This window comes from Lissotriton helveticus, chromosome 6, assembly GCF_964261635.1.
Source record: "Lissotriton helveticus chromosome 6, aLisHel1.1, whole genome shotgun sequence".
NCBI classification, from domain to species: domain Eukaryota; kingdom Metazoa; phylum Chordata; class Amphibia; order Caudata; family Salamandridae; genus Lissotriton; species Lissotriton helveticus.
Genome location: NC_136067.1, coordinates 612,608,871 through 612,680,959, shown reverse-complemented (window position 1 = coordinate 612,680,959; position 72,089 = coordinate 612,608,871). Strand labels below are relative to the sequence as shown.

At 46.2% G+C, this 72,089-nt stretch overlaps 1 pseudogene; it reads left to right on the top strand.

The window, feature by feature from the left end:
• The first annotated feature begins 29,392 nt into the window (after positions 1-29,392).
• On the top strand, positions 29,393-60,642 carry LOC144762417 (COP9 signalosome complex subunit 7a-like; annotated as a pseudogene).
• Positions 60,643-72,089: the final 11,447 nt, after the last annotated feature.

The following is a 72,089-nucleotide window of genomic DNA, read 5'->3' as shown; positions in this document are numbered from 1 at the left end:
GGCATCTCTGGATCCCAAACCCGTGCAGCAGCTGGATCAGGGGCATCTGCGCCAACCACCACACCCATTCCTGCCACATCCCAGCAGACAGCTCGGAGCCCTGCCCACAATCCACAACTGAGCCAGTCTGACAATGAGGGACAAGGTTCGTTGGACACCCAGGAGGAGGCAGACAACACCACCACTGTCAACCCTCAGCGGTCCCGTCGACCCGATGTGCCCACAACAGCAGGCCGGGCTCGTGTGGGCAGGGGTGGTGGGAGTGACACAAGGCGGAGACGAGAACCTGACCAGCAAGCTGACGGGCCCGGTATGTCTGAACTCAGAAACATCTTGAAGGGATACCGGCAGGACACCAGGGAGTTCAGCCAGGGAATGGGGGCCCTCATGCTGTAAAAAACAGCAGGCCAAGCAACACACCAGTCAACGACGACACCAAGGATGGATGGAGGCAAGACTGGCTGAGCTCTTGACAGTGCAGAGGGACATAAGCCATTCACTCCGTCGGATTGCTGACAACATGCAGCACCCTCTCTGTGTCACTAGGCCAGAAACATCCAGGCAAAGACTGCCAACAGGCACAGGGAGGGAGGAGCAGGTGGAACCATCCGACGGAGAGTCCCAGGTATCGTCAAGGCCTGCATATGAGGGTCCCCCAAAGGAAGGTAGGTCATCCACGGAGAAGACGTTGAGAGGCAGAGGGCAATGCGCATCTCCCAGGTCACCTGGTCTGGCATCTTCCGTCACACTCTCCCACATGGACTTGCTGGTCGCAGTGTCACCAATGATGCCAAACACTGTGCTCTGGACTCTGTTGACAAAAACTGCAAGGCATCACATCTCCTTCTGTGAACTTTGGATTCCCCACATTTTTGTACAGCACCTAACACCTACTCACATTTCACTCACAAGATGGAGAATAAAAAAAAAAAATACGTATTGATGTTGAAGTTTTTTTACCTTGGGTCAACAAATACGTGTTGGGATATATCGAAGTATGCCAGAGTGTTGAACAAACACAAGCCATCCATACACTGGGATCGGAGTCTGGTTGTGGACACACATAGGTCACAATGTATGATCAACTACATCCATTGTGGTAAATACTCACATGTGATAGTTACTATCTGCTGAGGGGGTTGCCATACTGCTCTGACAGACAATTACGGAAGAGTCTCATGAAGGTGTACAGGTCATGGGTAATGTGTCGGTGTCCAGGGAGGGACTCCCAGGTCTGTTTCTTGATGTGGAATAACTATCACCCGCATGCACTTGTACTGTGGAAGTGATGAATGTTGCCCAGGGCAAGGGTGGCTGGACGGACTACAGGCAACGTGGTGTTGGATGTGAGACATCCATATTTGTTTTTTGGGCTGTGGTTGTGGAGTGACTACTGAGTGTGTCTGCGGAGTATGAAGGTCTGCCTGCAGTTGACAGTGGGACTCTCAAACAATCAATCAAACAGGATATTTGTAAAGTGTGCTACATACCTGTGATGGTTTCAAGGCGCTGGGTGTAGGGGAGGGGGCTGCTACTGATCGAAGAGCCAGGTATTGATGAGTTTTCTGAAGGGCAGCACCTCCTGGGTCTGATGTAGGTTGGTTGGGAGAGTGTACCAGGTCTTGGAGGCGAGGTGGGAGAAGGATCTGCCGCCGGTGGTGGATTTTTGGATGCGTTGAACAGTGGCGAGGGCGAGGTTAGCAGACCGGAGGCTGCGGGTGGGGGTGTAGAAGCTGAGTCGGTCATTGAGGTATGCTGGTATGGCGTTGTGTAGGGCTTTGTGTGCATGGATGAGGAGTTTGAAGGTGATCCTCTTATTGACCGGGAGCCAATGCAGGCCTCTCAGGTGGGGTATGATGTGACTGCGTTGGGGGGCGTCGAGGATCAGTTGTGCCGAGGCATTCTGGATGCGTTAAGCCGTCTCAGGAGCTTGGTTGATGTTCCTGCGTAGAGGGTGTTCCCGCAGTCCAGTCTGCTGGTGACGAGGGCCTGGGTGACGGTTTTTATTGTGTTGGAGGGGATACATTTGAAGATCCTGCAGAGCTTTCGGAGAGTTTTGAAGCATGACGCGGAGACGGCGTTGACTTGCTTGGTCATGGAGAGGGCGGAGTTGAGAATGACCCCCAGGTTGTGTGCGTGGTCGGTGGGCGCTGTGCCTGTTCCTAGCGATGTTGGCCACCAGGAGTCGTCCCAGGCTGATGGGGTGGTTCAGAGGATGAGGACCTCCGTCTTGTCTTTATTCTGCTTCAGCCTGCTGTCCATCTTCCATTCTGCAACGGCCTTCATTCCCCTGTGGAGGTTGGCTTTGGTGTTGTGGGGGTCTCTGGTGAGGGATATGATCATTTGGGTGTTGTTGGCATAGGAGATGATATTGAGGCTGTGTTGTTGAGCGACGTGGGCGAGTGGTGCCATGTAGATATTGAACTGTGCCGCGCTGAGGAATGATCCCTGTGGGATGCTGCAGATGATCTTAGTGCTCTTGGAGCGGAAGGGTGGGAGGCGGATGTTCGGGGTACTGCCTGAGAGGAAGGATGTGGTCCAGGCCAGGGCCATCTCTTGGATTCCAGGGCCATGGAGGTGTGCTGTTAGGGTGCAGTGGCAGACCATGTCGAAGACTGCTGATAGGTCCAGAAGGATGAGTGTGACTGGTACTCCTTTGTTCATCAGGATCCAAAATTCGTTGGTGGTGGTGATGAGGGTGGTCTCTGTGCTGTGGTTTCTTCAAAAGCTGGACTGGGATGGGTCCAGGATGTGGTTGTCTCCTAGGTAGCTGGTCAGCTGTCTGTTGACAATCTTCTCCATGACTTTTGCGGGGAAAGTGAGCAAGGAGATGGTCCGGAAGTTCTTCAGGTCATTGGGGTCTGCCTTGTGTGTCTTCAGTAGGGTGTTGATTTCAGCATGCTTCCAGCTCTCCGTAAAGGTTGCTGTCTTGAAGGAGATGTTGATAGTTTTTTGGGAATGGTGTACGATGGCTGTGCTTGCTTTGTTGAAAAAGTGTTGAGGGCATGGGTCAGATGGGGATCCGGAGTGGATGGAGTTCATGGTCTTGATGGTGTCTTCGTCGCTGACGTTGGACCAGGCAGTCAGGCGACTGGTGCATGTGGGGGTCACAGGGGTGGAGGTCTTGGGGGTGGATGAGGGTGGGTCGGTGTTGAAGCTGTCGTGGATGTCGGTGATCTTGCAGTGAAAGAAGGTGGCCAGTGATTTGTACAGGTCTTGTGATGGTGGAATGTCGTTGGTGTTGGAGCTGGGGCTTTAGAGGTCTTTCATGATGTTGAAGAGCTCTTTGGTGTTGTGTGTGTTGTTGTGTAGGTGGTCCTTGAAGGCGGTCCTCTTGGTAGTCCTGATGAGTTGGTGGTGTTTGCGGGTGGCGTTATTGTGTTCTGTGTAGCTGTCTGGTGTTCAGTTGCAGAGCCAGTTCTTCTCCAGTTTCCGACAGGTGCGTTTGGAGGCCCGTAGGTCTTTGGTGAACCAAGTAGCTTTCTTGTTGTTGTGATTGGTTATGGAGGTCTTGAGTGGGGCAAGGGTGTCCGCGCAGTTGTTTGTCCACTGTATGATGTTGATGGTGGTGGTGTTGGGGTTTGTGGGGGCGGTGGGTGGTCCCAGGGCGAGGGTGGTGGGTAATTGGTCCTTGGTGACTTTGCCCCAGCAGCGGCGTGGCAACTGTTGGGTGCAGTGGTGTTTGGTGTGCTTCCTGAAGGTGAAGTGGACGCATCTGTGGTTAGTCCAGTAATGTTTGGTGGTGTGGTTGACAGAGACGTGGTGACTTGTGGACAACATAAGTTCCAGTGTGTGTCCAGTGGCGTGTGTGGGTGTTGTCACAAGCTGTTTGAGTCTGAGGCTGGCGAGGTTGTCGATCAGGGTGGTGGAGTTGGCGTTGTTGTTGTTTTTGAGGAAGTTCAGGTCCCCGAGGAGGATGTAGTCCGTGGATGCGAGGGCGTGGGTGCTGATGAGGTTGGCGATGGTGTCTCTGAACTGTGGTGGGGGTCCGGGTGGTCTGTAGACGAGAGTCACTCTGAGGGTGGTGTTGGGATTGGTGTGGATCTAGTTGTGCATATGCTTGGCGGTGGTGAGGGTGTTGTTGGTGTTGTTTGTGACTCCGAGGGAGTCCTTGTGGATGATGGCCATTCCCCCTCCCACTCTGTTGGTGCAGTCTCTGCTGGAGTTTTGGTAGCCCTCTTGGATGGCAATGGTGATGTCTGGCGCCGAGGTGACGTTAAGCCAGGTCTCTGTCAGGAAGGTGACGTCGGGGGTGGTTGAGTCTAGGAGATCCCAGAGTTCAATGGCGTGCTTGCGAGCGGAGCGGGTGTTGAGGAGGATGCATTTGAGGTGGTGGGTTCTCTGTTTGATGGTTTGGTAATATTTACTTTACCACGCTGCCTGAATCGATTGCCATGTCTGGAATCTAAATTATATCATATGCTGAGGATCTTCTGATTCTAATCAACTAAAATCCATTCAGAGCTGCAAATTTTGAGCATGACCACAATTGGTCCTTGGTGTTGTATGTCACTCTGGGGGTGTACCAAACAAAGTTTTGACAATCATACTCCTGAAAAGTTGGTGTCGTCCTTGCGGGTGGTCTAGTATCCATCTGTGATGGCAATGTAGAAGTAGTGTGCGGGCCTTACGTACAACCAGGTCACAGTAAGTATGGTTATGTGTAGTGCTGTTGTGTTGATGAGGTAACAGAGTCCAATGTTGTGCTGGTGTAAGTAGCATGTGTGCAGAACGATGCACATGACCTGCTTGTACGGACATGCCCTGTTATGTGTGTCAGTGCGGAGTTGGCAGTATGAGTTGCACACACAGCCTGCGGAGCTGTCATGTGTGCTCTTAGGGGTCGCCTGATACCAGGTGCATGATTGTGTGGTGTTCACTGTGTGGAGGGTGGCAGGCACATGAGCCTGTAGTGTAACCTGTGTCATTGAATGACCACAGGGCCTTGCACTGTGCACGTTGCAGGGACTGACAGGCCTGCCTTTGTCAAGGATGTGGTGAAACTGTGGCACCGACAATCTGCGGTCTGCCTTTAGAATGGACTGATGGATGTTGGAGCATATTGGAGGCGTGTGTGTCACAGATTCTGGCCACTGAGTGTTGCGTTGTCACTGGGGATGCAGCAGCAGGAATGTCTGAACACATGATGGCATAAGGTGTGAGACACCATGGAAAAGTGGCACACAAAGACAAGGATATTTGCATAGCAGCATGTCACATGTGTATGGAAAGGAAGGAGTGTCTGGTTACTCATGGGTCACTGTTAGGAAATGGGTACCCTAACCAGATTACGATTGTGCACTTTACATTTCTTATTTGCATTTCCTAAAAGGGTTAAGTGGTGCGCCTCCATGCCGAATTGCCCGTGTGATGGCAGGGCCAAACAAAGTACCCTTCACTTTTTATTGTTTTGTAAGTGTTATATAGAAATTAGAAAAACGTATCTCCGTCCTATTTTTATAACTAATAGCCTGTTTTCCTATGAAATTGGTTTTAATAATTTACGGTACTTGGAAAATATTTCAGTATGTAACGCAGTTATCTGTTATATAATGATGGCAATGAAACAAAGGAATGAACTAGTTCATTTAGAAAGTTTGAATTATGAAGTAACGTAAGCATATTTGTTTAGCGTGGTGTTCATTTAACCCATGTAATGAATTGATATTCTCCGATGTTTTTTAACTTCGATGTGTTTCTTTTTTAACTATAAAAGGATTTTAGAATTTATGTATAGAATGCTTTAGTGGACATGTTGTATGATCCGAATAAAGCTTGTTTGACTTGACTTGACTTGGGTAACCAATCACTAAATATGACGGCCACAGGATCAGGCACGAAATGGCCAAGCGGGGCAGAGGACAAACCGCATCAGCATGTGTTGCATGACCGTTGTGGGTATTAAGCTAAAACAATACATACACAAGCATATTTGTCAATCACATAATGGACCATGGCGTATTACAAACACCATGCATGTTCCCCCACTACACATAACCACAATCATTGTAAAGTATGCCATAGATGAGAAATGCACACTGGAAAGACATCTGCGGTGACAGTAATGGGGCACAATGTACACTTAGGAATACTTTTACAACAGAAATGGTTCAAGTTTGTTCTGAGGCCATGCTGCTTTGGGCAATGTACATGGCCAGTGGCATTGCTCAGAAGGAAATAACTGTAATGCAATGAGGGTACCTGTAATGCTGCTGAAACTATATCCACACGACTGCCAGGGACAGTTGGTACCTTTGATCCTCATAATTGTGCGATGCTGAAAGGGGTCCATCTCCAGATAGCCCCTTGGTCTGAGTATGAATGACAGACTCTAAAGGGTGATCAGGGGAGGGAAGGAGAGGATGGGAACAGCATGGAGGGAGATCTGAAACAAAGGGAAACAAGCATAACAATTCAACACTTCTTGGCACTGAATCATATTATACTCATGATGTATACTGTAACAGTTACACCTGTGTACTTTAACCACAGCCACTGTATCCAATTTGTCAGCACAGGTTTTAAAATGATACTACATCTGAGCTTTTAACAGGGACACATAAAAGGATCACAGAGTTTTTCTCCTAAATGAAGGGGGTCTAACGCTCACCAGGGTGCTTCAATGCAATTAGAACTATGCGCTCACAAACGTACTCACAGTGGCTCAAAAAATACAGTGAATTCAATGTGTAGCAGTGCTACTCACACAAATCAAATAACTGTACTTAGGTAATGCAACGAGGAAGGGGATTATTTAAACACAAGGAAGCCTAGCAAGAGCCAATCATTGGCTCTACAAACTGTGCCTTACAATGCCAAACTTGACAAGCAGGTGTGACCAAACTCTACTGAGAGTAATGAGGAACAAACCCAGTAAACCACCCCTACCGTGACCAGGATATGCAGCACGGCACAAGAGTTTGCTGCGATCAACGTTAACCGACTGGTGTAACGGAAGTGTTTACATTAGCAACACCACTACGTTGCTACGTCATCAGTGTAACTTTCCTGGAATCATGGGAATAGAAAGTTTACATAAAGTTACCAAGAAGGCTTGCAAAGCAGTGTTCTCCACCGGCACTGATGTAGCGACCGGACAGTGACATTACATACTGGCACAGGGGGCAATGCATCCATACAAACAAACTCACTGGACAGTTGTCAGAACATGTGGTACATACAGTGGTCCACACTATCACAACATGTCAATAGGTAAACCAAACTGTACTGGCCCACAACATAAATGTGATGAGCCAAACACATCCTGCTGCACACAGTGAGGTTGCAATTCCACACATAGCCTGTGGTTGTGATGTCACACACAATGTAAACTGGTGACATCCGCAATGTGTCAGGACCATGGTTTACACACATTGATGTATTCACCAGAATCATCAATCAACAACAGATGACTGACAAGAAGGGTGACTGTCCAGTCATGGGAGTGTTGCAACAGGCATCTTGATCCATGTTAATGACACAAGTATGTATGCTTCAACAACAAGCACAGAAACAGTTCCCACACATTCTCAAAGCATACCAACCCAAAAAAGCATGTTTAGATATCTTACTCAAACTGACATTTCCACATGTCTGTGCATGGAACGCTGATTCGACACACGTTGCAATCATCAGGATCAATAGCAGGAGTACCAAGATGACACGAACAGACAACAGGCAGAGGGACCTGGGAAAGACAGGCACACAAGGGGACACATTAATAAGAATTGCATACAGACATGGTCATGTGAAAATACATCACAATGTAGTACACATGTACATTACATATTCACTCATTGCACATATGCGTGTGTCATGACATCATCACTTGTGTGACACATCACAACAAACATCAAAGTGTTTTCGCATACAGTCAGCTGGATACACAGTATCCAACACATGACACTCTATGCAACAAGCTTGAACACAACTACCCAGTCACTCACCATAAAGAGAAGAGAAGAAGTTGCGTATGAGCTGACTCCGGATGTCATCCTCCTCCTCCTCACTTTCATCGTGCCCAAGCCCTTCATCCTCAACGGGTGGATGTTCCAGCTCATCAGGATCCAGGATGAGTGGCACGGCCTTCTCAACTGCCATGTTGTGCAGCATGCAGCACACAATGAAGATGTTACACACCTGGACCGGGGCGTATGGGAGGGTTCCGCCGGTCTTATCAAGGCACCGGAATCGGCTCTTCAGGAGTCCAAACGTTCGCTCAATCACGTGCCTGGTCTGCCCGTGTGCATTGTTGTACCGGTGGTCTGCAGCTGTCCTTGGGTTGCGGAGCGGTGTCATGAGCCACGGCATGTTGGGATATCCTGCGTCTCCTACAAATATACAGCGTGTTGAAATTTGGGTAAAGCAATTTCGTCAGAGCAAACAAAAAATTATACATACAGGACAAACAGAGTATACCCACCAACAAGACATGCCAGATCATTGCGCAGCTGCAGCATCATCTGTGGCACCCTGCTACGCCTCATGATGAATGCATCATGGCACGATCTTGGAAAACGTGCACAAACATGGGAAGTCAGCATGTTAGCAAGACACACCACAAGGGCATTTATTGAGTGATAATGCTTCCTATTGCGATAGGCCTGCTCCTGACCCTGTGGTGGCACCAAAGCCACATGTGTACCATCAATGGACCCAATGACATGTGGCATCCCTCCCAGGGCATAGAATTCACCCTTGACATCTCTCAACTCTTCAGGGTTTGGAAATGTTATGAATTCATCAATGTGCTCTAACATGGCAGCTAAGACATCACGTAGGACACGGCTGAACATGGTTTGGGACATACCCCCCACATCTGCAATGTTAAATTGAAACGTACCTGTGGCAAAAAAAATGTAGGGCGGCCATCACCTTTAGCTTTGGTGTCAGCGCAGTTGGATACCTGTGTCGCGGTTGGAGATGTGGTTCCAGCCTGTCCATCAAGTTCTGAATCAAATCTCGAGTGAATCTGTAACGACGGATGCAATCACATTCCCTCATGGTCTCCAAGTCGGGAAAAGGCCTTGGTAGAGGCGGTGCCCTGCAGGACATATTGTGGAAGAATGGAGAACAACTGTCAGCTAAAAACTAATCCAATGTATATAGCACATGCAACACTGATACTACACATCAAGGTACTATGGTGTCTGGTGTAAGCAATGCATCCTGGACACATATGCCAGCTTCATGGCACTTCAAAAAATAACCAAGATACATCTGTAGTTTTTTGAAAAACATTACATGCACACAAAAAGACTGCTGGGCTGCTCTGGGTGAGCAGAGCAAGATATCACTCGAGTGACACACATCACCAGACCTGCATTAGATGGTTGTCATCCCATACAGACAGCTGACTGCAAGGCACAGACCCAGGTCACATGTAATATCTATTGGACATATCATACAATTTGCTAATGAGGTGTGTATGTGACAACGCAACACCACAGCAATTGTCACGATGCAGAAATGTATGCATGTGGATCAATGATGTGTGATGCCATCATACCCAAAAGCCATTGAAAAAGCACATGTGCCATGGTGTGCGTACATGCAAAACCATTCCAGTCACAACACAGACCCATTATAGATGCACCAACAGCAGATGCATTATACGGAACCCAAACTGCAAATTCAATCTTCAAAATTGCACACACATTACATTGTTACATAGGGACCTGATGAGCGCAAAATTGACAAGTGAGAAATTGCCACGGCCCCATGCATCATGAGACAGGTCCCGGAAGTGATGACTGTGCAATCCCAGTGTTTATGTGCATGACAACATGTGCATTATGATACCAATGGTACAAGTGGAAAGGTGATGTGTACCGCATAGTGCCCCATCACACATCACATGTGTCAACAGGTCGTCACACATAAATTGAGCAACATGAACTGATATGCTGTGCTATATCAGTGCCTGGCACACCTAGGGCCTGCTCATGTAAGTATGAAATAAGAAGAACTTGATAGAAATCCTTGTGTTAACGTACTGTTACATCCCTGCCATGTGTGCGCCTCGTATCACTATTGTAATGCTGCCATACGTGAGCGTGTGCAATGTACCATCCCCCTGCTTTGACTCCAGCGTGTAAAACGCGCTGTGTAAAACGCACCGTACCCCTGCATTCACATCAGCGTGTGAAATACACTGTGTAAAACGCATCGTACCCCTGCATTCACATCAGCGTGTGAAACGCACTGTGTAAAAGGCATCGTTTCACTATTGTAATGGTGCCATACGCGAGCGAACCGTACCCCGACATAGCGTGCGTGTGTGCGCATCATTTCACTATTGTAATGGTGCAATATGCGAGCGAACCGTACCCCGACATTGTGTGCATGTGTGCGCCTTGTTTCACTATTGAACGCTCGGTTGGTGGCAGCAACCTGGCTCTCTTGGAACCCTGCGAATCACTCCTGCTCAATGCGCAGTCATTGGTAGACATTGTTGTTGCTCTGGCGCGATCAAGGCGCCAGCGCTTTTGAAATATTTTATGCTCATTTTTAAATTGTGAAAATCATTTATTTAATTTCCCTACCGATTGTACTGATTTAATCTTTTGCAGCCCGCCCTGTTCCATCGCGGCCGGTGCCGTTTGCGTGGAGGGTGAGGCGAGCCGCCATCTTGGGTGGGGCTGGACCGGATCTAGCGGTCTAGTTCTCCCGGGAGGCAGGCTACAAAACGTCTCCAGATACAGAGCCTTCCGAGAACGCTCGGTTGGTGGCAGCAACCTGGCTCTCTTGGAACCCTGCGAATCACTCCTGCTCAATGCGCAGTCATTGGTAGACATTGTTGTTGCTCTGGCGCGATCAAGGCGCCAGCGCTTTTGAAATATTTTATGCTCATTTTTAAATTGTGAAAATCATTTATTTAATTTCCCTACCGATTGTACTGATTTAATCTGTTCCATCGCGGCCGGTGCCGTTTGCGTGGAGGGTGAGGCGAGCCGCCATCTTGGGTGGGGCTGGACCGGATCTAGCGGTCTAGTTCTCCCGGGAGGCAGGCTACAAAACCAATGTGTATTCAGGAGCGCAGCGGACGAGCGCAGCGGGCGCGCCGAATGCGCGCCGAAGTCGCGCATAAGTCAAGCCCGTCTGCGCCCGTCCGCGGCAGACCGGGGCCTGGGGTCAGAATCCCTGGTCAAAATTACAAATACTCCTCCCTAGAGCTATTACAACTCAGACCCTCAGATAATGCGGTACCCGCCCCACCTGCTTACGCCTTAAAGCGTGCCGCCACTTATGGCATTTTGAACCCCGAGTTCATCACCGACAAAGCCACCAGGCCTAGTCCCTTTTTCTCTCCCTCACCCTCTTTTGACTTAGAGACCACTCTCAAATGCTTTTACTTAAACACTAGATCCATGGTTAAACACCATATGGATATTTTCCTCCTGCTTCAAGCCAAGCAACCTGATATCCTACTCCTCACAGAGACTTGGCTTAATGCAGACTCTTTGCCCGACATTTTAGCAGCAGTTCCCTCTAATTATTACATTCTGCATGCTGACAGACCTGCTGACAAAAGGGGCGGAGGGGTTGCTGCGATCATTCACAACTCCCATAAAGTCTCTCTTTTACCGCCCCTCGACCTCATAGGATCAGATAACCTGATTTTTAAAATGGACACCAATAGTGGATCTCTTCTTATGATCCTCATCTATCGTCCCCCTCAAAACATGCCCACTTTCGCGGCATCTTTAGCAGAACAGCTTGCCCCTCTAATAATCTCTCACAAAAAAATCGTGCTGCTGGGCGATCTTAACCTCTGGCTGGACTCGGATGAGTTAGACACTCAGGCAGCAGCGCTGAAAGAGACTCTTTTAGACATGAATCTTACCCAACAGATACATTTCCCAACCCATGAAAAAGGCCATAGCCTTGACCAAATCTGGTCTCAGAACATCTTCCTGGCTATCAATTCCATCACGCCCTGCATCTGGTCGGATCACTTTTTGATCAACTTTACCATGATTACCGGAAAAAGTAGGAGGCCCCCTTCTCAGAAAGGAGGAAAAACCAGAATATGGAAGAATGTCGACATTCCCGCTTTTATTGACACCTTAACTACTTCCCTTCCCCCATTAGACCAGGATATCGAAGAGATCGAAGAAGCCTTTTCTAGGTGGCTACTTCAGGCAGCTGACGCACACGCCCCCTGTACCAACTTTCCCCGCTCTCGCCCCAATGACGCTCACAGGTGGTTTACACCCCTTTTGAAAACTTTGAAACTTGAAGTCCGTCAAATGGAGCGAAAGTGGCGAATAGCGTACTCAGAACAAGATAGAGCCAACTATCGCAAGGCCCGAAAGGACTATCAAAAACTTATCCATAAATATAAAACAGACTATTTCTCGAAAAAAATCCTTAATGCCCACAATAAATCAAGAGAACTGTTTAACATCGTGGATAACCTTAGTGGCAGCGATAGAACTTCTCTCCCGGTGGTCCCCACTCAGGAGCTCTGCAACTCGTTAAACTCCTTTTTCTTTGACAAAATCTGCACCATTAAACAAAGTATCCCCACCACTCAGTCCCCCCTCCTTCTGGCTGACACCTCTCACAATTCTACGACCTTGGAATTTTTTCCCCCTATTGATAGTCCCATCTTATCTAAACTCCTTGCCAAGGTTAAATCAGGTTCCCCTGATGACATTTGCCCCCCTCACATTCTAAAAGAAGTGGGAACCAGCATTCCTGCGGGCATACTTTCAATGCTGAATGGATCGCTCGCACAAGGTAAAGTTCCAGGCAATTTTAAAAAGGCCCTCCTTATTCCTCTGATAAAAAAAGCAGGAGCCAATCCGCTAGATCCGCTTAATTACAGGCCCATATCCTTGCTGCCTTACTGCGCCAAACTACTGGAGGCTCATGTTTGTGACAGCATTTCCAAATTTCTGGAAGAATCAGAATTTCTCGCACCTAACCAGGCGGGCTTCCGCCCTTGTCATTCCACTGAAGCAGTCATTCTTTCGGTGCAGAATACTTTGAGGCGGAATGCGGATGAGGGGATCCACCAGGCTCTGGTGTTACTGGACCTTTCAGCTGCATTCGACACGGTCGACTATACCATCTTGGTCCACCGTGTCGAGCAGGCAGGTCTCAGGGGCCCTGCGCTGAGTTGGATCCGCTCGTTCATTACTGGCCGTACTCAATCTGTCAGACTGGGTTCCTTCACTGCCCCCACTATACCTACCATCTGTGGAGAACCTCAGGGCTCCTCTTTGTCACCTTTGCTTTTTAATTTGTATCTACGCCCCCTTCTGTACTCTCTTAGGAAAGCGAAAGTTACCATCTTCAATTACGCAGATGACTTGCAGCTCATCTTCCCTTTAAACACCAAGGACTCAGTGGCAGAATTCCAAAACACCATGTCCCACATCCTGAGTTGGATGAACTGCAATCATCTGAAGCTTAACCCAGGCAAGACCGAACTGGTCTTGCCTGGACAGAGTGCACTTAGTTGGAACCCCAGCTTTTGGCCTTCTAGCATGGGAGCCCCTCCTTCTAAGTCATCCTCGGTTAAGAGCCTGGGAATCTTTATCAGTGAGGACCTCTCCCTAAAAAAACAGGTAGGAGCAGTTGTGTCATCTAGCTTTTTCCAGCTGAAGAAAATTAAGAAAATTGCCTGCTTCTTCTCTCCGGCTGCCCTCACACAGATCGTCATCTCCTTGGTCCTGTCCAGATTAGATTTTTCCAACAGTCTCTATTTTGGGCTTCAAACTGGAGAGCTAAAGCGCCTCCAGTTGATTCAGAATCAGGCAGCCAGGCTTCTCTTGAACCTCTCTAAGAGGCAGTCTGTTAGACTCGGCCTGAAACAGCTTCACTGGCTGCCTGTTGAACAGCGTGTAGCTTTCAAAGCCGGGTGCATTATATTCAAGTCTCTGCACGACTCTGGCCCTCTATTCATTAGAGACTTATTCAAGAGATACAACCCTTCCCGTAATCTCCGGTCCACCCACAAATCCCTTCTGACTGTCCCGTCCTACAAGAGGAAACGCCTCGGTGGCAGCTGTTTTGACCATCTTGCAGCTGTCTTCTGGAACTCTCTCCCCCTTCAACTAAAACTGAGTGACAATATCCTCAGTTTTAGACACTCTCTGAAAACTTGGCTCTTCTCTCAGGCGCACTGCTGAGCTGCCTCATTTCTACTGTGACCGACGCGCTACGTTCCTTCCTACAGCGCCATGAGGCCCCCGGGCGTACGAGCGCTTAACAAATCCATATTAACATTAACATTAACATTAACATTAACATTAACTATTGTAATGGTACCATACACGAGCGAACCGTACCCTGACATTGTGTGTGTGTGTGTGTGCGCATCTTTTCACTATTGTAATGGTGCCATACGTGAGCGAACCGTACCCCGATATTGCGTGCGTGTGTGCGCATCGTTTCACTATTGTAATGGTGCCATACCCGAGCGAACCATACCCCGACATTGCGTGCGTGTGTGCGCATCGTTTCACTATTAAAAAAGTGCCATACGCGACGTGAAACGTACCGCACTTGTGTGTGGATCCCAAAAAAGACATAGGGGACACCTAGGCTACGAGTAGTAGGCCCAGAATGCAGGTTGGTTGTCATGGATACTGATATTTGAGTGTGTGCTACAGGTGTCCTGTAAAAGTCAGTTGGGAAAAACTATACAATGTTGCAATGTTGTTCTGGAGCTGAAGCTCAAATTTTGAACCATGCAAATGTGTGTCAGGGCCTTATGTTGAAAGTGATTGGATGAAACATAGGATGCTAAGTAATGTGGCCTATCACACTGTACTCCTGATACAGAAAGCCCCTCAGCAGCACAGATTTAAGGCTGCATGTGTCTGTGAGTGAGCACTTGCCTGCATAACATTCGAGTGGACCACACTGCTGCTGTCTCTGCATTCCCTGGACTCTGATTTTGCTAACCATGGAGAGGGCACCTGCATTCAGGGAGGAGGAGAACCAGGTCCTGCTGGATGCCCTCCTACCAAACTACAGCAAGCTGTATGGGAGACCAGGGGAGCAGGTGAGTGATGACTGCACTAGCTTTGACTGTGCACCTGTTGTGTGAGGGTCACTACAACCATTGTGTATTTGTGGATCAGACATGCAATGTGGTTTGGCAGTGAGTGAAGAGTGTGTACATTGTGTTGTCTCCCATGCAGAGCATATTGTAGTAAAAGTGTATTTACTCCTTACTTGCATTATGGTAACTGACATTCAATGCATACTGATTTACACAATCTGCTATGGCACACGGTGCATGCTTTTTTGGCATGATTTAAAGAACTGTAATAGTGTTCACCCCAGAGTGACAGCTGAATGTACTCTGATGTTTATGATTATTTTTGACCTGTGGTGATTTTGTACATATGCTGTGTTTGAACTCATGGACATTGAAGAGTGTGAATGTTCCTTGTCACCTGGCTGAGTGTGTATGTGATGTTTTGCACCACAGCTGCATGGTGTATGCAGCAGCTGTAGCCATCTGATGAGACAAGTATGCAGTGTTGTGTACATGACTTGCACAGTTAGCCCAACACCTGTGGCACCTCTTTGTCAAGGGTGACATGTGCAAAGTGAGGGTTGTATACAATGTTGAGACTGACAGGCAAGTGATCTGTGCTAGGGTGTGTATGTGTGGTATGCTGAGGGTTCGTAGGTGTAGTGGGATATGTGACAGCATGTTACGTGCTGTCCAACACCCTGCAGTTGCATGTGTTGTACAGTGTGTGCCATGATCAGTGAGTGTGTTGAACCCCTTATGCCATCTGTTGCCTTTCTAAGGCATGTAGTGCATTTTTGTGTGCCCACTGGGCAAATTCAGATTGACAATGATGCAAGTCCTGTCAGAATCCTATGCCCTGTTCATATCATCAATGTAGTGCAAGTGTGTGTCTCTGGGACATGCAGCAGGTGTAGTGATGTTGTATAACTTTCTCTTCCTGACAGGTAACTGCCTATGAGAAGGGGGAGATCTGGTCGGATATTGTCAGGGCTGTCAGGTCTGTGGGGGTCCCTCGCCGTCGGCTGATCAACATCAGGAAGAGGTGGCAGGACATCTGGTGCTGGACCCACCGTATTGCCCGGGTCCAGCTGAAGCTGGAAGCTCCACGTCGGCATGACGGCAGCCGTCACCTCACCCCCCACATGCTCCGGGTCCTGAAAGTGGTCTTTCCAGACCTCCATAGGCAGTTGCAGGACAGACAGCAGCAAGGAGGGGGTAGGTACATGTCTGTTTGCAGTGTTGTGTGTCACATGCTACTTGAGGTGCTCTGAAGTCTGTGAATACTCCCACAGTTAGGGGGTCTGGTGAGACAGGCTATTGGTGCATTGTACTTTAAATTTACCATATTCATCTGCTGCTCTTTTCCATCCCTTCCCCTCCTCCACATGTGACCCCTGGTTTGTGTGTTTCCAATTTTGCACATGTACTTCGAGGGTCCAAGGTAATTAGACAGCACATTGATTTGCGCATCATGTGGGAGGGAGGCCTGTGACATGTGCCAAGACCTGTGCACTGGGTTTGGTATTCATATTTGTTTGCCCTGATCATGAGTATCAACATAGGAGTGCAATTTATATGATTCACACCCTACCAGCATGCATGAGCCATGATGCATACTCATACATGGTGTACATCATTTGCAAGATATGCATAGTGACAAGACGGTTATTCATGACACAGTCAGCAATTTCTTGACCCACAGATCTGTGTGTCCACCACAGTACCCTGAAACACCCTGGCCTCCTAATCATGTGTGTCGTCCAACACTGTGCCCATTCTATGTGGGTTCAGTATGGGTGTGCCTCAGTGGCATTGGTCCCTGCCATACTTTGTATTTATCATGTGTTAGCTACATCTGCACACTGTCCATGGATACATGATTTAGCTTGTGCATACTCACACTGGGCATTGCCTGTGTGCCTATTCTCAAGAATATGTTGCTGATTGTTTGTGACTAATATGGATTGCCAGCCACAGGGGGTGACCTTGCTGTACATTTTCAAAAGTTGCTGCTCAGTTTTTGATACCCTGATTCTGATGTTTAACGTATTGAGCAGTTTCAAACACATTAATGGAGTGATGGGGGTCTTGTGCAGGAGAGGTGTGATGGGCCTGCCTGCTTGGCCTTTTTAGTTGTGAACTGTGGATGTCATTTGTGAGTTAGAGTTATCACCATGCACTTCCCCGGTGATGCTGGACAGTGCTGTCATTGGGGGCTTTACAGGCTATGTTGTTTGCTTACAGAGATGATTGTGCCTCAAAGATTTTTGCAACATGTATGTAGCTGCGGTGCTACGCTGTTTTGTCCTAGTGCGCACACTACAGTGCTCACAGTTCCCATGTGGTTATGGGTGTGGCTTTCTATGCAGCAATGATTTTGATCTTCGCAATTGCAGGCACATTAGCTTAAGCATTGTCCTGATTTTGGACATGTGGGCCATTTCACATGACAGCCAGTGTGTGTTATGTGCTAACAACTGTATGATCTGGTGATAGATGCCCCTGTGAGGAGTGACACATTTGAAGTGATGTCACATTGATGTATGTCCCTAGGCACTCCCAACACTTGTTGAGAGTTGTTAATGTTTGGAATGTGTTAATATGACAAAATGTGTAGGTTACACTTATGTGTCTGCATTATAGTTGTCTCACAAGGTAGTGCACACCACACAACATGTGCAATGTTTTTGAATAAGCAGGCAGGTTTTGAATGAGGCCAGTGTTAGTGGTTAATGGTGTGCCTTGATCGACATAGACATGTCCCCACAGTGGTCTTGAGTGCTTGACACTCCTTTGCTGTCAATTGTACAGACTGATGTGTGTCAATCCATCAAGACCTCCGTTGGACCATGTATATGGTATATGGTCCACACCATTTATTTCTAACAGTGTTTCATCTTGAAGTGTGCAAGCTGTCTCAATAAATTTGTCTATGTTGTTTGTGTGGATTTCCTTGTGAGAGATCTTTCATGCAGGCACATACATGTTATGTTCAGAAGATGGATATTTTGCAGATGCTAAACAAGTTGATTATGTGAAGTATGCGGAGCCCGAAGATGCTAAGTTTTTATGCCATTACTTTTCACCAAACACTACTTCCTGGGCTCTGGGAGTGGTGTAACCCTGGGGAGTGAGGTGTGTTACTTTGAGGGGAAACACAACTGTTTATTTATTTGTGAACTTAAGGTGGCATAACTTCATTGTATATATCAGCTCTCATGTGAACAAACAGATCCTACTCAGTGTGACTCTCACTCAAGTTGTGGTGTGGTCTGTTATTTGGATCCTTGTGTTCAAGTACCATTGTGTCTATACCAACTGTGCAGTACTAGTCTTAAATATGTGCAGAGTTATGTTGCTGTTGCTCATGATGCATGCCATGATTTGCAATGTGCCCAAATAAATTTGTGTTCATGTGTCAGATGTGTACAGGTGACTGATGCATTTTTGTTTATTCTCCTTGCCAACAGCATCATCAACCGATACAGGAGGAGACATTAGCACGGACCAGGAGGGGGGACCCAGCCGCAGTGCCACCAGCGCTGAGGAGTTGGAGGGAGCCAGTGGCACGGAGGGTGAGGGGAGTCAGGCGGCCGGACCTTTGGAAGGCGACACTTCGTATCATGCGGACGGCTCGGCTTCTGACTCCCAGGAGGAGGGGGAATACGCGGCAACAGCTTCTTCCACCACTGTGTCTGTCCCCACCTCCTCCAGACCCATCTCCACCCTCCCAGTTGCTAGGGTCCCTTCTGTCTGTGCTGCCCCCCATGTCTCCTTCGTCCCCGGCACCGCAGCCCCTGCCCCTGTCTCCCCTGCTGCCCTCAGTGCCGAGTCTGTGGACCTACTCCGGCAGATTCATGTTGGTCAGACATAAATACTGACTGTCCTCCATGGCCAAACTCAGATACTGACACTTTTGTTGTCATTCATGGAGGGCATGTCAGCTAACATGTCTGACCAACGTCGGAGTCTATCGTCCATAGACTCCTCACTGACGGCAGCACTTGCCCTTCTGCGGCGGCCCGCCCCCCCCCACTCCTTCTGAACCATCCACAACCCCCTCACCCATACCTTTCCACAGAACACGCAGACACACAAGATCACACACACCAACAGACCCACCCAGCACACCACCACAGAAGTCTAGGCGCAGATCTCCAGGCACCCAATCTCAGGGGGATGCAGGCACACCCACAGGGACTGGGGTCAGACGGCAGGCACGCAGACACAGACACAGTCCGCAAGACTCAGAGCCCTCTACCTCCACTCTCATTGTGTCCCCGGGTGCAGGTGGTGGTCTGGCAGAACTGGCAGCAGTGTGCAGCCATGCATTTGTTACCACCTTTGGTACTGCACATGCCACTGAGGAGGATTCCTCCCCCCCTGCACCCACAACACCTACCCTTCCCTCTGATGTCCCTGAGGTGCCGGACACTGACCCAGATGATGCCCCCATGGGTCCACAAACCCTTAACTACATCTTGTGCAGGCAAGTTTGGGGGTGACAACCTCCGCAAGATTCCAGCAACATACAAAACGTTATTGTGGTCTGGCCATTGGCCTTCATTTGAGCCTGGACTCATTTCTGAACTAAATTTCGTTTTGGAGCTGAATAAAGCATTTTATTTTTCATTCAGAACTATTGCATTTCAGGTACTTGCTTTAGCTGCTGTGCGCCTAGGAGTTGGTGTCATGGCAATGTTTTGGTATTGTGAAAGATGTGTATTTTCTAATGGTAATGAGGTGGACCATGGTATCTATGTGCCATCACAATGTAGCAGCTAATTATCTTGATTTGTGTGTGTTTAGTTTGCCTACAGACATTGTCCAAAAGAGCGTAACTTCCTCTGTGACACACGAGATCTTCAGTACAAACAGTTGCACAATAGTTGTGTTGACTTTTGTGCACATTTCCTATTTTTTAAACATTCCCTTCAGCAATGGCCATGCCTGCTCACAAATGAGTTTTGCTTATTAGTCTGTGACACCCATGCTACTCACTGTACTTGTGTATGTAGTATGTAGTAATGCCTTCATGGACACCATCAGCCTTTTGCAAACTATGCAGATGTATGATCACAGCCTTACCCTTATGTTTGGTTTTGTTATGCAGGGTATTTGTGCACACGACTCACTTCTGTATCTAAGGTGTTTCAACCCTGTTCCTTCCATGAGAGAGTACATGTTTCACCACCTGGACATTCATATCAGGCCCGGAATATACATGAGAGTGTGTTTTTCCTTTTTTCTCTTATTCTTTGGTGTGTGGTTACATGACTATACACTATTGAGTAATGATGGGAGGGTGTGTAGGTTGGCTGCAAACTCCATGGGTGGTTATGCATGTGGGATCTAACATCACACCCACATGTGGTGTGTCACGCAGTGTGTGACAGAAATCCATCCTCCATGGAGTGGGACACTGTCGTAAGTGATGTGTTGCTATGGCACCATCAGGACTGTCACAGGTTAGGGATGTAAACATACACCCATGTAGTTGTTGTATGGTGATGATAATGCCCCCCCTATAACTGAGCACTGCTGGGAGTCCTATCCACACACCCCTCCTATGTCTGGGCACTGCTGGGAGTCATATACACCCACCCCCATACTTTTGGCCTATGCTGGGAGTCCTCTGTACCCACCCCCATACTGTTGGCCTTTGCTGGGAGTCCTCTGCACCCACCCCCATACTGTTGGCCTATGCTGGGAGTCATATACACCCACCCCTCATATGTCTGGACACTGCTGGGATGAGTAATGGTGAGTGGTGGCCCACCTAATCATGCACTGTTCACTTGGTGCTATGCACTTTAAACCATCCTGAAAATATTATGCCATAATGAAAAATATATTTATAATGTTGATAATCACATTTATTCAACAATTTTTTAAGAATGAATTATACATGATTCAAATGTTTGTTATTGTGTCATCATAACAATACACGCATTAATATATACAAATCAATTGTCAAAGCATAATAGTCTATACATCATTTTGACTGTATTATTCATTTCAAATGATCAACATGAAGCCCAATGCATTTCGGCACGTGGTCGGTGCCTTCATCAGGGGCAGTTCTAAAAGAATAAGAAAGTAATATATGTCAGTATCTGTATGATGGAAGACATGGGGTATTGGAAGTTGTGATATATGGCGTACCTTAATGTTCAGCTGCTGGTAATTTAATGTTGATGAATACCAACTCTACAACCAAAAAGATATGTATAATTGATAATGTCATATGCTCATTGATAAAGGAATGAGCAATAAAGGTGTATAAATGACATACCTGGTGATCGGAGAACTGATCGCTGTAATGATAAATGTTAAAATGTGGCTCAGTATTTAAACCATAACCCCAGCCACTAGAAAATTTGTGTGGTTAATGATGCTGTTGTTTACTCAATGATTACATGATGGGCTCTAAAAACGTTTATGTAACATACCTGGTGATCGGAATGCTGACAGCTGTAATGATAAATGATAGATGTAGCTCAGTTTTTAAATCGTAATCCCAACCATAAAATACCATGTACTGCGAGCTGAAAATAGCCCTACCTTATCTTCGTCAAAATCTCAATTCTACACGAAAAAAGAAACGAAGGCACTTTGTTATTGCCAAGTCTAAAATAAAAACGTGCGCAATGTGCTGCACAATGATAGATGACTGTCAGTTTACCTTAAGCTCGAAGGCCGGGTCGTCTGCCACAAACATTCGCTGGTAACCTCTGGGGTCTGATACGAAGTACTGCCGTCTAACTCCATTCAAATATTGTTTGGTCCACATGGTGGCGTGGCCATAAAAATCAAAAACGGACTAGCCAGTGAATGACGAAGTTAACGTGCGCACCATCTTACAATGGGGAGATCAACTCCTCATCCCTTGCGATTACAATTTTACAAACGATGCCCACTGCAAAGATGGTAATAATACTCATAATGATGTGGTTCTACTTAAATAAAAGACGACTGTTTTTTAACACATGAAGGGAAATAATAAGTACCCACTGTAAAGTGCGATGTGAAACAAAAGTGTAGTGCGCGATATAATGTAATGTAAACCAGTCAGTGAATGAGACGAGAAATAGTGTATATGAAACGGTAGGGTGTGGCTCCCCATGTGCAATTGCGAACCTAAAATCGACATCGTCATGGTTAGATGAAATAATGTGTTGGCATGATAAGTGATGCATCATGGACTGTGTAGTGCGTCTGAATACCAGTAATATTACATATTAAATGTGTTGCGTGCTTTCGACAGCAGAAGAAATATTAACATAATAGATTATGTTTGAACCCAATATACTGTATGACCTCTATAATTTAAACATCAAAAGCTCACAATCGATGATAAATGATAGCAGTTTCTAGCAGTTGTAGGTAAAATTTCATCAACCATACTACACGAGATGATACATTAGTATGTTACAAATTTGCTGACATGGTACATCATACATAATACTGTGAGCATGCTGTGGGTAACCAATCAAGCCTCAGGATGCATGTATCCATAATGGGAATTAAATACTCTAGTCTTTGAATGAACAAACTGCCCTATTCATAACAAATATTAATGCCACATTATGTTCATAAATGCATATACAGAACCATGAGAATACATCCTATAGGTAACATGAAAGATCATATTTATCATTCAACCCAACTGGGACCAAGGTTCCAAGGAATTTAATCCAGAATATTTCTCTACGTAATAGTCTTTGCTGATTGTCTAGACCTTGCTGAACTTTCACATGTTCAAGAATAAGAAACCTCAATTGAGAAATGGTATGTCGTTGTTCCTTCCAATGTAACACCAATGGTGAGGTGAGATTCTCATTGCGAATGCGGCTTTTGTGCTCTGTAATGCGCACTTTGGTTTTACGTTCCGTTTTTCCTACGTACATTTTACCGCATGGGCATTTTATGGCGTACACAACATTGGTCGTGTTACAGTCACTGGAATGTTTGAGGTGTATAATTTTCCCAGAAGTTGGATGTGGACATGTATTACCTGTGATTACATTATTGCAATTTGTGCAATTAAGGCATCGTGTAGTCCCCTTGTAGACTATTGGTTCAATGGGATATGGTTTCTTCTTTAATCTCTCCCTTAAGTTTGGTCCTCGTGTGTACGCATGTAAAGGAAGTTCCTTAAAGATACCATGAAAGTCTGGTTCTAATGTCAACAATTCCCATCGCTTGTTGATGATCTTCTTGATCTGTGCTGAAAGAGTTGTGTATTTGGTCACAAACACCATCCGGTTCTGTGAAGATTTCTTTTTTTGTGTCAATAGATCCTGTCTTTGCATCTGTTGTACCCTATTCAATTGCGATGTAACAACATCTGATGGATATCCTCTAGCCGTATATTTTTGAACTTGATTCTCAAGTGTGGTCTGGCATGTTTCTTCATTGGAAAATATGCGCTTAATGCGGATGAATTGTGATACTGGTAAATTCCTAATCAAGTTCTTAGGATGGAAACTGGTATATTCAAGTGCACTGTTCCGGTCAGTGGGCTTGGTATACAAGGCTGTGTCAAATCCATTCACTGTTTTCGTGATTCGGACGTCTAAATAGTCAATAGTATTTGCGCTGATTTTATGAGTAAACTGAATCCTCGCGTCAACTTGATTTAATCTGTGAATCAAAGATTCCAACAAGTCCTGAGTGTTATTCCAAATTAAAAATATATCATCGATATATCGTCCATACATCAGCACATGTTTCCATTCCCATGCGGTAAAATGTACGTAGGAAAAACGGAACGTAAAACCAAAGTGCGCATTACAGAGCACAAAAGCCGCATTCGCAATGAGAATCTCACCTCACCATTGGTGTTACATTGGAAGGAACAACGACATACCATTTCTCAATTGAGGTTTCTTATTCTTGAACATGTGAAAGTTCAGCAAGGATTAAATTCCTTGGAACCTTGGTCCCAGTTGGGTTGAATGATAAATATGATCTTTCATGTTACCTATAGGATGTATTCTCATGGTTCTGTATATGCATTTATGAACATAATGTGGCATTAATATTTGTTATGAATAGGGCAGTTTGTTCATTCAAAGACTAGAGTATTTAATTCCCATTATGGATACATGCATCCTGAGGCTTGATTGGTTACCCACAGCATGCTCACAGTATTATGTATGATGTACCATGTCAGCAAATTTGTAACATACTAATGTATCATCTCGTGTAGTATGGTTGATGAAATTTTACCTACAACTGCTAGAAACTGCTATCATTTATCATCGATTGTGAGCTTTTGATGTTTAAATTATAGAGGTCATACAGTATATTGGGTTCAAACATAATCTATTATGTTAATATTTCTTCTGCTGTCGAAAGCACGCAACACATTTAATATGTAATATTACTGGTATTCAGACGCACTACACAGTCCATGATGCATCACTTATCATGCCAACACATTATTTCATCTAACCATGACGATGTCGATTTTAGGTTCGCAATTGCACATGGGGAGCCACACCCTACCGTTTCATATACACTATTTCTCGTCTCATTCACTGACTGGTTTACATTACATTATATCGCGCACTACACTTTTGTTTCACATCGCACTTTACAGTGGGTACTTATTATTTCCCTTCATGTGTTAAAAAACAGTCGTCTTTTATTTAAGTAGAACCACATCATTATGAGTATTATTACCATCTTTGCAGTGGGCATCGTTTGTAAAATTGTAATCGCAAGGGATGAGGAGTTGATCTCCCCATTGTAAGATGGTGCGCACGTTAACTTCGTCATTCACTGGCTAGTCCGTTTTTGATTTTTATGGCCACGCCACCATGTGGACCAAACAATATTTGAATGGAGTTAGACGGCAGTACTTCGTATCAGACCCCAGAGGTTACCAGCGAATGTTTGTGGCAGACGACCCGGCCTTCGAGCTTAAGGTAAACTGACAGTCATCTATCATTGTGCAGCACATTGCGCACGTTTTTATTTTAGACTTGGCAATAACAAAGTGCCTTCGTTTCTTTTTTCGTGTAGAATTGAGATTTTGACGAAGATAAGGTAGGGCTATTTTCAGCTCGCAGTACATGGTATTTTATGGTTGGGATTACGATTTAAAAACTGAGCTACATCTATCATTTATCATTACAGCTGTCAGCATTCCGATCACCAGGTATGTTACATAAACGTTTTTAGAGCCCATCATGTAATCATTGAGTAAACAACAGCATCATTAACCACACAAATTTTCTAGTGGCTGGGGTTATGGTTTAAATACTGAGCCACATTTTAACATTTATCATTACAGCGATCAGTTCTCCGATCACCAGGTATGTCATTTATACACCTTTATTGCTCATTCCTTTATCAATGAGCATATGACATTATCAATTATACATATCTTTTTGGTTGTAGAGTTGGTATTCATCAACATTAAATTACCAGCAGCTGAACATTAAGGTACGCCATATATCACAACTTCCAATACCCCATGTCTTCCATCATACAGATACTGACATATATTACTTTCTTATTCTTTTAGAACTGCCCCTGATGAAGGCACCGACCACGTGCCGAAATGCATTGGGCTTCATGTTGATCATTTGAAATGAATAATACAGTCAAAATGATGTATAGACTATTATGCTTTGACAATTGATTTGTATATATTAATGCGTGTATTGTTATGATGACACAATAACAAACATTTGAATCATGTATAATTCATTCTTAAAAAATTGTTGAATAAATGTGATTATCAACATTATAAATATATTTTTCATTATGGCATAATATTTTCAGGATGGTTTAAAGTGCATAGCACCAAGTGAACAGTGCATGATTAGGTGGGCCACCACTCACCATTACTCATCCATTTAGTGACCAGGACTGACTCTCCTGATTAATCATAGCACCATTTTAATAATTTTACAATTGAAACAATTATTTTGTTCATATCGGAGTGCTCCTCACAACCCCAATTATCATTTGGACACTGCTGGGAGTCATATCCACCCACCCCCATACTGTTGGCCTATGCTGGGAGTCATATCCACCCACCCCCATACTGTTGGCCTATGCTAGGAGTCATAAATACCCACCCCTCATATGTCTGGACACTGCTGGGAGTCATATCCACCCACCCCCATACTGTTGGCCTATGCTGGGAGTCATATACACCACCCCTCCTATGTCTGGACACTGCTGGGAGTCCTCTGCACCCACCCCTCATATGTCTGGGAACTGCTGGGAGTCATATCCACCCACCCCCATACTGTTGGCCTATGCTGGAAGTCATATCCACCCACCCCCATACTGTTGGCCTATGCTGGGAGTCATATACACCCACCCCTCATATGTCTGGACACTGCTGGGAGTCCTCAGCACCCACCCCTCAAATGTCTGGGCACTGCTGGGAGTCATACCCACCCACCACCATACTGTTGGCCTATGCTGGGAGTCATATATACCCACCCCTCATATGTCTGGACACTGCTGGGAGTCATATCCACCCACCTCCATACTGTTGGCCTATTCTGGGAGTCCTCTGCACCCACCCCTCATATGTCTGGACACTGCTGGGAGTCATATCCACACTCCCCCATACTGTTGGCCTATGCTGGGAGTCATATACACCCACCCCTCATATGCCTGGACACTGCTGGAGTTATACCCACCCACCCCCATACTGTTGGCCTATGCTGGGAGTCATATCCACCCACCCCCATACTGTTGGCCTCTGCTGGGAGTCATATACACCCACCCCTCATATGTCTGGACACTGCTGGGAGTCATATCCACCCACCCCCATACTTTTGGCCTATGCTGGGAGTCCTCTGTACCCACCCCCATACTGGTGGCCTATGCTAGGAGTCCTTTGCACCCACCCCATACTGTTGGCCTATGCTGGGAGTCATATACACCCACCCCTCATATGTCTGGACACTGCTGGGAGTCATATCCACCCACCCCCATACTGTTGTCCTATGCTGGGAGTCATATACACCCACCCCTCCTATGTCTGGACACTGCTGGGAGTCTTCTGCACCCACCCTTCATATGTCTGGGCACTGCTGGGAGTCATATCCACCCACCCCCATACTGTTGGCCTATGCTGGGAGTCATATCCACCCACCCCAATACTGTTGGCCTATGCTGGGAGTCATATACACCCACCCCTCATATGTCTGGACACTGCTGGGAGCCCTCAGCACCCACCCCTCAAATGTCTGGGCACTGCTGGGAGTCACATCCACCCACCCCCATACTGTTGGCCTATGCTGGGAGACATATACACCCACCCCTCATATGTCTGAACACTGCTGGGAGTCATATCGACCCACCCCCATACTGTTGGCCTATGCTGGGAGTCCTCTGCACCCACCCCTCATATGTCTGGACACTGCTGGGAGTCATATCCACACTCTCCCATACTGTTGGCCTATGCTGGGAGTCATATACACCCACCCCTCATATGCCTGGACACTGCTGGAGTTATATCCACCCACCCCCATACTGTTGGCCTATGCTGGGAGTCATATTCACCCACCCCCATACTGTTGACCTATGCTGGGAGTCATATACACCCACCCCTCATATGTCTGGACACTGCTGGGAGTCATATCCACCCACCCCCATACTGTTGGCCTATGCTGGGAGTCCTCTGCACCCATCCCCATACTGATGGCCTATGCTGGGGGTCATATACACCCACCCCTCCTATGTCTGGACACTGCTGGGAGTCCTCTGCACCCACACCTCATATGTCTGGGCACTGCTGGGAGTCATATTCACCCACCCCCATACTGTTGGCCTATGCTGGGAGTCATATTCACCTACCTACTGTTGGCCTATGCTGGGAGTCATATACACCCACCCCTCCTATGTCTAGACACTGCTGGGAGTCCTCTGCACCCACCCCTCATATGTCTGGGCACTGCTGGGAGTCATATCCACCCACACCCATACTGTTGGCCTACGCTGGGAGTCATATCCACCCACCCCTCCTATGTCTGGGCACTGCTGGGAGTGATATCCACACACCCCTCAGATGTGACGCACCGTACGCAAACATAAATGGCGTGTGTGCGGTTCGTATCACTATTGCAATGGTGATATACGTGAGCGTGTGACGCACCGTACCTCAACATTCACGGCATGTGTGCGGCTCCTATCACTATTGCAATGGTGATATACGCGAGCGTGTGACGCACCGTACCCTAACATTCACGGCATGTGTGCGGCTCGTATCACCATTGCAATGGTGATATACGGGAGCGTGTGACGCATCGTACCCCAACATTCATGGCATGTGTGCGGCTCGTATCACCATTGCAATGGTGATATATGCGAGCGTGTGACGCACCATTCATGTACACTTCCGTTGCTGCGGTACGTTGTTCTCACCGTATGCGTCGTCGTCGGTTTCTGTGCACCAGGTCGAAGGCGTACCGGACTGGGATGACACGGTCAATGGGGTTCATGGCGTGTCTGTCGCGTACCGGGGTGCGGTTCGGGCCGGACTCTGCTTTTACGGTAGTTTTCAGCTCCTGTAGCAATAGGGTCGTACGGAGTGTCGCCGAGACGAATCGTACTTGCTGTGCCGGAAACTGATGCCTGTTTACGTACGGACAGCGCGCAGAGCATGAACCGGATATGTATCGTATGTATTATTTGTTCGTATGGTGTTTGGTACGATTCGTATGTTAAAATGCTTTTGGTTAGGATCGTACTTCATCGTACGTATGGGGACATTGTAGTTGTACGAATCTTATGGGAAAAACGGACCGTACTGCGATTTGTGGGGGATTTTACCGGATCGGAATTGGCCCCTTAATGTTAAAAATCTCAAAAGTAAATTTATTTTTTTAATTTGTAATATATACTTATTTAATTTTTATTTATGTTAATGTTTTATGTGTATAGAGGTATAAGTAACTTTAATATTTTTGAATAATTGATAAGTTATTAAAATAATTATTAAAACTGATTATTAAGTAAGTATATGTATTATATATTATATGTATATGTTTAATTCATGTTTTATTAAATTTTATATATCACTTATTCATTTTAAACATTATAAAATATTGTTTACTATGTTTTAATTTCCATATGGACCATGCAGCAGATCCAAATGCTGTTAAAATCCAAGATGTCGCGGCGTTGCTGGGCCTTGTTCCTTATATTAATAGCCCTACCCATAATAAAGGGCATACGTTAGATCAAATCTTTTCCACCAAACAGATTGAAGTATCACCACCACTCCCAGTGTTATGGTCTGATCATTTTATGTTAAATTTTGATATCCCTTTTCATATTAGCGTAGGGCAGAGAAGACAGAGTAGTGTGTCCCGACGATCAAGAGCCTTCCACCATATTTCGGTGGAAGCGATGATGGACGCTATTCGTCTTCATCCTTGTGAGTTCACTGACGATTTGGAGGTAGACCTTGAGGCGGTGCAGAAGTGGCTAACTGACAGATTTGATGAACTGGCCCCTGTGAAGACAGTCAATTCAGTCGGACACCTAGCCTCGGCTCCATGGTTTACCCCCTCACTAAGAGAAATGCGCCAAGAGTGTAAGAAAATTGAAAGGCTCTGGCGACGAAAATACGATTGTGAGGATAAACAAAGATATAAGGATATGATCAAAACTTATCACAAACAGATTGCTGAGAGTAAGCAAAGCTATTTGGAACACAGAATAGATGAAGCCAGCAATACAAGCAAAGAGCTTTTTAAAATAGTTAAAGAGTTTACTTCACCTGCCGCCTGCTCCCCTGCCCACTCTCATTCTGAAGAGTGGATAAAGCAGCTTGCTGCTTTTTTCGCTCAAAAAATTAAGGCAATTCAGGAGTCTTTTCCTGTCCCGGACTTTTCACTGTCAGCTTATAGTCCCACACCTTCTTCTTTGAGTGAATATACCATGCCCTTTCTTTCGGCTTTTCCTCAAATGACCTGCTCAACTTCATTTGACCTTCTATCTCGACTTCAGTCAGGTTCTCCTATGGACCCTTGCCCGGCTAAATTCTTGGGCAGAGTAGCTGCAGCTGTTAACAGCCTGCTGAACCCTCTGTTGAACCTGTCTTTGTCTACGGGAGTGGTTCCCCCGGCTTGGAAACATGCACTGATTTTGCCTCTAATCAAAAAGCCAAATTTAGATCCCATGACGCATGCTAATTACAGACCGATATCCCTTCTCCCTGCTCTAGCGAAGGTTGTTGAAAAACACGTGCAGCTCTCGATTACCAACTACATCGAAAGCAACAACATCCTTCACGACACACAGTCGGGGTTTCGTGCTAACTATAGCACGGAAACAGCCCTTCTGGAGGTCACGGAAGCTATCAGGGAGACGCTTGATCTAGGGGGTAAGGCTGTATTAGTCATGCTGGATCTGTCGGCGGCTTTCGACACCGTCCCACATGACGGTCTCCTTTTAAGACTCCAGGAGATCGGGTTTCGTGGGACGGTGTTGGACTGGTTTAGATCTTTTTTGTCGGACCGCCGACAGGTGATCTGGGCACCACCGTTCTCCGCTGAAATGCCGCCGCTAGGGGTGGGGGTTCCTCAAGGATCCATTCTGAGCCCCATCCTTTTTAATATCTATATGGCCCCTCTGGCGGCGGTGGCGGAGGCTTTTGGTGCCCAGGTCATATCCTACGCTGACGACACCCAGCTCCTGTTCACGTGCAGGAAGGGAGAGGCGTTTGATGGGGCAAAAATCAGGGACTGCCTTGGTTCCGTTTTTGCGTGGTTCCAACGGCATAGCCTAAAATGCAACTCAGACAAGTCTGAGTTGCTTTTTTTTGGCTGTGCTCCGGACCCATGCTGGAAATCCTGGTGGCCTCAGGACATGTTTCCTCCCGGCTCGGCATCAATGCAGGCCAAAAATCTTGGTGTGGTCTGCGATGTAGATCTGTCCTTTAGATCTCAGATCAATGCATTATCAGGGAAATGCTTCAGCATCCTGAGAATGCTCAGAAAATTTTTACCGATGTTATCACTGCAATATAAGAGAATTGTAGTGCAGGCATTAGTTGGATCACGCTTTGATTATGCTAATGTCCTGTATGTAGGTCTGCCGAAATACCTGCTGGCAAGATTGCAGATAGTCCAGAACTCTGCTGCAAGGGCAATCTTTGGCCTCCCACGCAGAGCCAGAGCTTCTAGTTTGCTTAAGGAGTTACATTGGCTCCCTATTTCTAAAAGAGTTATTTTTAAAACTCTGACTTTGGCCTTCAAGGCCCTGCATTCTGTAGGCCCTGCGTACATCAAAAAGAGATTGGCCTTTTATGCTCCAAGGAGGATGCTGCGATCGGCTTCATCAGCCACGATTGTGGTCCCGTCCATCAAACGTGTCCGGATGGGTGGTCGGTCCTTCCGCTATTTAGCGGCCCTCCATTGGAATGGGCTTCCGATCTCTTTGCGGAAAGCCAATAGTCTCTTTACCTTTAGAAAGGAGCTAAAGACGTGGCTCTTTTCTGCGTGATCGTCCCGACTACCTGAGTTGCTGAATGGATACACCGGTCTCTGATCTCTTTGCAAAAGCGCCGGGACACCCGTTTGGGTAGCCGTGCGCTATAAAAGAGTATGCACATAACATAACACATATTTTATTTATAAGTATTATCTAGTTTATTTTACACATTTTTTAACTAAAAAAAACAATATATTTATCGATATTCTTGCTCCGATATTTTTGTAGGTCGATATTTTGACCTTTGATATTTTGTCAGTGATCCAACCTTTGTTTTGCCATTGTTTATTGTAAGTTTATTGTATTCCAAATTCTGTAAGAGCACTTTATATACCAAGAATTGTTCTAGTAAGTAGGATGGTGTTGCCCACCTATTGCAAAATAGGCAAAAACAGACCTTCAAACTTAAATGGAAAGGCACTGACTTCACTAAGGAGAATAGCCAAGAGAGGCAATATGAGGATTTAAAAAACAATCTGCTTCAGGCCCACCCCTACTATGCAGAATCCTTTCCAGCTTCTCGCTCCTCTAACAGAAGTAAGGTAGCAAAGTGTCTAGCAAGCCATCAAGACTGTCCGTGATGGGCTTCTTTGCCTATCCCAAGCCTGCTTGAATTCTCTTTTCTTTCTCCTCTTGCTCTGTTGTTTTAGGTGCCCTAGTTGGTGATATGTTTACTCTTTTAAAAACTGTTGACACTACATTATTATTTTAAGTGCTCATTTTTGGTATTGGGGGGCCTTGTGTAGTGTCCAAACCCGAGAATGGAGATAAACCATGTCAAATCCAACTTACACCAGACAGAGTTCAAAGTAAAAAAACATGGTTTGTTTAAAATTTTAGAATCATTGAGAAGCCACAAATAGTTGGTCGGTTCAAATCAAAACGTCAATAAATCTCAAAATGTAAGTAAATGGGAATTAACATAGGATTCAGTCTCTATTTTAGTTAAATAACCAAGACCAGATACTGCCTAACTCAAAGTAAATAAAGTCAAAAAGCAAATTGTCAAAGGGACTGTTCAGTTTTAAAGACAAGAGACATCTGTAAAATGTCATAGTGCAAGGTCAATAAGAAGAGTGACATGGAGTTTTCCTTTGAAGAGAGCAAGGAAAAGTCTTGGCTCACATCCTGAAAACATCACACTTCATAGGTGTACAAGAGTAAAGAATCATGCCATTTGCAAGATGTCAAGTGGCACCACGTGCTGTAATAATAAAGGTACATTGACACAAACCAATCGATATTATAGAAATTATGTTACATAAAACAGGCTACTCTAGAAACCCTCTCAAAATGAATAATAAATGTTAACCTCCATAACTACATACAAGAGGATATTACGTTGAATTATGATATTAAACAATAAACTACTAAAAGAATGAATGGAGCTCCATTCCACCAGTAAGCAGCATAAACCGTGAACATTTGAAACAATACATGCATGCTTCCTCCAGGAACTTCAAGAACTCAAATAAGAATGTGTTTTAAACAAACAAAGAAAACAAGAGTTTAAACATCTGCTTAAATTAATAGTATATTTTTGGGGGCATGGCCAAGATGGCGAGCGGGTAGGACGTGTCTTGCTTGTCTCCCTGTTCCCGCCGGCTGCCCGTTATCCTTCCGGCGCCGCTGGAGAGCGTCAGACCCCTGATTGTGCAGCAGGCACAAGCGAGATCCTCAGAGGGTGCTCTACAACGGGTCTCATCCGGGGGAAGACCCCTGGAGGCGCTGTTTCGAGACTTGGCCCCGGCGAGACAAGATGGCAGTCAGAGCTGGGTGACGGAGCTGTGCTGCAGGACAGACCAAAAGAGACCCCCAGATCTGTAGGATCTAGAACTTCAGAGTCACCCTCAGTGGCGACGACGCCTGATCCACAGAGGAAGTGAGGAGCCCCCTCCAAGAGCATATGAGTGTTGCAGGGCCTTGCGGCAGAGGAGGCCGGAGTGCTGAGGCTGCAGAGGGCCTGTGAGTTTGAGACACCTAGGCCGCATTAGCGCACCCGGGGCCTGGCTGTGGATGACTACCCGGACCCAGGGCTTGAAGAGGGTGAGCACAGAGTGTTTACCCCGTGGCAGGAGGTGAGAGCCAAGCAGCAGGACACAACTCTGGGCAGACGATTCATATCGGACTGGTGGGGCCTGAGGCGGAGTCATCCCACCGGGCCGAGGGGCGCAGCCGGGCGCCTGTCCGGCCCTAACATCAACTTAACCGAGAGTGGGAGCATAGGAGCGGGCTCTCGGGCGGGACCTCACCGGTATTGAACAATTACAGGGCTGGACGTAATAGCTTGGCGGACATTTCAGCCCATAGGGACAAGGGAGACCGCAGGATTGCAAATCAGGGGCCAGGGGCGCATGGTAGATGGGGTGCGCCTCCTGTCCAGAAGGAGAACACTTCTCCAAGGGGCGAGCAATAGTGTCTTCAGCGGTGTGGAGGCCATTGGAGGGGGACCTGTAGAGTGGGGGCCCCCTGGCCAGGCATTGCACCGAGCCACATCACAGGACCAGAGACATGCATTGGGTGGACATCTTGCAGGCTGGCGAACCAGCGGCATCCAGGTATGCCCGAACCTGTGCGGGGGTTTGTACAGGCCGCAGGAGCCAGCAGTCCTGAGTGTCTCCAGAGCTAGGAGGGCTGGTGGTAGGGTTCCCCATGGCCTAGATAGGAATGCGCAAGACTTGGCGGTGCTGTGCGAGGGGTATTGCAACTGGGGTGGCCCACTTGTCGTGCACCAAATCCACGGGGGCTGTGCACTTGCACTTAGCCACCTTTAAAGGGACAACAGAAACGGCAAAGAAGTAACCCACAGAGGAGCGGCAAAGACTGCGTGTTGCCTGGCCGCAGGGCCCCTGGCCGGCGCATTAGTGCCCCGCCGAGTGCAACCACCACTGCGCTTCCAAATTCCATTGCCGGCCCAGATACTGGGATACTATCAACGCCACTGCTTCTCATGCCAGGTCGTAGATCGGACATATCTCACACAAGAGCAAGGAAGGACAGAAACGTGAAAGAGATGTTTTCCAAGATTGCAGGGACGAGCGGAGGAGAGGACCACACCCCCACTCCCGCCCATGGGGGGCGAGCATCCGAATCTATGGAGGAACCAGTCACAAGAGCGTTCCTAGCCCAACTGTTCTCAAACCTGCGAGATGACTTCCAAGATCTCAGGAAAGAGTTCTCCAATGAGATCAAAGACGTACGCTGTGATATGGATGCAATCAATCAATCATGAGATTTGTAGAGCGCGCTACTCACCCGCTAGGGTCTCAAGGCGCTGGGGGAAGGGGGAGTCACTACTGCTCGAACAGCCAGGTCTTGAGTTGTTTTCTGAAGGAGAGATGGTCCTGGGTCAGCTGTAGGTGGGTGGGGAGGGAGTTCCATGTCTTGGCCACCAGGTATGAGAAGGATCTTCCTCCAGCGGTGGATCTTCGAATACGTGGGACGGTGGCGAGGGCGAGGCTGGCGGACCGGAGCTGGCGAGTGGGTGTGTAGAATGCGAGGCGGCTGTTGAGGTATTTGGGGCCCATGTCGTGGAGAGCCTTGTGTGCATGGGTGAGGAATCTGAACGTGATCCTCTTGTTGACGGGGAGCCAGTGTAGGTCTTTCAGATGGGTAGAGATGTGGCTGCGACGGGGGATGTCCAGGATGAGTCGTGCAGAAGCGTTCTGTATGCGCAGGAGTCTTTTCTGGAGTTTGGCTGTGGTTCCCGCATAGAGGGTGTTCCCATAGTCCAGTCGGCTGGTGACGAGGGCCTGGATGACCGTCTTCCTGATTTTGGTGGGGATCCACCGGAAGATCCTACAGAGCATGCACAGGGTGTTGAAGCAGGACGACGAGACGGCGTTGACTTGCTTGGACATCGTGAGGGAGGAGTCCAGGATGAAGCCCAGGTTGCGGGCATGGTCTGTTGGTTTGGGGGCGGTTCCTAGGGCAGGGGGCCACCAGAAGTCGTCCCAGGCAGAGGGAGAAGGTCCCAGGATGAGGACTTCCGTCTTGTCTGAGTTCAGTTTCAGACTGCTGAGCTTCATCCATTCCGCTACGTCTTTCATTCCTTCCTGGAGGCTGGCTTTGGCGGTGGTGGGGTCGTTGGTGAGGGAGAGGATCAGCTGGGTGTCCTCCGCGTAGGAAATGATGTTAAGGTTGTGTTGGCGTGCGATGGCTGCGAGGGGGCTCATGTAGACGTTGAAGAGTGTGGGGCTGAGCCAGGATCCTTGAGGTACGCCGCAGATGACTTCGGTGGCCGCGGATCAGATTGGGGGGAGGCGGACTCTCTGGGTTCTTCCGGCGAGGAACGAGATAATCCACCCTAGTGCCTTCCCTTGGATTCCGGTGCTGCTGAGGCGCTGTATTAGTGTGCGGTGGCATACTGTGTCGAACGCTGCTGAGAGATCCAGGAGGATGAGGGCAGCTGTTTCCCTGTTGTCAAGCAGGGATCTGATGTCGTCGGTAGCTGCGATGAGGGCGACTTGGTGCTGTGGTTAGCTCGGAAACCAGACTGTGAGGGGTCGAGGGATCCGTTTGTCTCGAGGAAGGCGGCGAGTTGTTTGTTGACGGTTTTCTCGATGACTTTGGCAGTAAAAGGGGAGGAGCGAGATGGGGCGGAAGTTCTTGAGGTCCGTGGGGTCTGTGGTGGGTTTCTTCAGGAGGGCGCTGAGCTCGGCATGTTTCCAGCTCTCCGGAAAGGTGGCGGTGGCGAAGGAGATGTTGATGATGTCCCGGAGTTGGGGTGCGAAGATGGAGTCGGCTTTGTTGAAGACGTGGTGAGGGCAGGGGTCGGTTGGGGATCCGGAGTGGATGATGTTCATCGTGCGGGTGGTGTCTTCAGTGCTGACCGGGGTCCAATTGCAGAGGGTGGTGGTGGGGGGGCGTTGGTTCGGTGGTTGGGTGCGTGGTCTGTGCGCTGAAGCTGTTGTGTATGTCGGCGATCTTGCGGTGGAAGAACGAGGCGAGTGATTCGCAGAGGTCTTGCGAGGGTGTGATGTCGTTGTTGCAGGCGCTGGGGTTGGATAGCTCTTTGACGATGCTGAAGAGTTCCTTGCAGTTGTGGGTGTTGTTGTCCAGTCGTTCTTTGAATGTTGTCCTTTTGGTGGTGCGGATCCGCTGGTGGTGTATGCGGGTGGCATTCTTGAGGGCTATCATGTTTTCTGTAGTCTGGTCATGTCGCCAGGCTTTCTCGAGGGTGCGGCAGTTTTTCTTGGAGGTTTTGAGTTCGTTGGTGAACCATGAGGCTTTCTTGCTGCCGGGTCTGCTGGGAGGGTTCTTCAGTGGTGCGAGGTCATCGGCACAGTTGGTGAGCCACTGTGTGAAGTTGCGGGCTGCTTTGTTGGGGTCTGTTGTGTTGGCGGGAGGGTTCTGGCTGAGGGAGGTGGTGAGCTGTTCGGCGGAGATCTTGCTCCAGCTCCTGCGGGGAACCTGTTGCGGGTGGTGGTGGGTCGTGGTTCTCCTGAAGTTGAAGTGGATGCAGCTGTGATCAGTCCAGTGTAGTCCGGTGGAGTGGCTGAAGGAGATGTGCTTGCTGGAGGAGAAGACGGGGTCAAGCGTGTGGCCGGCGTAGTGGGTGGGGGTGTTCACCAGTTGCTTGAGTCCGAGGTTGGCGAGGTTGTCCAGTAGGGCAGCGGTGTTACTGTCATTGTTGTTTTCCAGGTGGAAGTTGAGGTCCCCTAGGAGGGTGTAGTCTGAGGAGGTGAGGGCATGCGGGCTGATGAAGTCTGCGATGGCTTCGCTGAATTGCGTGCGTGGTCCTGGGGGTCCGTAGATGAGAGTGCCTCTGAAGGTAGTCTTGGGGTCGGTGTGTATCTGGAAGTGAAGGTGATCGGCGGCGGTGAGGGTGTCGTCAGAGTTGGTCGTGATGCGGATGGTGTTTCTGTGGACGATGACGATGCCTCCTCCGGTTTGGTTGATGCGGTCCTTCCGGGTGATCTTGTAGCCTTCTGGGATGGCTATGGTGATGTCTGGGGCTGAGGAGGCGTTTATCCAGGTTTCCGTGAGGAAGGCGACGTCTGGTGATGTTGTGTCGAGGAGGTTCCAGAGTTCGACGGCGTGTCGAGCAGGATGCACTTGAGATGATTGTTGCTGGTGCCTGGCCTTGCGGGTGCGGTGCAGGTCTGGAGGCAGGTGAACTTGCAGGTTTGGCAGGTGAAGGGTCCGTGGGTGCGTGTCGGGGTGGCTCGGTAGCAAGCGGGGTTCCGGCCGGCGTTGAGTGCGTGGAGGGTGGCGGTATCGTAAGTCTGTCGTGTGGGCTGGCATCGTCGGGGGCCAGGGGTCCTGGCACTGGGCGCGGTCCAGGCGCGGACAGGCGTAGACGGGCTTGCCTTTGGTGCGCCAGCAGCGTGCCTGCTGCGCGCGGCCGCGCAGCGGCCTGCATTATGAAGGGGTCGAGGGAGGTAGGAGCAGCTGGGTGGGGGAGCGGGGACCAATCGGGGGTCGGGGGTAGGAGAGAGATTGGCAGCGATGGAGGAGCCCAAAGACTCGCGGGTGGAGGAAGTGGAACATCTGTAGCAAGAAGTGCTTCACCTTCAAGCCCAACAAATAGATGTACAAGCCCACGCGGAAGATTTGTAGAATCGTTCCAAGAGGAATAACATCCGCGTGTAAGGCGTTCCATCCAAGGAAGAAGGTAAGGACATCAGCTCCTATCTCCAAGGCGTATTCCACCACATTCAACAAGAAGCGCAGGACTTCCCAATAAAAATTGACAGAGCTCACAGAGTAGGCCTTCAGTGGAAAGCGCTGGCACCTCCCCCTGATATATTGGCTTTCCTTCCAGACTTTCAACTTAAAGAGCTCATCCTTCGGAAAGCTAGGGAGCCCATCCATTGTCTTACGGAGTGCACGACATTGCTTTATATCAGAACTTAGCGGCAATAACATTGCAAAAGCGCAGAGACTTTCAGCCAGCTACAATCCACCTTCACAGCCAGGGCATCCCTTACTCATGGGGGCACCCATTTCGCATCATCTTCAAGTGGGACGGCAGGCTGTGGCAAACCAAGTCTCTAAAGGAAGCATGTAAGGTCCTGGGCATCGTGGCTCCTCAAGCAGAAGAGGCCGTCGAGGGAGAGAAGAGAGATCAATGGGGAAGATGGCAGTGAGTGGAATGGCAGAGTGGACCGAAAGCTTCCCCTAGACCTGACCCCGAGACCATCGCTCAAGAACGCCAAGCTATGCTGGCCTCAGTGACTGCTGGACTTACACTCTGAGCTGAAGCTCGTTCTTCTTATTGGGTCACATAAGTGGGCTGTAGCATGCTGGGGAAGCGGAGGGGGCGGGGTTGGGGGGATCATTGATGGCCACATGACGCACCATACAAACTGTTTTACCAGGGAGACGCGCAAGTACACCGCGCCTCTTGGACAATTCTTTGGGGTAACTATGGTTCTGATTGTTGGGGTTAGTGAGGGTAAGGAGGGGGGTCTGGCACACTCACTGTTTTTAATCATGAGGCCCTTGATGCCCTGGGGGACATTCAAATGTACCCCGATGCAGCTTTATATCACTATGACACACGGGAAGGAAGCACAGGCCCGAAGGGTAGGCTGCCCCACTTAGGGAGTCATAGGGAATCATCTTGCACTCATTCCCCATGGCTATGGAAGAGGTGAGAATAATTACGATCAATTTGAAAGGGCTTAACAACCCAGTCAAGTGAAGGGCGGTCCTTTCCTACTTGGAAAATGCGATGGCGGATATTTGTCTCTTGCAAGAGACACATCTCCTTACTAAGGACTGCCATTGCATGCGATCACATGCATTCCCACAGCAATACTTCTCCTCTATGGGGGAGAAAAAAGCATGAGTAGCCCTGCTTATATCTAAATGCTGTAGGGGGTGGTGACGGAGAAGGTAGCAGAATTAAAGGGGAGATTGCTGGCATATACCATACAATTTGGCTCCCAACCTATAGTTTTAGGATCCATATGCGCTCCCAACTCTGGACAGGATCGCTTCCTTAACACGGCTTTGGCGGTTGTCCTGGACCCACAAAATCGCATGACATTAATTGGGGGGGACCTGAATCTGGTGAAGGACGCGAGCAGGGACAGATCACAGACCTCCTCCTGGCACAAGAGAGAACTCTCTGGGGAGGGAAATAAATGGTTACAAACACTGGGCTTAGTGGATATCTAGAGGGAGTTCCACCAGATCTCGACCCAATACACCTTCTCCCATGTACACAGGTCCTATGCCCGCATCACATACTTCCTGGGGACGAGGGAGATCACTAAGGCAATCACAGCAGTAAGCAAGTTCCTATGGCCCTTTCAGATCACGAGGCACTGAACATCCACATGTCGATTCCGTCCAGTCCCCACCCAGCAGGTTGCTGGAGATTGAAAGACTCTATGCTCCACAAGACAGCAGTGGTACAGCAGCTCAATAAAAGCATTCAGGAATACTTCGTTATCAACACTACACCCGACATATCAATAGCAACATTTTGGGAAGTAATGAAGGTGGTGGTGCGGGGGAGCTAATAGCATTGTCGTGGCCGAAAACAGGGAACGCAAGGAGTTGTGAAATAGTTCAGGTCTTCAGGGAATTTTATAAACAATTATATACAGCCAATGCCACCTCAGAATCCACCACTACCAATTACTGCCATTCTGTGGCCATGTCCACGCTGACCACTGACCAGGCATCCGCTCTGGATGCCCTATATGAGTTGAGGAAGTGATCACAGCAACATTGCGTCTTAAACCGCTCAAATCCCACGGTACAGATGGGTTCTCTGCTCTTTTTTATACAAAATTCAGCCATATTTTAGCCCCGATCCTCACAAAACTGTTCAACTCTTTTGGGAGGGCCACTCCGGTCCCTGCAACTATGTTGGAGGCAGCTGTAGTGGTGCTGCCTAAACCAGGTAAAGATAAACAAAACTGTGGCTCCTCCCGACCCATATCATTACTCAATGTCGATTTTGAACTCTTTACCGGAATCCTAGCCACGCGCCTGGGACCCTGCATGTTGAATTTGTTAGAGCCAATCAAGCAGGATTTATCCAGTCCCGTCAATGTGCAGACAACACTAAGAGAGTACTTCATCTCATAGACAAGGCCCACCAAACGCACATGGATGCACTTCTGCAGGGGATTCCTCAGTCAGACAATGTCCAAAGTAAGCCTGGGCGAGAAGTTCAGGGAGTGGGTGAGTTGTTTCTACAATAACCCTACGGCGTTCATATGAGTGAACGGTGTCTCCTCACGCCCATTTATTATACAGAGGGGCACCAGGCAGGGCTGCCCATTGTTCCCCTTGCTATTCGCTCTCTACATCGAGCCTCTGGCACAGAGGGTCCTGGACAACTTCAACATAAGGGAAATACCGTTCGGGGGCAAAACACACCCTATCAGTCTCTACGCTGATGATGTCATTGCAGCAATAACGGACCCTATAGACTCCCTCCTCGCCTTTTCGGACGAACTCGATGCCTTTGGCTGGGTTTCAGGCTACAAGGTTAATGTGGGGAAGTCGATGATTCTACATTTGAGTCCGACAGCCTCGTCCCCCGACATGGGAAGTCGATGGCTGTCGGGAATTCAGCTGGTGGATTCTATTCCTTATTTGGGATTGGGCTTGGCGGCATCCATGTGCCAAACAACCCTCCTGAACTATGCAAGCCTAGCGCAGCAGGTGAGGCAAGAGCTGGGAGCCTGGAGTAAACACCACCTCTCACTGCTGGGGAGAATAGCAGCAGTAAAAATTTCCCTTTTAGCAAAAGCCCTTGATTTGTTTCAGACCTTGCCGGCGCAACCTCCCCCAGGAGTGATCACCTCGCTTCAATGCAAGATAAATCAGTTTTTCTGGGCAGGGGCAAGACCAAGGATGAGTAAGGCTCTGGGATATATGCAGCCTGAATCAGGTGGGCTAGGAATCCTAGACCTGGCAGGGATTCCACTCTGGAAGGTCCCCTTTTTAAAGAAGGCTCAACGCCCAAGGGGCTTCATGGGATCACCCACTATTAAATCGACGATGTCAGCTTGCGACGGGGTGGCGACGGCGTAGAAATTACCTACATTTTCATCTCCCCTGATCCCTCTCTTTGAAAACAGCAAGTTTACTCCCGGGTTATCCGAGAAAGCGTTTTCAGCGTGGTGTGACACTCCTTGCCGCTCCATCGGCCATCTCTTCGATTTGGAGGGTATTATTTCCTTCTCTCAAATGACACTGGATTACGGGATCCGAGATATTTGCAAATTCAACACTGGGTACTTCAAGGGGGGGGGGGTCAAAGAACAGTGCGCCCCGCCGGCTGAGCACATATGAAAAATGTCTCAAAACTAAAACCTCAGATAAAGGAATGATAACAGATCTATACAACATGATCAGACACAGCCCACAATCACAGGCTCCACCGAGTCAAAGGAGGTGGGGGAGAGAACTAGGTGGGGAACTCACACGGAAAGATTGGGAAGGGATTTACTACAGGGAAAAACACACAGCACGATACGTGGCCAGTGTAGAAACAGCTACGAAAATAGCTATGTATTGATATCTTACACCAGTACGCTTACACAGAGGCAACCCACAGAGCAGCCCCACATGTTGGAGAGGGTGTGATAACGAGGGCACATTGCTGCACATCTTGTGGGACTGTCCACTGCTGTCCAACTATTGGCCTAACATTCTAGATACAATCAACGAGCTATTTGATACGCAGATTCCGAGACTTGCAGTTTATGTTATTTTAGGCTAACCCAATCCAATTACATTCCCCCTCAAAAGCATGAGAGGTCGGCAGATGGGATTAGCATAAGCGGCAGCACTGCATAATACATTGTCTCATTGGGGTTCCCCCCAATCTCTCCACACACGTGGGATGGCTACACCGGCTCTGGTACATTCTGGGGATGGAGCGAATTTCAGCTACCTTACATAACACCACAGACTCCTTTCAGAATGTATGGAGCCCCTTTTTATCATTACTCTCATCTTCAGCTGGGCGACGGCCCTGCTTTCAACATATAATGAGATGCTCATATGTTTGCTTTCACAAGGTTCATCCTTGTTATTGGGCTTTAGTCAGGGTGATAGTCAGGGTGATAGTTACAGTTCTTGCATAAGAAATTTATATATTCTTGTGCTGCGTCACCCTCTCCATCCTGGGAAAATAGGAGCTACTTTAATTTTAAGCTTGATCAGGTTGTGTTGGATTATGGGTTTGTAGTTTAGGAGCTTTTCTCGACTTTGCTCAGTTCTTGGCCAATCCCCTGGTGTTAATGATGATTAAGTGTTACATTTAAGCAATTCAGACCTCATTTGCAGAATAAAAGGGAAATATCATACTCACCATCTTCAGTTAGTTCCCCACTATACTGAAAAGAGTTATTTGCCATTTTTATCAAATTGAGGCACTCATACTATATTCCCTTAAGACATCCATTGTTCTATGGTCTGTTCCTTATAAGAAGTGTTATTTCAGCAACTAGTCTAAAATCTGCCCCGAGTTACATTGAATCCATGAAAGGTTGATGTTAGAAATTGGGTTGTAGGTTGACTGGGGTATGAGCCCTACTCAAGCAGCAATGACAATCCTGGTCAGGGTAAACAGCAGGGAAACCCTAAATTAAGCTGTGCTCACATTCTGGTAGCTTGCCACAGAGCAGTCAAGCTTACCTTAGAGGCCATGTGTTGTATTTGGGCAACACATTAAACAGTAAAACAGTAAAAAACACCACACAAAAAGATTCCACACCAGGTTAGACAAGAGAACTTAATTTAATAAATGAAAACAAGACCAAACCAACAGAAATCCAATAATTGGAACTTGAGATAGGAATATTTAAAATATAAACTATAAAATAGTGCTTAGAAGCGATATCTGGTCGCACCGGATCAGGACAAAGTCAAAATTTCAGGCCGACCACAATGGACACAGGCCTGATACATAGACCTAGTGAGTCCTGCTGTACAAAAGTACCTTGATCCTGGCTCCATTGACATTGAAGATGTGACCCACAGTTCAAGCAATGCATCGGTGTCGATCCATACAGAAGGGGTGATATGCCGGTCCAGATCTGCGTAGCAGCGACGATGCATTGGTTCAAATGAGCAAAGAGCTGTGATGTGGAGATTCATTGTTGTCGTAGAGGATGCCGTCGACCGACATATGGAGATGTTGTGCAGTGGTGGTTCCCAAGGGGATGCATCGGGCCGATCCATGTAGTAGAGGCGATGTGCCACTTCTGGTCACCCAGCATGGGCGATGTGCCGGTTCTGATCCACGCAACATCGCTGTTTCGCCGGTTCGACAGAGGATGCAGGGGTTTGCTGAAGCAAGCACCTTAGGCCTCACCTCCAAGGGTCCAGGACTGGGATGGCACGACTTAGCAGGGCAGACTCACAGATGGCAGAGTCCAGAAGCAGATTGGTTGCAAGTCTTTTATGTTACTGAGACTTTAGATCAGGAGGCCAGCCAGCTAGCCCTTGGAGTCACTCTGGGTTCAAGTGATTCAGGTGTAATACTTCTCACCCAGATAGGGGAACAGCATGCAGGAGTGAAGCACAGCAAAGCAACAGTCCAACAGAATGGAGGTCCTTCATCAGCACAGCCTTCCTTTCCTGTCAGATTCTTCACAGGTCCAGAAGTGTGCTGAAGTCATGGTGTCAGAGGTCCAGTACTTATGCCGATCTGGGCATTTGCAGTGGGAGAGACATCAAAGACAGGTATTTGAAGTTTACAGAGGTCCTACCTTATTGCCCTGGCTCCGGACTCACTACAGGGGGTATGCAGCCCTTTGTGTGCGGAAAGGACACAGCCTATTCAGGTGTAAGTGAGGCTTGGTCTAGTCACACCTCAGCTCCCATTGGGTGTGGCTGTCTAGAGGAAATAGACAAAGCCCACCTCAGACTGATCAGTGGGTGGCACACTCGGTACTTCAGGCCTACTAGTGGCATTTATCCATAAATAAATACATTAATTTACAGGCCCTGGGTACAGGGGGTACCACTTTACTAGGGACTTATATGTAAATTAAATATGCCAGTTGGGGGTGAACCATTGTTACCATGTTTAGGGGAGAGAGCACAAGTTCACCGTGTTCAAAAACCACCAAAACGAGGTCAGAAAAGTGGAGGAAGTAGGCAAAATGTTGAGGGGAAGACCACTCTAAGGCTGTCAGGTCTAACGGTTGATGATAAAAATGATATCTTATATGTGTTTTTCAATGTGCAGAAATAAAAGGGGACACTGGTAGTATGAAGTTCTAATTTTTCTACAAAGGAAGGCACATGTCATATGATGCTGTATGGCCATCATGTTACTATGATACTATGGGATAGTCTTTTAAAATTGGCTTTATGGGCCCGATTCACAGAACTAACTTAAGACAAAATCCTAAACTTAGTACCATTTTGGTATTCACAGAAGGCACTTACTCATTTTGGTATTCACAGAAGGCACTTACTCATTTCGGTATTCACAGAAGTTAGGAGTCCTAACTTTAGGACTCTTAAATGCCTTCTGTGAATACCGAAAGTCTTTAAGTTAGGATTTTTCTCAATTGAGTAGTAGTAAAGTTAGGACTCCTAACTTTAGGACTCCTAAATGCATTCTGTGAATACCGAAAGTCTTAAAATAAGGATTTTTCTCAATTTAGTAGTAGTAAAGTTAGGACTCCTAACTTTTGGACTCCTAAATGCCTTCTGTGAATACCGAAAGTCTTAAAATTAGAGTTTTTCTCGGTTTAGTAGTAGTAAAGTTAGGACTACTTACTTTAGAACTCCTAAATGCCTGCTGGGAATACCAATAGTCTTAAAATTAGGATTTTTCTCAATTTAGTAGTAGTAAAGTTAGGACTCCTAACTTTCAGACTCCTAAATGCCTTTTGTGGATACCGAAAGTCTTAAAATTAGGATTTTTCTCAACTTTACTACTACTAAACTGAGAAAAATCCTAATTTTAAGACTTTCGGTATTCACAGAAGGCATTTAGGAGTCCTAAATTTAGGAGTCCTAACTTTACTACTACTAAATTGAGAAAATTCCTTATTTTAGGACTTTCGGTATTCACAGAATGCATTTAGGAGTCCTAAAGTTAGGAGTCCTAACTTTACTACAACTAAATTGAGAAAAATCCTAACTTTAAGACTTTCGGTATTCACAGAAGGCATTTAAGAGTCCTAAAGTTAGGACTCCTAACTTCTGTGAATACCGAAATGAGTAAGTGCCTTCTGTGAATACCAAAATGATTAAGTGCCTTCTGTGAATACCAAAATGGTAGTAAGTTTAGGATTTTGTCTTAAGTTAGTTCTGTGAATCGGGCCCTTTGTTTCTACAGCCTTTTAAAAGAAAGATATAACCTACATGGCGTATTCGAATGATATGTAATGGTGCTCATGTTTATCTTGTCCAGGGTTCCATGTTCCAGTCTAGTCTCTGCCTGGTATTCGAGTGAACTGTTCTTCTTAGGTAGTTATCTCTGACATTCAGACGGTACAGACTGCACTGGAAGTTGGCTACCTGTTCCTCCATTAAACTTACCTGTATTACTACTGTAACTTGTGGAAGCTCTTCTTTTTACACTTATGTAGTAGTAGCGGTTGTTGTGCAGGTGGAGTGGCAGAGCATGGGGAGACAACAGGTGACGGAGCAGGAGGAGACAACAGGGAGGTGGGAGGGTAGGGAGGGGAAATGGACAACAAGAAAACATGTTAAAAAAAGGGAAAAGGAACTTACCTGCTGCTCTTGTCCGTATCCTCACTGCTGCACGGGCACCCAGACTCTCCTGCGGCCAGTTCTACCACTGCTCTCATGCTTGAATGCAGCATCAGGAGCGGCCTGAGCACCATAGATTTGCGCTCCTTAGACGGCTGGCCAAACCGACATGCGCAGTGATCACAGTGCAACCACTCACTCTGTCACGACCCTCGCAATGGCCCCACTCCCAAGACTGGCCAGCCCTCAGAACCTAAAAAATAAAACTATAATGAACCTGTTTTATTATCATATTTTCCAGGTCTTGAGGTTGGAGGGGGGGGTGGTGCGATGCTCCTCTGCCATAGCGGAGGAGCCGAAGCGGTCATGTAGTACCTATGATTAGGGACATTAATATTCATGCAAGGTACATACATACACCAGAAGGATTAAAATCCATTAGGTTTGGCTAGAATGAAATTGATTTATTTTACAAATTCATTTCAAATAATTTTCTTTTAGTCATTTCAAACATAGATCATTGTTTTTTTATACTTTTCTTCAAAGTGTAGCATAGGCAGCAGATCACCTAGTTTTTTTGCGCATATTTATACTTAGACAACTGTGAACATATTCAGGGAGCACATATTTATGAAAATAGACATACAGTTTACTGTGAAAGTCTAGGGCACGTAATGCTGCAGGTATACCATGTAATGGTTGATGGGAAGCTCAAGATATGGATTATTCACTAATGATCTCCCTTGACAAATACCACTGCAGATATCCTCAAATTCTGCCACATCCAATGATGATGATAGGATCGGGGGTGAATAAACTTAATTATTCCTCATGGTCTTTTGAGGAGGCCGTAAACGCAGCTGGTTCTGATGCCTCAGGTCATGTGTGATGTCCTTCTCTGGACTTGGGTACGATTTGATCTATCGCTAAGCCTATCACTTCTTCATGTGGCTGTAAAATAAGTGACTAGCATCACTTCACCTTGGGTTCTACCGCAGTGGTCTAATCCACAATGCACATAAAATGCGTCAAAAGCTCAAGGAGCAATCAAAAATTTGAACCATATCACCCTTTCTCCCTGAAATCCACATTAAAAATACTGTTATTAGAATAATTACTGCTTAGTATATTGCTTTGCCTTATTTCTCAAAATCACTGACTGGTGTAATTTGGGAGGAGCTGGTGACAAATGCTCTGTCTCTGCTTGTCCCTTGCTCTCGACTCTATAATGACCCTGAAGCGCTTCTCATAACCACACCTTATTATAGCATCGTGACCTCATCCTTGGCTAGCAGATGGTACGAATTTCATGCAGTGGGGGTGTTGTGCTTGCTTCTGGCAAACATGATTCAGAAGACAAAGTGGTAATGGAAGGGGGCGAGTTGTGGTCTAGGGAACTCCAGGACCAAATCTCTATTTCTGCATATTTGATGTGGTCGGATAATCTCTATAACGTCACATAAATGTAAAGGCCTCCTTGTCAGTCAGCAAAATAGCTTACATACTGAAGAGAAATAGCAGTTACTTGTGGTTGCAACACAAAGAAACTGCCAACTCAGCACGTTTCTCCTGCGTAGTATATTTTCCATTAAAATCAGATTTGTTTAATGTTTGCTACAGTTTTTCTCTCCCTACTCAGGAAAGTAGAGATCGTTTTTCAGATTTATAAGAAACTTTAAGAAGTGCATTTTTTTTCAGTGCCAGCAATTCAGTGAGTTTAAAGGAGTAAAAAGAATGTAATTGTCAAGGGATAGAGGTGTCCATTATGTCTGCCCTCAAAAATCCAGCGGTGAGACTTTTTGTAAAATACTTTTACCAAGTCGGATTACAGGGCTTTTGTAACATTTTCAATTCTTTAACCTATAGGGTGTCTGAGCTATGGTTTCAGTCCAATTCAGTGAAATCCAAGGTTGTTGAATACCGAGCCTGCTTAATATTAACTCCAGTAAATGTCGCTCTCTTCCATTATCCTACACTTCATGTCTGTTTTCTTGCGTGAGCAGGTTTTTTCCCTCTATATTTTATCATTTTGTCACTATTATCCTATCTTTAATCCTACTCTTTCATTCGCTCTGGGCATAAGTTTGATGATGAGGAATTAGTTCCCAGAAACGAGTGAAAGTGACCAACACCTGCAACCACCTGCGCAAATTAAGCCCTGGTGCAATGTATTTCCAGCTGAATGTTTTCAGGCAGCAAAAAGTCTAGCAAGAAGAGCCACAGGGTGTGAGTAAAACGCATCTGGGTTTAAAAAAAAAAAAACTAATGCTGTGCTAAATGCAGTGCAGAACATTATCCTGGAATCGTGTCACTAAAGATTGAGGGGCATATTAGTAAGGGCCATATCGCCGCTAGGCGATATTTTTATCGCCCAATCAGCAATCTGTCGCTAACAGCAGTTAGCAATTGCTTTTAGGCGATAGCAACCGGTTTAGGTGGATTTTCAGGTTAAGTTCCCATTGGCATTAATGCGTGAATATCGCTGGATTTCCAGCGATGTTCACGCATTTCGCCGCTATCGCTGGATATTTTAGCACAATGGAGAAAAACGTTGCTAATAGCATGTTTTCTCTGCTAACATATCCAGCGATAGGCAGCGATAAGAAAAAAATGCACTAAGCGCATTTTGCGATAAATATCGCTATTCCTTGCTAATATGCCCCTGAGTTATAGACGAGCTATGATCTTCAGTTAGACCAGTATGGTATTACCAACTGTTAAAATACAAGGCTCAATATCATCAGAGTTGGACCTGGCCCTCTCTTGAGGATCACCCCCAAACGTTTGGCCTTCACCCTTCACTTGTTTCTAAATTAATTTTTTTGACTTTAGGACTTTGTACACTTTACCATGGCTAACCAGCCCTAAAGTGTGTGTCCTCTCGCTCCTAAACATGGAAAATATGACTTATACCTGATTGCCATACCTAATTTACTTAGAAGTCCCTAGTAACGTGGTATTCTATATAAGTAGCTCCTGAAAATATGTCTCAGGCCTGCCATTGCAGCCTGAATTTTTTTTTTTTTTTCAGAACAAAATTTGTATTGTGCTGTTGAAAAGTTACATACGACATACAGCGTCCCGAAAACCCGGAGAGGCTGCGAGCATAAAAGCAATAATCACATTGCAAACAATTCAAACAGTCATTTAAATGTAATAAATGACCCCAAGTCCCCCCTCCCCTCACCCCCCCACTTCCCCCCTGAATTCATTTTTAAGCTGCCAATTCTACTTGGCAATATAACACCCTTGCCAAGACTTGAACTCCCCTATATTGGATATGTCAACCGTAAGGTAGGCCAGAAGGTAACCCATAGGGCAGTGTGCATTGAAATTAAAAGGTTGGACATGTACATTTATGTTTTACATGTCCTGGTGGTGGAAAACTCCTAGATTTGTAATTCACTACTGTTAGGCCTACCTTTCCCATAGGATAACATTGGGTTGCCTCATTAGATTTAATACCTGCCAACATTTTATTAGGAACAGGTAAACATTTAATGTTTGGTGTCATCTTTATTGGTAAAGTCAGATTTTAAATTACAATTTTGAAAATGCCACTTTTACAAAGTTTACATTTTTCGGTCCTTGCCATTTGGTGTCTGCAGCCTATCATAAGTCACTGGACTGGGTGTAGTTGGCAGTTACACTTTGTTCATTTCTCTCAGTCAGTCACTCAGTCAGTCACACAGTAGAGGGGTTAGGTGTGCCTGATTGGGCCATCAACTGGCAGGATGGGGGCGAATCTGGGCACAAACCTGCTGGCAACTTAATAGGCAGTGCCCTGCTTCCTTATAAAAGACTTGTCACAACTGCATTGTCCATGCAGTCAGGTTGGAGCCAGGGCAGGGGAGTCAGGAAACATCAAGGACTTAAAAGAGAATCCTATAGAAACTTCTCCTACTTCAAAGAATGCACCATGTATAAAAATGGGGCCCTCAGACCCACTCTTCAATTCCCTTTCTGGAGTCTCAGAGGACTGCCTGTTTCTGTGGACTGATGTGTACTCAACAAGACAGTTTCCCTGCACCTGGAAGGACTGCTTTGCCGCCTGGGTCCTAAGTTGAACGCTCAGAGGGCTGCCCTGCTGCTTAAGTCCTGCTTCATCATTTGTACCCATGACTACCAGAGTGACTATAAGGGCTAGTTTGCTGGTCTTCTGTTTAGAACCCCAGGGACATTATAGGCTCCTACCATTTGAACCCACACCTGAACCCAGCCTGAGTGAGTCATGAGCCCCCAAGTAGTGCCCCTCAGTTTTGGACCCTTGGTGGTGGTGCTAAAGGTGCCCAGGTAGCCAAAGTCCAAACTTTGGACTTACAACATTTTTGGCTAACAGCTGCTCTGAGAATCGAGAGAATGCCAGGACCAACCTGCTCATCTATCCGCCCTAGGTGCATCGCTGGTCAGCCTGACTTTGTGACAGCTCCCACTCCATTTTTCTCCACAATAGTAAATCCTGTTCAGTAGCTCTGCAGATTGCTAGAACTCTTGTTGGCTACTGCCTCCTGCCTCATCCCACTAGAGATTTTCAACTTCCCAAAAAATTGTTATGTGCAAATGAAGAAATCTTCATCGTGACTTCATCCAGCGGCTCCTCAACTATGAAGCTCCCTCCTAGTACCTTTGCGGTTGGCCATATTTCTCGTCTTTAACTTAGTCTTGCACAACTAGATGTCCATGGTTGTTGCTTTAATCTTGTAGGAGCTAATTTTTCCCCAAAACGTTTAAAAAAAATAACTCTGGTTCTACTGAATAGACTATTGTCGTTCTTGTATCAAATATTTTATTACAATTTACCCTATATTTCTAAACAGGTGTGGGATTTTTCTTATGTTGTGTTTTCACTTTCTTACTGTTTGTTTATTGCATAAATACTTTACACATTGCCTCTAAGTTAAGGGTGACTGAGTTTGTGCCTAGCTACTTAAGCACAAGATTTAGTGAGTTTTGTGCTTCATCCTGACAGGGATTGTGACTGTTATGCGTACAGGCGTCACCCCCTCCCCCCCAACCAACAACCCTGTTTCTAACAATCAGCAAAGTGTATTTAGTGTATTTTGGCACCCAATTAACACCTTTGAGCTAAATAAGGGGGAATATCAAGCATGTATGGTGGTTGCATTGATGTATATGTGTTATTACCTCCGGCACACTGCTTAGGATGGACATTTACCACCAAGTAGGTTATGGTGGTAAATGCTCACACCAAACGCAAGAGAGAAGATTATTTGTGCTCATTTCCGAATTGGGCAAGGGCTGACACAGGTGCAAATTACTGCCTGTGCTCATTTACAGCAATTCAGCCCCGTCTAAATGACCAATGCATTTAAAAATGGAACACGGCTAGCAGACACTTACTCTAAGGACAGTGGGCCAGATGCATCAAGCATCCATTTTGCGATTCCTTATTAGCGAAAAATAAGGAATCGCTAATAAGGAATAGCAAAATGGAATGCATCAAGCAATCAGTACAAAAATAGCGATTCCTTAGAATTCCTTAATTGCGACTCGCAAATTGCGAGTCGCAATTAATGAATACCTCCCCATTCATTCCTATGGGCCCAGAGGCCCATAGGAATGAATGGGAAGACAATCTCAATTTGCGAATCGCAATTAGCGATTCGCAAATTGAGATTGCGAGTTCAAGGGTGATGGGGTGTCCAAAGGACACCCTGTTGCACCCCTGATTTTGATCTGAGCACATATGTTGTGCACACACATGCCCTTAGGGCATGTGTGTGCGCAACATGAAACTTTGAAATATGCACAAAAGTGAATTTTTCAAAGTTTTTGCAAGTTACCATGAAGTTGTACTTCGTGGTAATTTGCGTGCCCTAATAGCGAATTCGCTATTTTTTAAACTTTCATGCATTGCATTTAAGGAATCTCAATTTGAGATTCCTTAAATGCAAACAATCGCAATTTAGCGAATTCTCTATTTGCGATTTTTGCATTTGGGATGATGCATCCCAAATGCAAAAATACCGGTCGCAAAGGGGCAGATTCTCAGAATCTGCCCCTTTGCGACCAGTTTTTAGCTTGATGCATCTGGCCCAGTAAGTTCCACATACCAATGTTGTAAAATAATTTGAGAAAGCAACCATGGTCTTACAAAGAAAGGGAACAATGAAGGAATGAGATAAAAGAGCACATGTATGCAGTAATATCTTTGTTAAAGTGCTGCTGCTGTTTGCTTATTTGCACGTCACAAAGTAATCCTAATTAATGCCACATAATAGTTCTTTTTCATTAGATATATAGAAGACCTCCTATTTTGGTTCTCTTTGCTTTCATTTCCGGTGCATTTATGGTTGCTTCATGATATGTGTTATGTGTGCTGTGCAATGTTTATTGATTCTTTGCATTTGAATGAATGTGTTTATAGAGCAGAAGAGCAACTCCAAGAAGTGTCCCTGTGCTACAAAATGAGTAGAGTACCCAATCCCGTCACCTCCTAGCACATTGCGAATAATTGAGTTTTAAGGGCCTTCTTGAATAGTCTCTCATTGATGATGCAATGAAAATTCAGAGGGAGACAATTTTACTTCTTAATTAGCAAGAACTGAAAAGGAGCAACCTCTCATCCTAGATCGACTGACCCTGAGAGTCTGAGCTGACACAGATGATCTAAGAGTTCTAGATGGCTTATAATGAACAGCACTGTCTAAGAGATATTTAAAAGTCCGGATTTGTAAAAAGCTTGATAGACCAGGAAAAGGGCCTAAATTAGAATTTGTTTTTTTTATTAGAAGTCAGTGGAATGGGTTAAGATGGTGCTATACAGAGGTTTGTTTTGGAATATTCCGAATAAAGACAGGCAGCCACGTTTTGGCCCAGCTAATCAGTTTGTCTGGTAGGCCAAGATAGAGAATATTAGCGTAGTCCAGCCTGGAGGTAATCATGGTGTGGAAATTTAAGAATCTTCTGAGCAAGCGGAACAAGGTGACTCCTGTTCGCACCCCAGACCGAAATTGCGAACAGAAGGAAAACTTGTCATCAAATTTCTCACCCAGATTTCTTATCACTGAAGCAGGTAGTGGTGGGGGTGGTAGTTCATCAGGCTAGCAGTTCTTGAACCAATTCTCCTTAGCATGCCCAAAGAGTAAGATTTCAGTTTTTTTCAAGTTGCATTGAAGATGGCTGTCTCGAATTCATTACAGAACTTTAGACTGGCATCTTTAAAAATATTCTAGTGTAATGGCTACTACAGAGTTGATGGTAAGAGTCAGCTGTGTGTCATCTGCATATGAGACAACCTTAAAGTTGTTCACTGTTATCATTTTGCAATGTGTGTATGCCACTGTATTAGATATCTGATGTGATAACTCAGGGGCTTATTGCATAGCTTAGAGATCTTGTTTAATTTACGCGTCACCAATTTGAATCATGCCCTCTTAGCCTTTCATGTTTTATAAGCTGGTACTGTAGCATCCGAGTGGGTTGTTTTTGTAACCAATAGCAGGGCTTGTAAGGTTGTAAGACTTTCCTCATACCGCCGCTTAACTTGTCCATTACTGTAGTTTTCTCGCTTGCTTAGCACAGGGGAGCTGACTAAATGTTTACGATCTGCTGTCAGGTGGCGTTAGTCTTGGTATAATGGAAAAAATGGCAACTGTGGTGAGGGTGTCCAATATACAAACCAAGAGCAGTTCCTCTTGCTGGCCAAGTCTTCAAAGGGCTCAGCCTAGCTATCCTCATTTACCAGGTCCTGGAGGCGCCCGGGTCTATGTTTTTAGAGAGCTTTTTGACATGCAAAATGTGAAAGAGCTGGCATCTGGGGATCACGCTGCCATCTTCCGGCTTCTAACAGTCTTTGTCTATGGGACATACTGTGATTACATGGCTGAGTCCTCGACCCTTCCAGCACTCAGCGATGCACACAAGAACAAGCTGGGGCACCTGTCTGTGGTGACGCTGGCTGCAAATCTGAATTGCATCCCATACTCCGTGCTGCCTGAAAAGCTGCATCTGAAGAATGTGCGCCAGCTGGAGGATCTCATTATTGAGGCAATCTACGCAGATGTGGTGCGTGGTACCCTCGACCAACCAAACCAACGGCTTGAGGTGGACTACAGCATTGGGAGGGAGATCAGGAGGGAGGACTTAAGCATCATCGCCTGCACATTTCAAGACTGGTGCCAGGGATGTGAAGCTATGCTTGGTGGAATTGATGAGCAAGTCAGACATGCCAATCAACACAAGGAGCAGCACCTGAGCGTCACCCAGCAAATCGAGGTAGGGTTGGCAAACTTGAAGAAGACCATCAAGGTGACAACTGCTGCAGCCACGGCAGCAGCAGTGGCAGTGACCTCGCAGGACCCTGAACAACACATGGTGGAAATGAGAGAACCTGCTGCCACTTCCAACCAGTGGCAGCCCAGCAAGAAAGCTGTGAAGGGCAAAGGGTGAGGCATGGCTATAGCCCTCTATCCCTCCCCACCCCCAACAGGAGACTCTTCACTGAACAACTGATGGGGGAGGGGGACATTTGTGACCCCCCCTCTCCCTATATGCTCTCCTACCCCATGAATTCGTAGCATGAACCAGTCTAGACTCTCTCCTCAGGTGCTGTATTTGGTGCTAGTGCTCCTTTAATGGAGTGAGGTGATTGGCACATGTCTTTGTCAAAGAGTATTTGCTAAATGGATGAGCCAATGTGTTGCTGTCTTTGCATAGAATGGAGTGTTGACTGATGGTTAATGGACAATTAGGTTTGTCTGTTATTTGTGAATTTTCATAGCATACTGTGAGTTAAGATGTATTTATAGAGCGCAGCATCATGGGGAGTAATTGAATTTCCTTTGGCAAGACCATTGAATAGAATAGAGGGAAACAGTTTGTTGAGGTGTGTATTGTTAATGGAGTTTGTGTTGCTTAGTTGATCTGTAGAGTGATGAGACTGCCATTGTCTTTAAGTTATAAAGGGAGCACTTGCTGACGCATTTGCTTGTACTCATTGAATTTTGTTTGCTCACATCTTGAGAATTAAACGACCTGATAGACAGATCTCTTTGTAAGGAAGTGGGTAATGGAGAATAATTTCACAGGTCTACATCTCTGGGTAGCTGAGAGAGAGAACTGATGACATGTGGAACATTCATTGTTCAAGTCAATTTAGAGTAGCAAAAGAGTACAATGTAGGTGCTTGATTGGTTGATGTTGTAGAAGAGGTGATCGCATGAGTGAGTGAGCAGAGGTTATTGTGTTTTATTATAGTCCATGAAAAATGCATTTATGATCTTTTTTGGTGCAGTGTGTTTTGTTTTTCACCGCTCATTCCTTTCCCACCTTTTGTCTGAAAAATGAGGCATTATTGGGATCCCAGGGAAATGTTTCTGTGGGACGAGAGCATGCCCTTGTGTGATGTTGTCACACAATAAAAGAGCCACGGGTCCGGATTCGGAGGAGGTTAATAAACTGTTAGAATGTAGTCTGTTGTGAAAAACAGGGGGTTTCCCTTTTCAGGATTGGTTCCCCTCACACACCAGAGGTGTCATGCTTCATCATAGTGGTGCCTCCTCATGCGAAAGACCTAGTCTTTGTGTGGGCTACGACCCCCTCTCTACAAGGGCGGAGCTCAAGGATGTTTTTATTGAGTCAGGCGTGGTGTACTAAACCTCTATGTGAGCTAGGTGTGTGTGTAAAAGAATATGCAGTGCTGTGGTGTGAGAGTTAAAACTATCTACAGGGTTAGCTGTATTAACTTTATTTGGCTACCTGATGTCAGGATTAAAAACAGTAAGGAGTTGATAACACAATTGCCAACATTAGAGACAAAATGTGTACATCACCAGACCAACATCTTTCGGCCAGAAAGACCGAGATAGTGTCACGGCCTTCTTCAGGGTCAGTTATATTTAGCGACTGCATGGATTGAGTGCAAATACGTGAAAAACCCCATAAAAACACATGAATAAGTCAAGAGTGTTATACTGAACCAGTTATATTTAGCTGTTCAGTATGTACTGCATACAACCTATATTGGAGACATGAGGCATTATGGGGATCCCAGGGAAATGTTTCTGTGGGACGAGAGCAGGCCCTTTTGTGGTGTCACCGTAAAAAATGTAGGCCTATAAATTTGCAACAAAAAAAAGAGCTGGTACTGTAGCTTAATGGACACATACTCCCACAGGAGAGGACAATGTATAAACATGTAATCAAAGGTTTGAAGTTAGTTCCCCTTTCATTCTCCATGGGTTGATGCAATGAGTACTAACTATTAGGTGGCTAGCAATAGTCTACTTCTTTTTATCAATTAAACAGATTTCATGTAGAGTCCCTGAGGGCTATTCACTGTTACAGCTACATGTCAATATTTATATAAATAGCCGCTGTCCCAGATGTTACATAGCACCATCTCTTCTCAAGATGTATAAGGAGGCAAGGATCAACCCCACCTCCTACTCATGCAATAAAGAGTCTAGGAGTATTATTCAATTCACATGTCTGATCTATTATGCATGGTGGTTATAAAATACTTCTTCTTTATCACATTACTCAGAAATATAGTCCCACTGCTCCAGGTACCACATCAAATTGACCAGGACTGTTCTGTTATCGTGATTCGTCTACTATGATAGGTTTATACCGGAACCCACAAGAAAGACATGACAAAGATACCAAATCCAGTAAAAAGACTGCCTCTTCTCCCTTAAGGATTTACAACGACTTTCAGTTGTGCAGAGGACACAGTTCAAGCTTCTCTGTAACATCTTCAAGTCTCCTTTGCAGAAGTTGAAAAATTGACTGCTGAGCTTTAAAACGTGTACAGCATCCTTGCTCTTTAAAGGATTAATAAATCAGAAAGAACAAGGTCCAACTCTTACTCAAACTATGATCTATAAAATAGGCCCGTCAGTGATGGCAACCTATTCTGAAGGAAAAGTAATGGAACAGTTTCATTAATACTAGATTATCAAAATCATGGATTAACTCCTTAATGGTGCCATTATACAATATGAAAAACATGTATTAGCAAAAATCATTTATACCCTGTGAGAAATTGGGTTGTTGGTTGACTGGGGTGTGAGATCTGGTCAAGCAACAGCCACAATCCCTTGCAGGGTGAACCACAAAAAGTCACAAAATTAACTTATGCTTACCCCTGGGTAGCTTGGCACAAAAAGCAGTCAAACTTATCTTAGAGGCATTATGTAAAGTATGTAAGCAACACACAAACAGCAATAAAGTTAATATACAATATAAGAAAAAATCTCAAACTAATTTATACAAATAGAGTACATTTTAATAAATTATTTGACACTAGAATGACAAAAATCCAATCGGTAGAACTGCAGTTATGAGCTTTTAAAGGTTTTAGTAAAACCTAGCACCTAAAAGATCAAAATGTCAACTGGGGGCATCTAGTTGTGCAAGTCCAGGTTAAAGTATAAATATATGACGGATCACGATGGAGCACAGGTCAGATACAGGAAGTGGATAGGGCCAGGTCAGAGTTTACCTTCGGACTTTGACAAATTTCTGAAACAAATGTTCTGAGAAGGCAACATTCAGCAGGGAAAGGCTACTGGTGGTGTCCAAGGAGTATGCTTCGTCATCGGATAAGCTTGGATTGAAGCTGTGGTGAAGATTTTTACATTTAGACTTAGTTTCTGAAATGGAAGTCAGTTCCACGAGGTTGGATACCCCTTTGGCGAATAACTGCTGAAAAGAATTTGCTGCTGTGGAGAATAAAGTTAATAGGAGCAGCCAAAAAGTCAATCCAACCGGCGATGCACCTCAGGCGGATAGGCAAGCAGATTGGTCCCTGTTTCTTACTGGTTCTCAGAGCAGTTTTTGGCACAAAAGTTTCTAAATGCTTACATTTGGGATTCAGCTATCTAGGCACATCTAGCACCACCACTAAGGGTCCAGGACTGGTGGACTATCTCTTGGGGGTTCAGGGCTCACTCAGGTTGGGTGCAGATGTGTGCTGAAGATGGTGTGAGCCTTTTGTGTCCCTGTGGCTCTCAACAGGGGTCCGGGAAACTAGTCCTTGTAGTCACTCAGGTAGTCTTGGGTTCAGGTTAAGATGTAGGGCTCAACAGCAGGGCTGGCCTCGGAGGGTTCAAGGTGGCTCCAGACGGCAAAGCAGTTCTTCCAGGTGCAGTAGCAGTCTTGCAGAGTGCACAGTAGGTAATAGCATCAAGCAGGCCTCTGAGAGTCCTCAGGTCCAGTAGCTGACAGAAGAATGGGTCTGAAGGTCCTATTCTTATACCCTTGTACCCTTCTTCTGGGAGGTGGGAGAAGCTTCTAGAAAAGTTACATTAAAGTCATCATAATCTTTATTTCGTCTAAAAGCCATAAAAGAACAAATAAACATACAAACAGAATAAAAACACATAAAATTTAAATTGGACAATTGGCAGTGAGGGGGTCATCTGCCAACAGTGCATGTTGAAATATAATTAAATACAAACAATACTATCATTGAAAACAATTATTAATTACCACCAATAAAAGTTTTGATAATAATCAGTGCAGCTAGTGCTTTCTTAGGCTTTTCGAAGCAACAAAGCGTATACATGTATTGACTTTCTTGCCTACGGCAGTAAAGTGCAGATGGCTCATTGAGGCACACCTAATCCCTCTACAAATTGGGTGGCTGTCTGGGAGGAATCCACAAAGCCTGTCTGGTACGCCCAGTCACGTTACCTGAGACAGGCTGCTGGCACAAAAAGCTAAGGGCAGGAAAATGGCAACTTTTTGAAAGTGCCGTTTTCAAAATTGTAATGAAAAATCTGACTTTACTACGAAAGATGATTTATCATTGCAATTCCATAGATACCAAACATGCTATAACCACCTGCTCCTAATTGGAAATTACGGCTTAATAAATATAATAAGGAATCCCCAATGCTATCCTATGGGAGGGGTAGGGCTCACTGTAGTGAAAAAGGACAACTCTAGGAGTTTTTTACAACCAGGAAATGTAACACTTAAAGGTACATGTTCAACCTTTTAATTACATATTACCCTGCCCTATGAGCTCCTTAGGGATTACCTTTGTGGCATCTGTTATGTAATAAATCGAGAGTTTAAGGCTTGGCATGAGGGTTTGAATGCCAAGTTGACATAGCAGTGTAAAACTGCATTCAGGCTGAAGTGGCAGGCTTGGGACATGTTTTATGCAAAAAGAATCATTGATGGACAGCATGCAGAACGGTGTCATACATTCACCCTAGTACAGAGATCTGGGCCTAAATCCATCGTATTTTTTGCTCACCATGCCATTCCAGTTTGGACCCAGCCATATGTAAATCAATCTTGACCCTGCGCCCAATGGGAACAGTCCAGCAAAAACTGCCAGGCCAGGTCCTCCCTGGAATGGAAACAAGCATCCTAGGTCCAGGTTCGAGCTTTCAGCCCTCATCAGCCAGGATAGCTTGACTCCAGTGGCATGGAGAGCTCAGGACCCACGTCTGGGCATACCCATCCCACTCGGGGTGGCAAAAGGAACAATTTATGGACAGAATGCAGAACAATGTCATACATTCATCCCGGTACAGAGACCTGGGCCTAAATCCATTGTTTTTTTGCTCACCATGCCAGTTTGGACCCAGCCATATGCAAATCAGTCTTGACCCTGCGCCCAATGGGAACATTCCAGCCCGAACTGCCAGGCCAGGTCCTCCCTGGACTGCAAGGATGCATCCTAGGACCAGTTTGGGGTTTTCAGCCCTCATCAACATGTTTTAGGCTGCTACTTAAGTGGGTGGCACAATATGTGAAGTGATGGAGGCCCACTGGTAGCATATAATTTACAGGCCATGGGTGTATGGTATACCACTCTACAAGGGACTTATAAGTAAATTAAATATTCCAATCAGGTGTAAGCCTATCAGACCATGTTTAGGGGTGTGAGCACAAGGAACTTAGCACTGGTTAGCAGTGGTAAAGTGCACTGAGTACTACGGCCAACAAAAATGAATTTCAGCACCACAAATGGAGGTAAGTGGGCAAACGTTTTGGGGAAAACCACCCTAATGTTGACAGGTCTAAAATACCCTCACCCTCATTAACAGTGAAGCAATTTCTATATTGTTACAAAGCCAAATAAAATACAGGGTACAAATCTACTCAAGTGTTGTGCCATTTCAGGGTGGTTTCAGCAAGTGATGTACACATTTTTAATTATAGCGATGTAGTCAAGTGAAGTCTGCAAATTTTGTAGAAAGTTACCCAATTTTATATTTGTTCAATATCTGCAGCTGAATGTTTTTTCTAAAAATAGTCTGAAGTCACGGACCATAAGGTTTCTCATCTTTGCACAGTCCTACTTTCAGGCCATGCCTCAGTACAGTTGCTCAGTTTCTTCTACTGAACTAGCCAAGCAAGAAGTATTTAGGAAAGATGTACAGTGGTTTGTAGCCATTATGAATTTTACTGAGGCATTTGATCTAACCTAGAGCTGGGTGAATTTTGAATTAGGCTTTCATAGCCTGCATGGGAATTTTAGACTTTACCAAAAGAGTTCCAGCTGTGGGACAAGCCCAAGCCTGGTGTAAATGTTCCCAATCCCTGCAGGCTGATATCCTGCCCAATGTGAATGGTATATCTTGCTGCAGTGATATGTGTATCCCCTCTGCTTCCTGAGTGGCAGCCATAAAACTCCATGACATCCGCCCCATTCCCACCACAGGTTTTTTAGCCGGAAAATGGCAACTTTTTGAAAGTGTCGTTTTCAAAATTGTAATGAAAAATCTGACTTTACTACGAAAGATGATTTATCATTGCAATTCCATAGATACCAAACATGCCATAACCACCTGCTCCTAATTGGAAATTACGGCTTAATAAATGTAATAAGGAATCCCCAATGCTATCCTATGGGAGGGGTAGGGCTCACTGTAGTGAAAAATGACAACTCTAGGAGTTTTTTACAACCAGGAAATGTAACACTTAAAGGTACATGTTCAACCTTTTAATTACATATTACCCTGCCCTATGAGCTCCTTAGGGATTACCTTTGTGGCATATGTTATGTAATAAATCGAGAGTTTAAGGCTTGGCATGAGGGTTTGAATGCCAAGTTGACATAGCAGTGTAAAACTGCATTCAGGCTGAAGTGGCAGGCTTGGGACATGTTTTATGCAAAAAGAATCATTGATGGACAGCATGCAGAACGGTGTCATACATTCACCCTAGTACAGAGATCTGGGCCTAAATCCATCGTATTTTTTGCTCACCATGCCATTCCAGTTTGGACCCAGCCATATGTAAATCAATCTTGACCCTGCGCCCAATGGGAACAGTCCAGCACAAACTGCCAGGCCAGGTCCTCCCTGGAATGGAAACAAGCATCCTAGGTCCAGGTTCGAGCTTTCAGCCCTCATCAGCCAGGATAGCTTGACTCCAGTGGCATGGAGAGCTCAGGACCCACATCTGGGCATACCCATCCCACTCGGGGTGGCAAAAGGAACAATTTATGGACAGAATGCAGAACAATGTCATACATTCATCCCGGTACAGAGACCTGGGCCTAAATCCATTGTTCTTTTCCTCACCATGCCAGTTTAGACCCAGCCATATGCAAATCAGTCTTGACCCTGCGCCCAATGGGAACAGTCCAACCCGAACTGCCAGGCCAGGTCCTCCCTGGACTGCAAGCATGCATCCTAGGACCAGTTTCGGGTTTTCAGCCCTCATCAACATGTTTTAGGCTGCTACTTAAGTGGGTGGCACAATATGTGAAGTGATGGAGGCCCACTGGTAGCATATAATTTACAGGCCATGGGTGTATGGTATACCACTCTACAAGGGACTTATAAGTAAATTAAATATTCCAATCAGGTGTAAGCCTATCAGACCATGTTTAGGGGTGTGAGCACAAGGAACTTAGCACTGGTTAGCAGTGGTAAAGTGCACTGAGTACTACGGCCAACAAAAATGAATTTCAGCACCACAAATAGAGGTAAGTGGGCAAACGTTTTTGGGAAAACCACCCTAATGTTGACTGGTCTAAAAGACCCTCACCCTCATTAACAGTGAAGCAATTTCTAAATTGTTACAAAGCCAAATAAAATACAGGGTACAAATCTACTCAAGTGTTGTGCCATTTCAGGGTGGTTTCAGCAAGTGATGTACACATTTTTAATTATAGCAATGTAGTCAAGTGAAGTCTGCAAATTTTGTACAAAGTTCCCCAATTTTATATTTGTTCAATATCTGCAGCTGAATGTTCCATCCAAAATGACCAAACATTAGGTGTCAGGGATCTGTGTTTCAACAGTCTGTGACCTGATCTGCAAAACACTAACAGCCAGATTCATCAAGCTCAATTGCGCTCGCAAAGGGCCACATTCTCAGAATCTGGCCCTTTGCGAGTGCAATTTTTGCATTTGGGATTCATCATCCCAAATACAAAAATCGCTAACAGAGAATTCGCACATTTGCGAGGAATTGCATTTAAGGAATCTCTATTTGAGATTCCTTAAATGCAATTCATTAACCATTTTTACATTGCGAATTCGCAATTTTTGGTCGCTATTTACCACGAAGTCTGACTTCGTGGTAAATAGCGAAAAAACATAGAAAAAAGCACTTTAGTGCATTTTTCTCATTTGCATGTTACACACACACATGTCCTTTGGACATGTGTGTGTGCAACATCTGTGTAAATTTGCATATCAGGGGTGCTACAGGGTGTCCTTTGGACACCCCTGGCACCCTTGAATTTGCATCCTTTTTTGCGATTAGCTAATTGCTAATCGCAAATAAGGAATAACTCTCCATTCATTCCTATGGGCCTGTAGGCCCATAGGAATGAATGGGAAGTTATTCCTTATTTGCGATTAGCAATTTGCTAATCGCAAATAAGGAATGTGTAGGAATCGCAATTTATTTAGCAATTCCTACATGAATCCCGTTTTGCAAGTCCTTAATAGCGATTCCTTATGATTCGCTATTAAAGACTCGCAAAACGGCCCTTTCATGAATCTAGCTGTATGAGAACTGTTTGGCCCTGTAATTTCCTTTTACATGTCACGGAAGCTCTACACTTTGCCACAAGAATTAATGCCAGACACTCTTGAGCCTACGTGGTGGCAGGAAACTTCTAGCTACTTTTCATGGCTTCTTTTTCCTGCTTTTTTAAGGGTCATCCCCAAAGCTGGCAAACATTTTTTTCTAAAAATAGTCTGAAGTCACGGACCATAAGGTTTCTCATCTTTGCACAGTCCTACTTTCAGGCCATGCCTCAGTACAGTTGCTCAGGTTCTTCTACTGAACTAGCCAAGCAAGAAGTATTTAGGAAAGATGTACAGTGGTTTGTAGCCATTATGAATTTTACTGAGGCATTTGATCTAAACTAGAGCTGGGTGAATTTTGAATTAGGCTTTCATAGCCTGCATGGGAATTTTAGACTTTACCAAAAGAGTTCCAGCTGTGGGACAAGCCCAAGCCTGGTGTAAATGTTCCCAATCCCTGCAGGCTGATATCCTGCCCAATGTGAATGGTATATCTTGCTGCAGTGATATGTGTATCCCCTCCGCTTCCTGAGTGGCAGCCATAAAACTCCATGACATCCGCCCCATTCCCACCACAGGTTTTTTAGCTCAACTTGTAGTTTCAAAAACAAAGCCTCCCTCCCTCCTTTGAAGGTGCCTCTACTTATAAATTCTGGCTGAAGGTCTGGAAACACATACTATTTTTAACACACATCTTCTTTTTAATTAAAAAAATATATTTTTAGGTAGTCTCTCAGAAGATTAGTCCCCATAAGGTCATAACATTCTCATATTCGATTTACTCCTGGCAGTAGGATTTCAACAAGTAACTACATCTTGGAAAGATTCCTCCAATTTACCTTTACAAGCATGGTGCTATAGTGTTTGCTACAATCACAGATTAGATGGAGCATACATTATCCCCATAACACTTGCAATCAAAGAGACCTTTGGCTTCTAGTGACAAATTTCTTGACCTTCTCAGCTAAGTTGGCCACCCTTTACAATCCTCAAACTGAAGAAGTTCCCAAATGCCTTGGAATTTTCTTGTTACTATTACTATGACTTACCTTGTATCATATGTATATGATTTATTCAGTTTCTCAATTTGATATCTAGCAATGTTAATATATATTTATGGAATTAGAGGAAATTCTTCTTCAATTTATATTTTTGCTTCTTTTTATCACAACATGTTGACGTTATATTATAATTATGTCCTAGCAATGATATTCATATTTAGTTTTATATCCATAGGATATTCTTTTTCCATCTATTTTATTAACTTTATTTGATCAAATTCTAATAAACGTTCCATTTTAAACTTAAAAAGAAAAAAAATCTCTTAAATGTAGGTGTTGCCAGTGGAGTTTCCAGATTTTGCTGGCCCTTTATAACATCTGTCCCTGGCTAAAACCTGAAAATCAGTTGGGGCACTAACTGTTTTTGAAAAACTTGGCCTGTCTTGCCCAGTCACTTGTAACTGCACCCCTGGTCGCTTTTGACTTGGGCACTAAAACTCTGAAGGAACCCTGGATTCCATTACTGAATGCAATGTGTGGGTCCCTTGCTTTGGTGGTGGGGTTTTGGGTATAGGGACCTGGTAGGCATCACTTGCCTGCTGAGTTAGTTCATGTTTGCCTCCACCTGGCCTGCCTACTTTATCATGCTTTTATTTACATTCTTTCACAGGGGCGGGTCCTCCGTTAAGGGGGAGGAGTGTTGCCCCACTAAAACAAATGTTCCCAGGGATGGAAAAATACAATGGTAATAAATAACACATTTTTTTTTGTGTCACCCTATCCCTAGCCAAGCGTCAGGACGGGGCGGGGATATCTGCTGCTGCCTGCCAGACAGCAGCAGAAACCAGTGGTAGGCAGGATTAGTTACTGCAGTTTCCTGGTGCCTGCCTGCCTGGAGAAAACCCGAGTGAGGAGGAGGACGTCGCACATAGAAAGTAAGTGGGATTATTTTTTCTTTCTTTATTTTTTTACTTTTATTTTAATTCCTGCCCTGCCCCACCACACTCCTTTGATGCCAACCACCATTGTTCTCTCACAAGACAACTAAGGGGTTCTCGTCGGCCAGATGAGCATCCCTTTTACTGAGGACTGTACTATTCTCATCAGAACAAATTCAGATGATCAACGTCTTTTAACCATCTTAGATTCATCTTGCATTCATTTGAAAGCTTCTTCTGGTGCTTTTGGTGGATGAAGCTCACTTTATATGCCCGTAAATCTTCAAACTATCTATTTTACTGATGTTCAGTATCAGTAGCTGAATTTTTCAGATGCGTCATGGAAGTGATGAAGCAAAGAAACCTTTGTCACTGAAAGCAGGATGTTGGCTGCCCTACACGAAGGTACACTTTCAGTTCTGGAAGGTGACTCAGATAGTGAGGCCTGGATGGTTGAGGCCGCAATAGGTTATATTAGGTATGTGATTTTTCTTGTTTCTAGGAACAATCTTCTGCCTCACTAGTGATGCTCTGCAATGGTGACCCCCTTACTTTGCCATAGAAACAGTTATGCTGGCAAAACACTGAGATAAATTCTTCACGCAGTCAATAATTTAACTAATTGACTAGTGAATTACAAAAACATTTACATCATGAATACACCTATATCGGCCATATTATGAGTTCTCCGATAATCCTGATACCAGCTGAACTCCCGGCACTCTAGGCATCTAGAGAATTTCGCCTATCTACTTTGGTTGCTGAAAGCAACCCGCCATCTCCAGGTGAAATACCATGCAAACATATAGAAATTAATACAAAATTACCAGTTCCCACATGTTAGTTCCCAAAAACCCATAAGCAGGTCTATTCCACTCCTCCATCCTCCAACCTCCACTAGTTAATGATGCTGCCAGTATCATTAACTTGGGGATGAAAGTCCAAATACTGAGAAGAAAATAGCCCAATTTTAATGGGCCCCAAAGTCTTTTTTCTTTCAGTTTAGGCCCTCATGCACCACGAAGATTTAAATCAAGTGATCTTAAAACCATATGCCTTCAAATGTAACTGCTTGGATTTTTAATTTATCATGCATTCACTTTCACAATCTCATTCACATACTGTATCCATATACTAAAAATCTAATTTTCATTTGCAAACATACTCCTTCAAGGTATCAGGAAAATCCACAGAAAGAGAAAATAATTGCACCATGTTGGAAGAAAATGTGAATGGGCACTCATAGAGTTCAATGTGAATGTTATAAACAACAGCAGTACTTTGGGAATTCCTTTTAATCGATAAACGAATTAAACATATCAAAAACACCCTAAGCTATAAAAGTAAAATATATTGTTTAATTGGTTGCCTCATCACGGTTTTACTTTTTTTTTTCAAAGATATGTTTATTAAAAGTTTTTGTTTCGGCTACAGCTTACAAACTGAGAAAGCACCATCACATCATTTCACGCAGTGGATCAGAAAGCCTCAGCAGAATTATAACAACTGAACAGGATGCATTGCTCCCAATATACCAGCTCCTTTCCCTTGTTAAGTGGTGGGTACAGTTTCTAAACATATTGGAGCTTGAAATGAGTTAGTCCTGGTGCACGATGCGAGCAGGCAGTTCTATAGAAGGCTCGTCGTCCTTCTGCGACGGTAGCTTCCGCAAGTCGCTTAACTGGGGTGCTTTACATGAAAGGAACATCAGACGTGCACAAACTTATCCCAACGTGGGATATCCTAAATAAAGGACAAAATAAAAATAACCCCCCCCCTTAATACCCTCCCCCCACCCAACCCGTGGTGGTGGGAACACTCACACCATTGAGGATTCATATGACACTGGGCTCCACTCAAAATTGAAAGAGATGAAGCGCTCTTATGGTGGAAGGACACACAGCTGATGGGAGGCCTCTGGAGAGGAAGGAGACAAGGGGTACCCACTTAAATTCAAAATTCTTGTAGTTATCCCTGAAAATATCAGACATACGCTCCAGGCTAAGCAATCTCCATAGACGAGAGTGCCAAAGGGAAATAGCCGGAGCCTCCCTCCTCTTCCAGGCGGCCGCCAAGGTGACCTCAGCTGCTCCAATACACAGCCTCATAATCATTTTATCAGCTCGAGTCTGGTGTTCTAGGGAGGAGTCTCGAAGCCCCAAAAGGACACCGGTCATGGTGGAGGGGGATGGGATAACCCAACATGGGATCACCAACTGCGCGGACGACCTCGCACCCCTGAAAAATCACCCCAGCAGACCCGGCAGCAAGAAGGCCTCCTGGTTCAACGACGATCTCAGGAACTCCAAGAAGAACTGCCACACCCTCGAGAAAGCCTGGCGCAAAGACCCGACTACAGACAACATGACAGCCTTCAAGCACGCCACCCGCAAACACCACCAGCTAATCCACGCCACCAAGAAAACAGCATTCAAGGAACGACTAGACAACAACGCACACAACAGCAAAGAACTCTTCAACATCGTCAAAGAGCCCTCGAACCCCAGCGCCGGGACCAACGACATCACCCCCTCGCAAGAACTCTGCGACTCACTCGCCTCGTTCTTCCACAACAAGATCGCCGACATACACAACAGCTTCGGCGCACAGACCACGCACCAACCACCGAACCGACGCCCCCCACCACCACCCTCCGCGCCTGGACCCCGATCAGCATCGAAGACACCATCCACACGATGAACACCATCCACTCCGGATCACCAACCGACCCGTGCCCCCACCACGTCTTCAACAAGGCCGACTCCGTCATCGCACCCCAACTCCGGGACATCATCAACTGCTCCTTCAACACCGCCACCTTCCCTGAGAGCTGGAAGCACGCCGAACTCAGCGCCCTCCTGAAAAAACCATCAGCAGACCCCACCGACCTCAAGAACTACCGCCCCATCTCGCTCCTCCCGTTTCCTGCCAAAGTCATCGAGAAGACCGTCAACCGACAGCTTGCCGCCTTCCTCGAGACGAACGGATCCCTCAACCCCTCGCAGTCCGGCTTCCGAGCCAACCACAGCACCGAGACCACCCTCATCGCAGCCACTGACGACATCCGTACCCTGCTCGACAAAGGGGAAACAGCTGCCCTCATCCTCCTGGACCTCTCTGCTGCGTTCGACACTGTCTGCCACCGCACCCTAGTGCAGCGCCTCAGCAACATCGGAATCCAAGCGAGGGCCCTGGAGTGGATCATCTCCTTCCTCGCTGGAAGAACCCAGAGAGTCCGCCTCCCCCCGTTCAGATCCTAGGCCACCGAAGTCATCTGCGGCGTACCACAAGGATCATCACTCAGCCCCACCCTCTTCAACATCTACATGAGCCCCCTCGTGGCCATTGCACGCCAACACAACCTCAACATCATCTCCTACGCCGACGACACGCAGCTGATCCTCTCCCTCACCAACGACCCAGCCACCGCCAGAACCAACCTACACGAAGGGATGAAAGAAGTAGCCGAGTGGATGAAGAACAGCCGCTTGAAACTCAACTCTGACAAGACGGAAGTCCTCATCCTAGGAAAATCTTCCTCCGCCTGGGACGACTCCTGGTGGCCCCTGGCCCTTGGCAGCGCACCCAAACCAACGGACCACGCACGCAACCTGGGCTTCATCCTGGACTCCTCCCTCTCGATGACCAGACAAGTCAACGCCGTCTCATCCTCGTGCTTCAACATCCTACGCATGCTCCGGAAGATCTTCCGATGGATCCCCACCGAAACCAGGAAGATGGTCACCCAGGCACTCGTCACCAGCCGACTGGACTACGGAAACACCCTCTACACCGGTACCACAGCCAAACTACAGAAGAGACTCCAACGCATCCCGAACGCCTCCGCACGACTCATCCTGGACATCACCCGCCACAGCCCCATCTCCGGACACCTGAGAGACCTGCACTGGCTCCCCGTCAACAAGGGAATCACGTTCCAACTCCTCACCCACGCACACAAGGCCCTCCACGGCCTGGGCCCCAGGTACCTCAACAACCGCCTGACCTTCTACACTCCCACCCGCCAGCTTCAATCGACCAGCCACGCTCTCGCAGCCGTTCCACGCATCCGCAGGACGACCATGGGAGGAAGATCCTTCTCCTAACTGGCAGCCAAGACGTGGAACTCCCTCCCCATCCACCTCCGTCAGACCCAAGACCACCTCGCCTTCAGGAAGCAACTCAAGACCTGGCTGTTCGAGCAGTAGCAGACCCCCTCCCTAAGAACCTTGAGACCCTCCGGGGTGAGTAGCGCGCTATATAAATCTCTTGATTGATTGATTGATTGATTTATATGTGCCACAATTTCTTCCCAGAAGGGGTGGATAGGCGGGCAATCCCACCATATATGTTGGGAATCCCCAAGGAATCCACACCCTCTCCAGCATCTATCAGAGGTGGCGGGGAATATCCGCCGGAGTTTGGATGGATGCAGATACCAATCCATCATGGTCTTCAGTTGTGCTTCCTTAAGTTCAGTGGATGATTGAAGCGTGCAATGTCGGACCATAGCTGCGTCCATTCCTCATCGGAGATAGGACGGTGAATCAAGTCTTCCCACATGGACATATAGCTGGGGCGTGGGGATAGAGCGGTTTTAAGCAGAAAGCTATATATAAATGAAAACACCCCTTTCATAGTAGTAGTCTTGTGAGGAAGGCCCCAAATTTCATGAGAGGCTGCGTGGCTGCCTCACGGACCTGAGGAGTAGGGGCCCAATGCATCAATTGGGTATAGTGGTATTTTTCTGCCTTCTCTAGTTCATAGTCCTGTTTACAGTTATCAAAAGTGAGAGGGTCAAAATTATGGAACAAATGTGTCAGAGCTAGGCAACCTCCCCTTTTCCAGGCATCAAAGTGTCCCTCATGTTGGGCCGGGGGAAATGCTGGGTTGAAATGGATCGGCGTAAAGGGGGAGTGGAACGAGGTCCACCTATCGTCACCCGAGACTGATCCCACACTTTAAGGGTGGTGCGTGTGGGGATGCTAATGAATGTATTCGGGGGTCTGTCCTTGCGGGGGTGCCACACCAAGTCCCAAATGGTCCTCCTCGTCACGCTGCAAACCATATGTAACCAACGTTTTTCAGGTTCCTGTTGTGACCATTCAACCAAGACTCTCAGCTGCGCTGCTTTGTAGTATAAAAGGAGGTCTGGGAGGCCAACTCCCCCATCTGTGCGGGAGTGGCGTAGTAGTGAGTAAGAGAAGCGGGCATGTCCCCCCTGCCAAATAAAGCATAGAATCATGGCCTTCATTTTTTGAAAGAAATCACTCTCCAGTTCAATGGGTAAGGCCTGAAATAAAAAGAGGAGCTTCGGCAGGAGAGTCATTTTCACGGCATGCATGCGGCCTAGCCATGACAGGAAAAGAGGTTTCCATTTCGTAAGTTCCATTTGAATGCGCGCAAGGATGGGAGGGAAATAGGCAGCATATAGTCCTTCAAGTCTTGGCGTTAGTTGAACCCCCAGGTACTGGATGGATGAGGTAGCCCATGGTAGTGGAGTGAGAGACTGAAGCCGGTGGACTTCTGCGGACGGGAGGGTAAGGTTGAGTATGTACGATTTGCCTAGATTTATTGCAAACCCTGATACTAGTTTGAAACGCCCAAGTTCCGATTAGAGATGTGGGAGGGACGTAGCGGACTCAGACAGGGACAGAAGGACATCATCCGCGAACAGGGATATTTTATGGGACTCTCCTATGAATGGTAATCCCTGAATATCGGGGTTAGTCCTAATCGCCATGGCTAAAGGTTCGATGCTAAGAGCAAAAAGTAGAGGTGAAAGGGGTCAACCCTGACGAGTGCCTCTTGAGTGGGTGAAGGAGGATGATTGTATCTCTTTAATCACCACTCTAGAGCAGGGGTGGTGGTAGTTAGCTCTGATTATATTGAGAAATGTAGGTGCAAAGCCGAATGCTGTAAGTGTGTGGAATAGGAATACCCAATTAACCCTATCGAAGGCCTTCTTGGCATCCAAGCCCACTAACACCCCAGGGATTTGGCATCTGTTGGCCTTTTCTATCAGATGTATGAGTCTACGTGTATTATCGTGTGTTTGACGCCCTTTGATAAATCCCGACTGGTCCAGGTGGATGAGGGCGGGCATGAGGTCATTTAAGCGTTTGGCAATAATGGAGGAGTACAGTTTAGCATCAAGATTCAATAGGGCAATCGGCCTATATGATGCGCAGTGTTGGGGATCTTTCCCCGGTTTGGGAATCACTGAGATCACAGCCTCAGACATGGTGTCGGAAGTCGCGCCGTCCTCTGCCATTTTGTTTTAAAGACGTACACGATAGGGGGTAATGTTGGGGCAAATGTTTTGTAAAAAAGGGCCATAAAGCCATCTGGTCCAGGAGCTTTGTGGGGCTTCAGGCCCTTAATAGCCGTGGTGACCTTCCATGCATCGGACACCTGGGGCAGGGGTTGTGACTGGAGGTAGTCCTGTTGGGCATCCGAATCTAAGGATTCCCCAGATTATAGGTTCCAATAAAAAGTTCCAAAGATCTCAGCTTTGTCCTGGTCCCTATGTGTAAGTTCCCCCGATGGGCCCCAAATGCCACCTATGTATTCTTTCTCCTTTTTATCTTTTAATTGTCTGGCAAGATGTTTACCGATTTTAATGCCCTGGATGTACGATAGGTGTCACAGCTTAAGAAGTGTGAATTCCACAGTGTTGTTATAAGTAACCCTGAGCTTACCTCGGAGTGCTGTGAGATTGTGTAGCGTTTGCCTTGTGGGGTTAGCTTTATGAGTGCGTTCGAGGGCTGTCAGTTCAGTCTCCAAAAGCTCTCTCTCGCTACCGTGTTGCCTATTCAGTGCCGCTTTGAGGGCAATACATTCCCCCCGAATGACAGCCTTCAGTGTATCCCAAGTGGTAAACTCTGAGGTGTCTTCTGGCCTATTGATAGCGAAGAAGTCAGTAATGGTGTTTCTCAATTTAGTACAGCATTCCTTGTCAAGAATAAGCGACGGCGGGAAGTACCACCTGGGAGTAGTCGGGGCATTCCCAAGCCAATTAAGACAAACAGCGAGCAAGCTATGATCA